The sequence below is a fragment of the Sapajus apella genome, unplaced genomic scaffold, assembly GCF_009761245.1.
Source record: "Sapajus apella isolate SASKATOON/1434 unplaced genomic scaffold, GSC_monkey_1.0 scaffold63, whole genome shotgun sequence".
Taxonomy (NCBI): Eukaryota; Metazoa; Chordata; class Mammalia; order Primates; family Cebidae; genus Sapajus; species Sapajus apella.
The window spans coordinates 2,602,647-2,674,735 of NW_022437003.1; the positions used below are offsets into that span (position 1 = coordinate 2,602,647).

The 72,089-nt window shown below is 38.2% G+C and overlaps 1 protein-coding gene and 1 pseudogene across 2 annotated transcripts; both read left to right on the forward strand.

Moving 5' to 3' along the window:
- The first annotated feature begins 6,357 nt into the window (after window positions 1-6,357).
- On the forward strand, window positions 6,358-7,397 carry LOC116529729 (annotated as a pseudogene). The gene has a single exon (XR_004259634.1). The product of XR_004259634.1 is annotated as a programmed cell death protein 7-like (transcript).
- A 36,240-nt stretch (window positions 7,398-43,637) lies between these two features.
- Window positions 43,638-59,202, forward strand: PRL (prolactin). Its single transcript, XM_032247630.1, has 6 exons — window positions 43,638-43,731; window positions 49,084-49,208; window positions 51,894-52,069; window positions 53,907-54,014; window positions 56,205-56,384; window positions 58,855-59,202. The coding sequence occupies exons 2-6, from the start codon at window positions 49,181-49,183 to the stop codon at window positions 59,044-59,046; spliced, it is 684 nt and encodes a 227-aa protein (XP_032103521.1). The 5' UTR covers window positions 43,638-43,731; window positions 49,084-49,180; the 3' UTR covers window positions 59,047-59,202.
- Window positions 59,203-72,089: the final 12,887 nt, after the last annotated feature.

Below are 72,089 nucleotides of genomic sequence, written 5' to 3' on the forward strand. Positions count from 1 at the left end.
ACCTGAATAAGGTAAAATACATATGCCATGAATTATAAATATGTCAACATAATAAATGAACCCAAACAGCTTTATCTTACATCTTTACTAGAAAATTAACCACATAAAAGCCGCATACTATGTTGCAAGAGACTACAAGACAAAGAAGTAGAAAATGTGTCTGGAGATAACAGCTGTCTTAACTAAAAGATAAAAGAATTTTGCAAAAATAAACTAAAATTGAAGTCTTTCATACTCGCTATAAAAAGGATTTGAATTCTCCCTTTTCCATTTTTATAACCCTTTCGATTATTTTGTCCACCTTCTGTAAAATACTCACACATTTCCAATGGAGTTCTGGGTCCTGTTGCTTCCACTAGCATTTTCTGACTTTAGATTCGTCAGCTCCTGTTTGCTGCTCAACAGATCACCTCAAATGTCGTGGCTTAGAGCAACAATCATGATTCCACGGGGGTACTGCTGGTTCTAGCCACTTTGCTGGATTGCTTGGATGGATGGTCTCAGATGATCTCACGTATTTTGAGGCCTCGGCGGCTTCCTCAAGTCCAGCGCAGGCCCATTCCCTGGGGCGGAATGATTCCCCCAGCTGAAAGAAATGGCATGTGCAATGCACAAGCACTTGTCAAGCCTCTGTTGCACCTCATTTGCTATTATCCCACTGGCCAGAAACAATCATCGGACTAAGCTCAACAGTGGAGGGGGTGCAGGGAAAGACTATTTGAAGGGAATAAAATTAGAGATTGGGAAGTGAAAACCATATGGGGGGAATTATCCTAATGATCTACCTCTGGAAGCTAGTTAATTAACTGAGCACTCAATTTCTTAGTCTCTAAACTGGAAACAATAATTTGTATTGCTAAAAAAAAAATTGTTTGGAGAATTAAATTAGAAAATATAAATGGAAACTTGAAAAATGTAGAGAACTCTAAAATCATACAAAGTTATTATTTGGACAGAAAAATCTAACATTATTCTAGATGGCATTTTTTTTTCTCTAGGAATGGTTTTAAGTTTTTAGGTAATATCTACTAACCAACTGGAAACAAATTAACCTCAATAATTTAACATTTTTTATATCTTTTAAAGGCCAAATCAATACTTTTCTTACCTTAATTTTTAATGTTTCGGCCAGTCATTTGAGTCATATTCATCAACTTGCAGAAAAACCTGATATTGTCTAATTTAACGTTTATAGAACCAAGACTTTATCTCTACAATGTTACAATATCTGGCCAATTTAACAAAACTGTTTTTTCTGAGGCAGCTGGATATTTCATCTAACAGTAAAGATTTTGAGTCTGTACTGGCCAACTGAACGTGTTTTGTTTTATTTTTATGAGATGGTGCAACTGCCTGCCTTTTAATAGCCTTGCTATTTCTAGAATATGCACTGACATTAAGATGTCTTTTGCTGAGAAAAGGGACTCTTTCTTGCCACACCCAATGTATTTCCTCTACATTAAATTTTCTCTAGCAAAGTAAATGAGTTCTACTTACAAGAAACTGAGGAGAATAAAGATTTCAGACAACATTTTGAGTTACAGTTGTCATGGGAACATTTTTTCTTTCTTTCTATTTTAATCTTTGGGGCATGTGAAATGAGAGCTTACTGGTGTAGTGTAGTGGTATCTTATTATCTTAGTTACCTCAGATTCACAAGAGAGGAGCCTGAAAAATCAGTGTTTGATTAGTTGCAACCAGAGTTTAGAACTCACAATCATGTTCATAATTTGGTTCCAAAGTTTAAGGGAGCAATAAAGATTTGGGGTTGGTTTTCATATTTTGGGTTAAAAAACACATTTTTAAAAATTGCACTTAGCAAAATGCAACCAAATTTTAATTTTTTATTATCCACTGTCCTCGGGAAATAGAAGTTTTATAGCAAAATTTGTACCCTGGTCTTTCATATTCTGCATATCTGTAGAAAATACATCTCTGGTGACTATTCATTAAGGGGCAAATAGTCATCACCTTATCACCAAGAATTTATCCAGTGCATGGAACTCATTTATCCCTCAATTTTCTAATACTTCTTACTCTCTTTTCTTCTTTTTCTCCATTTCCTTCTTTACATACTTTTTTTTTTTATCTTTTCTTTCCATTTGATTTCCCAGTTGTAACATTGTGATTTCTTCACAAATTTGGTAGAATTATTGCAAATTTGAATTATGTTCTATAATGAATACTTTCAGATAGAAATTAGAATTACTAGAAGAAACATTGAAAATGGTGAAAAAAAAGAAAAAAATTTTGCATTTATCTTAAAGTAATATAGCTCTTTAATTACAATTTTCTATCTTGGCTGAAAGTTTTAGCTAAGTATTTGCTAGGCCTCACTCATGGATATGAAACTTAATATTTAAGAAATATAAGCACCCTTATGTTAGATATTTATAAAATAACTTTAGCTATATATGAGTTATAATAAAGGGTAATTATAGCACAAGTAGGATTAACATAATCACAATTCTTTCATTTGTGACGTTAACAGCATCTAATAGACTGTGTTTAAATTGTTTGAGCCACTATGAAATTTAAAGTTCTGGCCACAATGAAATTTGAAGGAGAAAAAAAAGATTTACTTAATGTCCCACATAACTTTTGGCTTAAGTATAGTTCTTGGCATTCTAATTCTTTGAAAATAAACAATACTATCACTAATCAATAATCGATTCACAGCTACGTCAATAACTGAGGAGTATAATTTTTCTGGTTTAACTTTTTGATTCCACACAGTAAAATCAGATTATACTGATTATGTAGTCAAAGGCAATGGTCATTATATTTTTAAAAATCTAATCACAGTCTGATCCTAATCCAAATGCTCAGCTCCATCTTCCAAGCCTAACCACTTCTAAGCAACCCATTTATGAGCTGCAATGAACTTGGGCTCCATTCTCAGACCTACCACGGTGCCCCTGCTCTGGGTGTGGCTGTAGAAAGCCCTGCTCTGGCCATCTTCCCTGGGACCAAGGAGGCATTCGCCCACAGAGCCCAGGCCTTCACCCTTCTAGACCCAGAACTCTGAAACTCTGAAGCCCTGGAATTCTCTTCCTCAAGTGTCCTAAGCCCTTTTCAAGGCCAGAGTGAGGCTTATCCCTGGAGCAGATGGACAGTGAGGTGTTCATCCCCAGGCTCCTTGTGTCTACTCTTCTGCCCGAAGGCCAATCAAAGTAGGGACAAAGCTGTAAGGAGAAAGGGGAAGGTGCTGAACACAGCTGGGGCCTCCATGAGTGCTTTTGCTTGGCCTCCGCATAAATCATGGAATGAACCTGTGTGTCATTTTCCCAAACCCACAGTGCTCTTTTGAGTTTAAATGTCTTTATACCTACTTTTCTCCAAGCCTGAAATTGCATTTCCCCTCACTCCTGGTGATGTCCTCCAGATCCAATTCCACTTCCTTTTCAAAAATCTCTGTGACTTCTCTAGACAAATTAGCTGTTCTCTCCTTTGGTTTACTAGCATGTTTTACCACCATTTTCTACAGAACTTAACATACCTGACTATATTTATTTACATATTTGTCTCCTCATGAGAAATTTGAGGACAGCAAGACTTAACTTCAACTAGCCATTAATGTTTAATAAATGTGTGTTGAATGAAACGCACTAAATGCATCATTTATTTATAAATTGGTCACCAAGCTCATCTGTCATTCTAAAATTCTTTAGGCTAGGTCTTAGGATAATATCATGTTTTTATTAATGTAAAGGAACAGAATCGTAAATTCAAAATCAGCTTAAAATATTTCCCAAATGTGACTATTCCAAAATTCCAACTATAAAGACAAATATTTGACATATAATGTAATCCTTGATAAAAACGGATGCTTATATGTGGTGTGGCTTTAAATGGAGAGGGATGTCCACAACGAAAAACATGACCAAGAAAATATGTCATGCTTACACATTAGATGCATCCATTAAATCAGACATTACTAAGTACATAAAGCCACAACTCTAGGCAGTCCTATCCTAGAGTAATTCAAATCAGTGCATTTATTGTAGCTTGCTCCTGTACAATGCAGAGAATTGGAAAGAAAATTAGATGAATTTCATGATCCTTGTTATTTAAAACACTTAAGTATATACCTAAATTATGCAGCATAACAGAAAAAGAAAGTAAAAAAAAGAATGTAATGTAAATATTTTTAAAAGCCTCCCTTCGTTGCTCAAAATTTTAGCAAATACTTAATAGCTTGAATTTTGTCATTTTTAATAGGTACTAAGCACTTTCCAGGCAGTTTACATGTGGTAAATTGTTTAATCCACACAAGAATATTGTAGGTGGAAACTGAGCAGCAGAATACTTAAGAACCTTGACCAAGGTCACGCAGTTAGACTGGGAGCAGAACTATGGCAGTCTGGGAGGTAGAAAAGTTGTAAGCTGAAAGTCACTGAAATGTATATGGTAACAGGGGTCATTAGGGGAAATTATGGGTGGAGAGCACGTGGTCAGTTAGAACGGAAGAGAATGAATCCCAGGGAGACCAGCATTAAAGGGACTGGGCAAACAGAGTTGCCCACGCAGGAAATGGAGCAGGTAACACCAAAAATGTTGAAGAAACTCAAAGAATTGATGTTCCAGAAACCAAAAGAGGGAAGGATTTCATTAGGGGAGCTCAATAATGTCTATCAGACCTTATAAACACACCATCCAAGTTGGCACAGAGAGGTTCCTATTTGTATTTAAAAAGTCTTTGTCAGACAGTTTAGATGCAAATTAAAGCCAGATTTGGCGAGCTGATAAATGAATGGAAGGCGATGATGTAGCAGTCAGAGGAAGGGTGTTGAAAAGAGAGAGAGACACAAGGGTGAAGCTTGAGAGATAGGGAAGGTTACAAAGTTATTCTAACACGTGGATATTTTCCACTTTCTTGAAAAGGGAGAATGGTCACATAAAGAAATTTTAAATAAGGCAGTTTTGTCAAGCCATTGGCTTCCAACATTTTCATAAAGCAGAACATAGGTTGCTGCAGATCCTTTACGCTTAGTGTTTGCTCAGCAGCATCAGCAACTCCTGAGAGCCAGTAAAAAATACAGAAATGCAAACCCCACTCCACCCAGAATCTGTGTTTTAACTTGGTGACTCAAATGCAATTTAAAGTTTAAAAAGCACTGATCTAGATTCCACTGTAGATAACTCAAAGGAAAACGTTATCTACTAAAATGTAGTTTAAAGTTGTTTTAATTTGCTTTGTAGACACACCAAAGACACATCTAGTTTGTTTGTAAATATCAGCATCGTTCTTTTCAAAACCCAGTAATTAACTAGTTTCAAATTATACTTTCTATTTCATGTAATGAGCATCTTACTCTTAAATTAGAGTGCTATCACATCCACAGATTCTATAGCTTCACCTGGGTGTGGCATCCTCTACAGACTGCAGTGTTCTATAGCCTTCTATAATTTAATGTTATATTTAATTTCCAAAAGTGTTTTATGAACTTCACTCAATGCTGGTGTTTACTTTCCTCAAACCTGCCCCTGTATGTGTCATCAACACATTGTGGGAGAGTAAATAAAAGTATTTGGTGGCTTCATTTTATACAGTATGTAGCAGTAGCAATGATAGCAGAGAATGGGAAACAATCTAAGAGCCAGACAAAGATTCCAACAAGAGAAACACACACACACACACACACACACACACACACACATACACACACACACACACACACACACGGAGGCAGTCTTTGTTTGCATGATTCCAATATATACAAATGCACTTACCATGATTTATTTAAAAGTCTGATGCTCTACCGACTGAGCTATCCAGGCTCCCCTACCATGATTTATTTAAACACCACCAGTCTCCAGCAGTATGATTCCAATTTCAATGACCACAATATATTAACTGGAAGTAACACTTGAAGGTCAAACGTCCCAACTAGCTCTTCAGTCAACAAATCACTACCTTAAGAATTCATGGGAATTGTATTCATGTCATTTCTTTCAAAGTCTGTTGGTGATTGGTTGTTGTCCTTATGTTATTCACTGCACATACAGACAGAAAAGCATGTGATTATGTCTCCCCCTTGTCTTCCATTGATAATCCCACATGACATTTTACAAAATAGATAAGCAAAAGAGAGAATTGGCCAACAAAGATGAAATTACAGCAAACAAAGAAAAGTGTTGACACTGGACATGGAATTAGAACGTTTCATCAAAGGCTGACCATGGGAATGTGGATCCTGCCACCATTCCAGAGACGCTAGACATGTATCCATAAACACTTAGTGAAAGAGAACTTACCAACATAAATGAGGAAAGTGATTGTGATGAAAAGAAAGAAAATGTCCCAGAGGAAGAGGTGTCAGAAAAATATTCACATTAAAAAAAATTCTGGCTCCTCTAATTGGGACTCCGAGCCGGGGCTATTTCTGGCTCTGGCGCCGCTCCAAGAAGGCATCCGCATTTGCTACCAGCGGCGGCCGCGGCGGAGCCAGGCCGGTCCTCAGCGCCCAGCACCGCCGCTCCCGGCAACCCGGAGCGCGCACCGCAGGCCGGCGGCCGAGCTCGCGCATCCCAGCCATCACTCTTCCACCTGCTCCTTAGAGAAGGGAAGATGAGTGAATCGAGCTCGAAGTCCAGCCAGCCCTTGGCCTCCAAGCAGGAAAAGGACGGCACTGAGAAGCGGGGCCGGGGCAGGCCACGCAAGCAGCCTCCGGTGAGTCCCGGGACAGCGCTGGTAGGGAGTCAGAAGGAACCCAGCGAAGTGCCAACACCTAAGAGACCTCGGGGCCGACCAAAGGGAAGCAAAAACAAGGGCGCTGCTAAGACCCTGGAGAAGGAGGAAGAGGAGGGCATCTCGCAGGAGTCCTCGGAGGAGGAGCAGTGACCGTGCGTGCCGCCTGCTCCTCACTGGAGGAGCAGCTTCCTTCTGGGACTGGACAGCTTTGCTCCGCTCCCACCGCCCCCGCCCTTTCCCCAGGCCCACCATCACCACCGCCTCCGGCCGCCACCCCCATCTTCCACCTGTGCCCTCACCACCACACTACACAGCACACCAGCCGCTGCAGGGCCCCCATGGGCTGAGTGGGGAGCAGTTTTCCCCTGGCCTCAGTTCCCAGCTCCCCCGCCCACCCGTGCATACACACATGCCCTCATGGACAAGGCTAACATCCCACTTAGCCGCACCCTGCACCTGCTGCTTCCCCACTTCCTTGGTGATGGGGACATTGCTCTCTGGGCTTTTGGTTTGGGGGTGCCCTCTCTGCTCCTCTACTGTTCCCTCGGGCTTCCCATAGTGGGGCCTGGGAGGGTTCCCCTGGCCTTAAAAGGGGCCCAAGCCCCATCTCATCCTGGCACGCCCTACTCCACTGCCCTGGCAGCAGCAGGTGTGGCCAATGGAGGGGGGTGCTGGTCCCCAGAATTTCCCCAGCCAAACTCTGTCACCAGAAGACATACGTGAGGCCAACAAACATATGAAAAAATGCTCATCATCCCTGGTCATCAGAGAAATGCAAATCAAAACTACATTGAGATACCATCTCACGCCGGTTAGAATGGCGATCATTAAAAAATCTGGAGACAACAGATGCTGGAGAGGATGTGGAGAAATAGGAACACTTTTGCACTGTTGGTGGGAGTGTAAATTAGTTCAACCATTGTGGAAGACAGTGTGGCGATTCCTCAAGGACCTAGAAATAGAAATTCCATTTGACCCAGCAATCCCATTACTGGGTATATATCCAAAGGATTACAAATCGTTCTACTATAAGGACACGTGTACACGAATGTTCATTGCAGCACTGTTTACAATAGCAAAGACCTGGAACCAACCCAAATGCCCTTCGACGATAGACTGGATAGGGAAAATGTGGCACATATACACCATGGAATATTATGCAGCCATCAAAAACGATGAGTTTGGGTCCTTTGTAGGGACATGGATGAACCTGGAAACCATCATTCTCAGCAAACTGACAGAAGAGCAGAAGATCAAACACCGCATGTTCTCACTCATAGGCGGGTGTTGAACAATGAGAACACATGGACACAGGGAGGGGAGCACTACACACTGGGGCCAGTTGGGGGGAAATAGGGGAGGGACGGTGGGGGGTGGGAAGCTGGGGAGAGATAGCAAGGGGAGAAATGCCAGAAGTAGGTGATGGGGAGGAAGACAGCAAATCACACTGCCACGTGTGTTCCTATGCAACAATTTTGCATGTTCTTCACATGTACCCCAAAACCTAAAATGCAATAAAATAAATAAATGGGAAAAAAAAAAAAAATCTTGGGGATAATTCGTGACATTGCACACACAAAGGATAAAATGTTGGAAGCTGATCTAAACTTAAAAAGGAATATGGCAATTCACCAAGGCATAGAAAAGATATTAGCTCCCCATCATAAGTTATATAGAAAGAAGGCAAGCTTGGTTCCAACCACCCTTGGTAGGATTTACAAATAAATAAAACACTTTAATTCTCAATATTTCTGTTCTAAGTAATAATATACTAAATAAGTAGTTTTACAGATTTTTAATTTTCCTACACATTTAAGACAAATAATTTTTTTAATGTTTTGACAAAAATTTTACAGGTCATGAAAGAAGACTATTTTTTCCATTGATAATTAACATTGCTTTGTGCAATGTCAGTTTGAAAGGTCGTTTTTACAATCCCACACTTCTGCAAAGCAATGATTGCTGGTAGATAGATACATAGATAATAAATAGGTAGATAGGTAGATTGATAGATGATACATAGATAGATAGATAGATAGATAGAGCATATACCCAAAGAAATATAAATCATTCTATTATAAAGACACGTGTTAATTGCAGCACTATTCACAATAGCAAAGACAAGGAATAAACCTAAATGTCCATCAGCGATAGACTGGATAAAGAAAAGGTGATACATAAATGCCATGGAATACTATGCAGTCATAAAAAAGAACAAGATCATGTCCTTAACAAAAACATTAATGGAGATGGAGCCCACTATCCTTAGCAAACTAACACAGGAACAGAAAACCAAATACCATATGTTATTACTCACAAGTGGAGGCTAAATGATGAGAACACATGGACACGTAGAGAACAACATACAACGGGGCCCATCAGAGGGTTATCAGTGGGAGGAGGGGAAGGATCAGGAAAAATAGCAAATGAATATTAGGCTTAATACCTGAGTGATGAAGTAATCTGTACAACAAACTTTCATGACACAAATTTACCTATTTAACAGACCTGTACATATGCCCCTCAATTTAAAAGTTAAAACTAAAAGATAGGAGAGAGGGATGGAGGAAAGACAATGGTTAAAATTGAATCTAGATACAGTGGTAACTTTGCACCACTGTCTTTTTTTGTATGTGCTCCCAAGTACCAAAGTCAATAAAGGACCTCATAATTCACTGAGGATGTATGTATTTATACTGGATATCCAATTACCATATTTACAATCGTATAACATGCACACTTTGGGTATGGGTCATCTGGAAATCTATCTTTGAGTGCTGATTTACAAGAGACAGTTTTATGAGAGTTCTGCCAACGACTCCATTTATAAAACAGCAGGGGATGCTCCTTTGCAAGTGTACTTTATTCTATATAATACATGAAATCCTAATTTTATATACACTCTATTCTTCTAAATTATACAATATTTAAATGCACAAAGGGAAAATTCCAGAAACAAAGAATATCACTATTGCTTCTATAAAATAAAAAAACCCACATATATACATTTATGTAGGTTTTTATATATAAGATTTTACATATAAATATATATAATCAATTTCATTTAAATTTCCCATGAATCTACAACTTTTTATAAGGATGAGTAAAAATGGCATTGTCTTAATGAGTTGTTCTTAGTTTGTAAAAGAGTTTCCATGACTAAGAGTATGAAAATAATATTAATTGGTTCTTAGAGATTATCAAATTACAGTGTGAAAGCCAATTCATTTAAAAAGGTAGAAAACAGTTATATATATGCTGAAGATGAAAGAATGTCATTAGTTTAACAATTTACAAAACGAACCCTTGACCATTAGTTACTTTTCCACATAAATTTTACGTTTATTTTGCAGGGTTTCGCCACTACTGAGAAACTGTCTTGGTGGTTTCTCAAAGGTTTCTATCATAAGATAGAGTTAGAGTTGCTACTGGAAAGCCTCACATCTAGATTGGCTGTATAACTTGTTCTCACCTATAGATTATGAGGGAATAATTTCATCACTTTCAGGCCAAGATGGTTAAGAAGCCAGTGCCCTCTCTTTCCCCTTCCAGCAGCTGGCAACAGGACTCCAAGGAGTTAGGACATAGCAGAATCACAGGATGGGAGGAGCCTAGACCTTCACCACATAGAGAAAAGCTTCCTGGGAACAGGGAATATCTACATTAGAAGGTTAATGAGTGACCAATATTCACTGGAACTGAAATGTTGGCTTTTGCTGATCACTGTGCCTAGTAGTACCCTACATGAGAATACTGTTTTCTAGACAACATGATCACAGAATTTCTCAACCAATGCTGCCCAATAGAACTTTCTGCAGTGATGGAAATATTTCTGACAATCCAACATGGCAGCCATGAGCCACAGAGAACTATGGAAGGAATTAAATTTTTATTTACTTAATTTTAATTAATTTATACTTAAATTTAAATAACTGCATGTGGCTAGTGACTACCATAATCAGAAGCTCAATTCTCAACTTGGGTAGTATCTTCCCAACTTTCCGTGGTATAGAGAAAATCTAAGACTTTTTTTTAGCATAACTTCCTACTTGCCTACAGCCTGTTGTGCTAAGCCTTAAAAAGTTTGACAGAATTAGGGGTGAATTTTGGTGAACTAAATTTGTTTTTCCAAAATTAAAGAAGATGGCTAACAATGATCTACATCTATTATCTCTAAAACATATATTATGTTTTCTTCAGAAGCATATTTAAAGGTAACTTTTATGGTTGATTACCAGTGGGTATAGGGCAGGGGGTTCATCAGGAAAGTCTGGAGCCGGGTGTCCAATCTTTTGGCTTCCCTGGGCCACTGGAAGAAGAATTGTCTTGGGCCATGCATAAAATGCACTAGCAGTAATGAGAGCTGATGAACTAATAATAATAACAATAATCACAAATCTTATAATATGTTAAGAAAGTTTATGAATTTATGTTGGGCCACATTCAAAGCCATCCTTGGCCACATTGAGCCTGTAGGAAGCAGGTTGAACAAGCTAGGAGACTCTGGAGAACTGTATCTTTTGCTACCCAGGGCCAACTCCTGCCCATTGGGTAAATATTACAATCTATATACTCTCTTCCTCTTCACTCATGTTGTCAGTAAAATTTCTTAAGCCATCAAATTGTCCAGAGCTACATAGGCATAGATTCTTATATAAATAAATATAGGTAGAATATGAATATGAACCACCACAGTGACTCATATGGCCAAAGTCTCTCTGATTGCTATGGTATTTCTATAACCAATACCCTAGGAATACCTATATAATCCTGAAGTATAAACCTGAAGTTCCTTCACAAACTCCTCAGAGTGAACACATTGCAGAAAATTGTGTTGTTCATGAAATTTGCCCTTCATTCTTCCTTACTGTTGGCTTGACCATCATCTTGACTCATTCCCTTCTTGGCCCCAAGGTCCAATGCAATTGAGAGCTTCATTGTATCCTTGCCTGAATGCTAGGACGTGAAACCGTTTCAGTATTCTGGCAAAGCCTAGTACCATAGAGTAAAGCAAATCAAATGTTCTCTAGAGACATGATCACAAAATAGCAGATTTTGAATCAATGGAGTCATGTAATAGGTAAATCCTGTGGATTTCAATGCTTCACATTTCTTACTGTTTTTCTTCTTTGTAGTTTCATTGGATGTGCAAAAACAATTAAGGAAATTAGTATTTATCACTGTTTATAAAAACACAGAACAAACAAATCTAAACTAATACTGTCCAAAAAAGGGACAGATGAGGCCCTTGTCAATTTTTAATTGGCAATGCAAAGAGTGTCACACTAACAAAACTTAATTAAATCATTAAATATTTAAAATGATTTTCTAACTCTAGTTTATTGAATGAATTCCCTTTTATATAATCAAAACTCTATTATGAAGTCTACCCATAAAGCAAAATCAAGTGTTAAACCAAACAATTTGATGTATCCATCTCAATCAAAAATCCCAGTTCATTTGTCCCACAGAAATCTAAATCACCTTGGAACACCATGTCACAAAGTATATTTTCCTCACATCAAAAAACATAAGATATCATTACAAATACATCACCCACAAAGTGATTCTACCTTATAAAATACAACTCATTCATTTTACATGTTTCTTCTCATTTCAGTATTAATGTAAAATAGCATTGCCCAATTTGCAGTGAATGTCAAATTTCTGGTAGAAGGTATAACAGATATTTACTAAGTTCATTTTTTGTATCACTCACAATCAACTATATACAAAAATATATGTTTTCAACCTCCTTCAAACAAACATTTCTTACAGTAAGGAATAGCTATTTTCCCGTAAAGTAGAGGCAGAATTAGACACAGAATTACTTCCTTCAGTAAAAGATAACAATATATCAGCCTGTTGTTATACAGGCTTGAATTTATCTTTTGGATAACACATATTCTCTTAAATAACACTACTTATATTAACCTAATTGTATGGAGCTACCAAAACAAGAGTACCAATAAATAAAGACATACAAAAAAACACAAGTATTCTCCTGGGTTGTTTTGCCCTGTCCAAATCAAAACGGAAGAGTGAGCATTCATTCATCTGTTCGCAGCTATGCTAAAAATCACATTAGGCAGTTTAACAGGAAGCAGGAATCATAGCTCTTGATGAATCTGTAATTTTGACAAGCATGGAGATCTTTCTTAAAAACGCTTCAGACTCTTTAGTCTGGAAACAGACACCCAAGCACTCGCAAGGCACTTTATCTCACCTCTGTCTGACCTGTCTAGTGTTCCTGTCTCACCATATGGTTTGTTGCCCAAATAACAAACTCTACTAATTTTTTTTCTTCCTCTTCCTTACAATCATCCAAATCTGGCAGTTCTACCAAAACATGTTTTGGATCTGTTCACATCATGAGCCACCATGCTTGGACTTCGCAAGAGTCCCCGCCCCACTTCGCCCCACTTCTCCCCCAGCCCGGACTGCCCCATCTTCTCTCCCTTGGTTTGCCTTTCTTCAGGTTACATTACACTTTCAAACTACTTCAGAGCTTGTTTTAACCCTGCCTTTTCCCAATCTTCTCAATACTCAGTACTCTTTTGAGCTCTCATAAAGGAAAAGCCATGAAGATCTCTGAAAGAAGGAAGATTGTCCAAGGGGACAAAATCCCACTTCAGTGAAACACTCTCATAAACATACACTTAAAGCAGCTGCTTCACCTTTAAGATGAATAATTGACATGCAAGAGAAACTATACACAGTTTTCTTCTTTTTTATTTTAGCAGGGGCAATGATACCTAAGGGGTAAGCAGGGGCAATGAACACCTAAGGCATTGATAGCTGAGATGTTCGGTTTTTAACGGAAAACACACATAGTCTGTAACTATGTTAGTCTGTGCTTTTCTAACAGATATACTAGAGGGGAAAAATCTTGCTTTCATATTCCTCCTAGACATTTTCCTCACTTCCAGCCTCCTTCAAAGTTTACCATTCTTTAAGGAAATAATTCAAAGTCATCAACATGTCACATCAGTCCCTTCTCAATCTAACTCTAAATTATTTTATACACTCCAACCACATAACCCAAGCTCCAGGCACAATGGGCTATAAGGAGCGTTCAGCTTTCAGCTGCTCTCTGGACAAAGCTTACACACTATGTCCTCGTGTTTTTGACATGCCTTTCCTCTACTTCCAAAACTGCTCAGTTATGCAGGCATTTCTCGGACTTCGCTTCCAGAAAATAGGGACATATGTTTAAAGCCTTGCAATTATATTTTACAACCAAACAGATCTGCCAAATAAAATAGCATTTTCAGATAGAAAAAGGGCCTAAAAGAGAAGGTCATAAAACAATGAAAAATTCAAGTGCACTATTTCAAAAATGTAAGGGGATTTTTAATCCTCCAGTTTTATAACTGAAAATATTGTACATTATTTTAAATATACATTATTGTCTCTTGCCTTTTAGACAACTACATTGAATTTTAAAAGAAACAGCAGGCCAAGCACAGTGGTTCACATCTGCTTTCCCAGCACTTTGGGAGGCAGAAGTGGGAGGATCACTTGAGGCCAGGAGCTCAAACTCAGCCTGGAAAACATAGTGAGAATGCCATCTCTACAAAAGGAAATTTAAAAATTAGCTGAGTGTCATGGTGCATGTCTCCTCTGTAGTCTTGCTCCTCTGGAGGCTAAGATGGGAGGATCATTTGAGGATCATTTCAGGCCAAGAATTTGAGGTTACAGTGAGCTATGATCACACTACTGCACCCCCACTAGGGCAACAGAGTGAGACACTGTCTCTGAAGAAAACAAACAACATTCGTATCTACTCCAAATAACATCTTAGGTGTTGTTATATACGTGTTTTCTTTTTTGAACTCATTCTTTTTCTGTACCTAGGAAGAAAGCTATACCGCACTAAGGAAAAAAAAGTAGATGATATTCTGTCATCATATAAGTTTATTGTCCGAGAATAACCCCTCAACGAGTAACCATTATAAGTTTATTGTTCAAGAATATTATTTTCATAAAATATATTTTCTAAATACATATGGATAGTAGATTTTTTTAAAAAAATAACTATCTCTGTTCTTTTCTCTGATCTTTTAATCTAGTAAATTGGAACAACCTATTAAAAGACTTTCCAGAAATGTATTTGTCAATAAAAACATATTTTTTTTAATTCTTTTTTTTTTTTTTTTTTAAGACAGTCACACTCCATCACTCAGGCTGGAGTGCAGTGGTGCCATCTCAGCTCACTGCAGCCTCTACCTCCTGGGTTCAATCAATTCTCCTGCCTCAGCCTCCTGAGTAGGATTACAGGTGTGTGTCACCATGCCCAGCTAATTTTTGTATTTTTAGTAGAGACCGGGTTTCACCATGTTGGCCAAGCTGGTTTCAAACACCTGACATCAAGTGATCTGCCTGCCTCAGCCTCCCAAATTGCTGGAATTATAGGCATAAGCCACCATGCCAGGCCAAAATTCCTTGATATTATAACATAGGAAGATGAGGCTTTAGTTGTCCTAGTCATAGGTGGCATTCTGTATATTTTAGTGACGGGCTGGCTATCAATACAGACCATCTTTCCAGGGAAAAAACTTTTATACTAATATTGGGGGTGGGAGGAATGTTTGAACGGCTTATTAGAGAATAATGCTTTAAAAATTAAATACCTAAAATGAAGCATACTAAAAATGGTACACATTATTTCTCACATGCATTAGTCCACATTCCATAAAACAATATTAGGAACCTGAATCAGTGACAAAATTACTTTTATAATTCAATTCTCTTAATACCTAATTTCAGTGAAAACTGTGAAACTTTGCTTTCTGTTTCTCATACTCTATGTGTATAAGTTATATCATTCTGTTTCATGTTGAACTAAAGAGAATATCTGACTAGTTTGTATCAGGCTTCTAGTCCATGCTACCCTGCTCAACTATAACCAAGATATTTAAACCTCTCGGTGTCCCAGTATCTTCAAATATAAAGTTAATATTTTTTAATCTATCTTATCATATTTGTATCTGTCTCAGTATATTACATTTAATTATGCATGTATATTTTTCTCACATTAAATAGTAAACTCATGAGACTTAAGCCTATCTCTGAATTATCTTTGTCTTCCCCATAGGACATAGGATAACTTTTAACACTGCTAATATATCACCAATAGTGGGGAATTGAACATTTTACTTTAGAATTATAATTCCCCAAAATATGACTCAGATCCCAAAAAAATGTGAAACACTACGTTAAATAAACGTAATTGAATTTCTTTACTGCAGAAGTTATCAGAAGCTTAATATGCATATATGCCCTGTGACTAGCTCATAGGAAACCACAGTTGGTGGTAGAATCTCCCTTAACCAAATGAGCAGCACCAGTAGTTTCTTTCTTTATTGAAAAAGTTTATCAAAGGCAATAATCATAACAAATGAATGTCAAAAAAAAAATCTTCACTTTTACTTTCTAGGTGGCCATGTTCTCTACTTTGAGTATGTACTATGAGTGGAGTTTCCAGCACAGCCCTCCCTTTTGTGTGTGTGTGTATAAAAGTCACACTTACTATACATCATCTATGATTTTTAGATTTGGGTTCTTTAAATTAAAATAATATTTAAAACAATGAAAATGAAATCTGAGTACACACTCTTATGATGTGATTTTTTAAATTGTTTATAGTTGGTAGGTCATTCCTAATATGATTGTAATGTTTTTTGACTCAAGGGTCTTGCTAAAGTTCAATTTTAGTTTTTCTTTCTATAGTTCTCTTCCCATATTCATGTCATTGATTTACACAATATTTCATTACAGTATATAATTATAATAACAGGCACCTTGGGCATAATCTATGATGAAGACAAACAAAATTGTCTCCTGAGCATCAGCTCTTCTTAGCTACTCATTCTGTAGCTATGATGGATGAGCTACAGAATGGCCCCCACTGGTGACTACTCAGTGAGCAGTGGGCATCAGTACATACTTGTAGGAGGGAAACAAAGGGCATCTCTACAGCTGGAGAGTTAACTGGGGAATCACTTGCAAGAATGTTCACTGTGTGCTACTGTTCTACAGAATACATTGTGAAGGAGCTTGATCTGAGAGGTCAAAAAGCCTCTTTCAAATCTAAAATCTTCTGTAATCATTAAGAATATCAACTATGAAGGTTTTTCTCATTGTATGTCCTATTTTCCCAAGAGGACTACATAGCCTATTAGGGTGGAAAATATGATTTCTTATTTCTGTCTTATGAGGTAAATACTGTAATGCTGTATGAAGAAGAAGTGTTCACAGTATATATGTTAACATTTAAGTTTGAATAAATGTATTGATACATTACAGTATGGGTGATGCCAAAAGTATCTTCAATGCAAGATAATCCTGGTCATAGCCTGTTATTTTTTCACTGTCTAGTTCAGTCATTCAAAGACTGGCCTCAGTTATCCCAAATTCATGTTGCCTTTTACTAATTAAGATAGTAGTATAGTATGGGAAAGTTCAAGGCACTGTTTAATTGTTTACAAAAGCACTTTGATAGCAATGAATGTTACTGATAAAGCATCCATTTTGGGCTCATAACAAATTTGCAATTCATGAGGCATTTACAGAGCTATGGCAGAAAGTATGCTATCTAACTAGGGCCTAACTAATGATCAAGAATCTAGTGATGACTTTTCTTGCCACTCCAGCCAAGAGTTTTAGATCTTCTGCTTCTAATGGTGATAGTAAGCAATGAGGAGTTGTGCAAGACATAACCGCTTGCAAACCCCTCATTTCTAAATCAACATGAGTATACAGAGATAAGTAGTCTACGGCAGTTACTATAAAAGATAAGAAACAAATTACTTTACTGCTCCAGTGCTCTTCTACCCTGCCAATTCGCACACGCACACACCTTGTTCTTCCGTCTCATGATGGTCAAATTTGGACAAGTAGAAGACCTAGTTCAAAATCAAAGCTGTCTACTTTAGATAGCATTTAGCTGATTATTATTATAAGTAAATTCATTTTTCCACCAAACACATCAAGAATGTCAAGAATCTTCCTACAACAAATACCCAGTTAGAGCTTGTTCCAGACAATTTAGATGCACAACTTAGGACTTTCACTTTGCTTCACACACACAAAAAAAATCTCATATTTTGAGAAATTATTTGTGAAATGAACCAAGGGTCTCTGTGAAGAATAGCACATGAAGCATTTCTCCCTATTTGAAAACAAATAGTAACTCTTCAGTTCTTAGCAAAAACGTCACTTCCAGTGGTTTTTTTTCTCCCTCAAAGAATATTCATTTTAGTTCTAAAATTGCAAAATACATAAATCAGTAAAATAAACAAATGTTTCAAAGATATTTTGCTTTAAAGCACCTCAACATAAAAGTTGGGTATTCTATTGCTAATACTCAAAGCCAAGTTCATTTTTCAGGTGAACTGCAACAGAGAATTTTATTCTCCATTCATGAGTCACTTGAACCATTGTCAGTTTCCCAAATGCCACCTAAGTAATGTTAATCATAGGAGTCCTGGGGAGGCTGAGGAGAGCTCTAAACTCGTGTGTTTATCAACTTAATTCAACCGTAACTGATCAGTTGTATAAGCAAACAAGGGGGAGTGGTGGCATGGTTGAGCTGAACATTCTCAACTCTCAAACAACAAACAAACCTTCAAACATTGTCACTGTTACTATCACACCATAAACACCATAAATGCTACATCACAGCTGCCTAAATTAATTTGGGAACCACAAGAATGTCCATGAAAAGTTACAAATGATATGTAGGCAACAAGATAACTAGAAAAAAAGGTAACTTCCACAAATATTGAAGTTGTGTTGGAAAGAAAACCTCTCCCTAGCTACTTACTTTTTAAACCTTCACCAGTCAGAAAGCCAGGTACACTGCCTTCCAGACTCTTTGTTCCATAAATCCCTGCAATTCAGAGTTGAGCTGGCACCAGCTGGAATCAGGTAACCTCCAGGCAGCTCATGACAAACATCAGTTACTCCTGAGTTCAAAACTAAAACAAACTTAAATACCCACCCTCCTACCATGAGCCAGCCATAGATATCTGTTTCTATGTCTTCAGTTATTCTGATCTCATTAGAAATGCCAGAAAAAGAAATAAGATATGAAAAGAAGAATACGTAAGGGGTGTTTCTACATTGCTCATTATCTTGGGTTTCAGACAACCTGTAATCTTTAGAAATTGCTAAATACTAAAGAGGTACTTACAAATGCCCATCAAAATACTAAAGGAAGCCAGGGCCAAGCTTTGCATTTCAATTACTCACCATAGTTTGGAATAGAATTTAAAAACTTCACAAATTAACTAACTGATAAGAAGCATGAGCCAGATTTATCTTCCACATCCCAAAGATTTGCCAACAAATTCATTCCTCCTCTTTTCTTTATTAATATGCACGAACATCGTTGTACGGCAGCAACTTATCTTTCTCTTCTTGGCAACACATACACAAAAGTACATCGCCAAGAAATAGTGTGATTTAAAAGTAATCTTTCAGGAAAATTTTACTTAAGAAAGATTAGATGATAAAAAAAATTATTTAAAATCAACATAAACTTCCAGATAAAAACTGAAAGTAGGCCAAGCGCAGTGGCTCGTACCTGTAAGCCCAGCACTTTGGGCGGCTGAGGCAGGCAGATCACTTGAGGTTGGGAGTTTGAGATCCGTCTGGCCAACATGGTGAAAACCCGCCTCTACTAAAAACAAAAATTAGCTGGGCATGGTGGTGTGTGCCTGTAATCCCAGCTACTCTGGGGGCTGAGGCAGAAGAGTCACTTGAACCTGGGAAGCAGAGGTTGCAGTGAGCTGAGATCATGCCATTGCACTCCAGCCTGGGTGATAGAGTGAGACCCTGTCTCAAAAAATAATAATAATAAGGATATTAACCCTAACCTATGCTGTTGTGTGAGTAGAAATGTAAATGTGACAATGTGTATTCAATATCTCCTGCAGTAGCAGATAAAAAGGAAAAAAAAAAGAAAACAGCTATTTTTAGTTTGAAACCAAACTTCATACTTCTCACAAGTAATACAAGCTGGATTATTTTTTTTTCTGGGTCATAGTCAATAGCTTTGAAATCATCCATTGTGTTTAAGGAATTTGTGCACAGAGTGCACAAATGCAAATGGCAGTGATGGGAAATGGCCCCAATGCAAATGGGAATAAGTGTGGCCAGTGTTGCATTGTCTGTCACTATGTAGAAATTGCCTAGAGCAAGTCCTCCAGGTTAGTTATTGTTTTCCTTTATATGTTGTAGATATTCCTTGAGCAACTAATAAAAAATTTTATTTGAGAATATACTTCAATTAATTTGGTAAGATTTCTAATTAAGTTTGTGAAGACAATGAAAACCATATGTTTGCATTCTTTTCCAATGAAGTCTATTTTTACTGCAGTAAGCTGAACGCCTTGTGGGGAATGCCTTTGGGAATGAATAAAATTTTGAGATACTGCATACTTTGCAACTCACAGTGGCCAAAACAGAGTCTTAGGGGTCTGCAGAACTGCATTTTGGACCATGCACAAGGTGCATGTACACTGAGTGGGCACTTCTGCCATTGGCCATATGTGGACCTCCCTAGATCAGAGTACAGGAGGAAGGCAGCAAGGCAGGACAGGAGGAGCCTGACCTGCTCATTTTGCTAGAGACAAAGGCTGTCGCTCCCAAGAAGAAGGAGGTGGACTTTCTATGCTACGTGTTAACATGCATGCATTTATACTTCACATTTATAAGGACACAGTTCCGATAAAAGGAATTGAGTGAGCATTTTGTAAATTAATAAGACCTACATATCGTTATGCAAAAGTATTATTTTCTCCCTGAGCATTCTATGTGCCATGCAGTGGAGACACATCCTACTCAACAATTAAGTCAGTGGGGAAAAAACTAGGTAGAGTAAAAGTCACTCTCGAACATTCCTTAAGTTGCCTATGAAGAACAATATCCCTGGTTTTGTACAAACCTCACTGTCTCTAAATAAGCTTCACACAGTCAGCTTTTCTTCCAGCACTGAAACAAATTACTGTTTCTTCAACAGAGAAACCAGATGAAATACCAGGTCTGCATTTAACAGCTATATTGGAAACAAGAAAGGAAAAAAAAAAGTGTCTGTTTTTTGTACTTTTATTAAGCCCATGTAGTTGAGCAATTTAAAGCCATATAACTCCACTGTAGGTGAAATGAAATTAGTTTTTTTTTTCTACTTTTAAAATTGATGCTCAGGTAAAATCCCATTCTAATTATTGAAAGAAACTTTCAAGAACAACTTGAACAATGGTATTATCTAATTTCTCTAGCAAATATGTTCACCCTTTTTGTCCATGTCATTAGAAGTAATAAAATGACATTAATTGAACTTTATGAATTGAAATGTTAAATGTGAAAAAAGAACAACAAAACAAATTCGAATATTTTCCTCCTCTTTTCTCACATATTTACATCGATCCAAGTTAATCTCAAACTCACTGCATTCCACCTCCTTCATTGATTCCTATTTAGTTTTGGAAACAGAAGCCAAGTTCAAGGTTATCTGATATGTCCCTCCAGGTCCACTCTCCCCACTTTTGTTTTGTTGTTGTTGTTGTTGTTTTGTTTTCCTCCACGGGATGTGCTCCATGAACCACATCAACAGGCTGTCTTCCTTCTGCCTTTCTGCTGGGTTTAGCAAGTGGGGAATCCTCACAGGAAGTGGATAGCAGGAAGGAGACAGAAGACAGCAAATTTATTCCCCGGGTTCCTTCCTGTTAAGTTTGTCCAGGACACAGCTCACTATTCCTTCAAGGTGTCGTCCTCTGCGAGACTGTCTGTTCAGGTTCAGATACGTCTCCTCCTCCCATCCCTTTGGAGCTGGAGTGTTAGCAGCTCATCTAATCCTACCCAATTCCCACACCTTTATTAATAAACATTCCTTGCACTATTCTAATTTCAGTGTGCCATATGCTTTCTGTTTGAGATCTAAGTTATACAATTTCATTTTACAGATGGGAAAACAATCTGATAAAATTTAGGTGGCATGCCCAAGGGAACACAGCTACTTAGCCAGTCAATGAACAACAGAGAGGGACTAAAATAGAGCATGCCACTGTCAGTAACAGAAACTTCTCTGGAACTAATTAAACAAAGAGACAAAAAGATGGAGATGTTTATTGGATCACATGGCTGGGAAATTCAAGAGAATTGACTTTGAGCACTGGTAGATGCAGTAGACTCAGGAGCTTGACTTTTGTCAACAGGAAAGTGTCTCCTTTCTTCATCCCTCTCTTCCTCATGTTGGATTCATTTCAGGCAGGCTGCTCCCACACAATCAAAAACATACATACCAGAAACTATAAGGTTACTTCTTTTGGAGGTTCTAGATGATTATCACTGAGCAAGCATCAGTCCTATGCCCATCCATGAACTAATCACAGAGAATTCTAATTGGTCAGGTTAAGATTACTGTCCATCTATGGAGTTGGATAATAGAATGAGCCACACTCGAAAACCACAGACTCAGATGGAGAATCAATGACTCTTGACATATAAACAACAACGTTCCTCAGCAATAGGGATGAAAGGAATGCTGCATAGGCAGAAACAACAGATTTCTCTGGTACTTAGAAACAAGAAAGGAGTCAATTCTTATTCTAAACCCCATTCAATTTGTGTTTCACTAACGACATATAAATAAATACTGACCTAACTTGAACGTTGTTTCATGGAAGCAAAAGAAAATTATCAAACTGTAAATATAACATCTGGATGGAAGTTATAAGCCACAGAGTACTTTAACATACATTATCTCATTTAATTCAGTTTTTCTGAACTAGGGATTCCACATTCCTGGCTTATAGCATTTGTTGAGGTCAGAAAAATGTGTGTGAACTTCAGGAATCTCAAGATTATTTCTAATGCTTCAACTATGTTCGCATATTGTTGAGAAACTACATTATAAACATATGAGAAAAACTCATGCTTGTCAGTTTTATTGTACTATGAATCTCTGTGGAAATTCAGCCAGAAACCCATCAAGACATATTTCTGAGCCAAAGGCCAAAGTTCCTCAACTGGTCATGACTTCTTTTTCTGCAACTGCACTTTACCCAGGACCCAGGGGTCACTGTAATACTAAAAATACAGCTTCCCCACTCCCTTTACAAACAACTTGACTGAGATTTTTACCATAATATTGCAGAAAACCATGGTTATATGTGATTATAAAAATCCCAAACCAATGATCAAGAGGTCAAGGCTAGAAAACTCTTGTTACGGGTTTGAAGCAAACTGTGGTTTGCATTGGTAAAATTTAGTGGTCAAAAAACAAATGAAGAAGACCCAATGATGAAGCATTTAATGAGGCAGGGAATAGTAACAAACCTTGTCCGGCGCTTACAAATGTGAACCCTGAATCAACCAGTCCTTCAAGACAGATCTTGAGCGGCTAACTGGACCTAATTTCAAAACAGTGCCAAACAGCCATTTGCTGACCAGAAGTCACACATGCCCTCTGTGATTCTGGATAACTCCCACACTCACTTAACTTTAGGACTTTTATTGCATTCTATTCCCGTCCATACCATCTGAATCAACCATTAGAGCGCAACCTGCATCACCCAGTCAGAATTCAACAAGTGCCAAGCAATCACCATTAAGGAAGTGGACCAGTGTGGGAATTTGAAGAACTCCCTCTATAAAACACAAACCGTCTTTGTTCTCTTGGAACACATCTTTGTTTTGCACCCAAGCCTACATCTCCCCAGTTTGCAAACCTCACCGGAATGGTGGAAGAAAATTGCTTTCATTTTTCCTTTTTTTTTTTTTTTTTTTTGAGACAGGGTCTCGCTCTGTCACCCAGGCTGGAGTGTAGTGGCATGATCTCAGCTCACTGCAACCTTTGCCTCTCAGGTTAGTGATTCTCCTGCCTCAGCCTCCCAAGTAGCTGGGACTACAAGCGTGTGCCACCACACCTGGATAATTTTTTGTATTTTTATTAGAGATGCAGTTTCACAGTGTTAGCCAGGATGGTCTCCAGCTCCTGAGCTGAAGCTATCTGCCCGCATCAGCCTCCCAAAATGCCTGGATTACAGGCATGAGCCACCACACCCAGCTTTCTTTCTTTTTTTTTTTTTTTAGAAAATTCTTTTCAGTAGATTTGTTGGAACTAATTAGAACTTGATTGATGAATTGTGGAGAAAAGACAAATCTGCTAACTTGAATGACTGGGCAGAATTTTTTTTTTGCTGTTTCTTGATGAAAAATAAAAGTTTTTTAAAAACACCAGTGGCCATACATGATTTTATATATGTGTGTTTGTGTGTGTGTGGAGAGAGAGAGAGAGATCTCAGAGGTGTATGTATCACAATTTCAGAGATAAATCCTTGAGTCAGGATTCTGAGGGCTCATCTAACTCTACATCATGTAATTTTTTTAAACGTGCCTTTCTAAAAAAACTACGGCAAACATTGACCAAATTAATCAGCAGACTGAAGGACAGTAATCCCCAGGGCGGAGTTTACTTGGTCCTACTAGTTAAGAAAACGGAAATTGATGCTACTGTCAAAACTCAAAAATACTGTTATAACACTTGACAGCTAGGATATAGGGATAAGAAAGAGAGGAGCCAGTGAAAAGTGGCTCCATAATCCTGAGCTTCTATCTGTGTATTCATTTAACAATGCTTACCTTTTCTTTCCTGCCAATTCCAACATAGTCCGAAGGACAGCAGTCCAAGTCAGTCTGCCTCTTTACAACCCCAGTTACTGAGCAGCATAAGCAGGAATCATTGCAGGGGATGAAATTTTCTTTTGTAAAGAGTCAAGAGGCACACTTTAGTCTATAAGCTACATCTGGGGGAATTATCTAAAAGTAAACTTAAAGAAAGCTTATCAGAATCCTTGATGCATTTTTGAAGCTTAAGTTGAAACGACAGGCAGTTGTGGTAACCAAAAGTCACTCACAGATGAGCCAGGTCCGGGATCAATTTAGATGAGTATCTGAGTATATCATATCTGGTCAACTTGGAGTCTCCCCATTTTCTAAACAAATGACTGTGCAGTATCATTTAAAACCCACAGTTTAAACAGTTTCATCTCAGTCCATTACATAAACTTTGACATGTTTACACTATGTTGGGAAAAGGTTGCAAGCAAGTAAATGTATTAGATATTGAGAAGCAAAATAAGAGACATTGCCGTGGAAAGAACCATATTGCCCTGCCTGACCTTTGACATGACGTTCAACAGGTAACAGCCAAGTTAAGAAGCAGACTGGATATCAAGACTCAGCCCCTGGGCATCTCCTTTTGAATTTTAAATCCTGAACCTGGATACCACAATGTTACAGTTCACCATCACCATTCCAGGAAAGATGCACAGAGAAAAAAAGAAGAGTAAACCAGTCAATTAATTTTTATACAATCCTTCCAGCAAAATATGGTTAATATTTACTTTGCAGTAAATAAGAGAATATATGCATGCATGATGCAGGTGTCAAGTAAGTATTGATGTTACATACTAAATAAATAAATGCATAAAATTACACATACAATTATGTGTTCGAATATTATTATGAAGCATATTCAATGTGTTGAAAAATTCAATCCTACCCCCAAACATTGTATAATTTACAAATATGATCATACTGTACCTTGGAAAATGACAGACAGCCTTGTAATGGGACCTCAACAAATATTGTTTAACTAACAATGGGGGAAAAAAACAAACTATCAATTCAAAAACAATTTTCTTTTCAATGACAGAATTTGCAAGGTTAATCTATGTTATCTTTGCGTTTCTCATTTTATATTCTCCTCTAAAATGCTACTTTTTCAATAAAATGTAAATAATTTGCATTCCAAAGCATGGAGTAGAAGAAAGTTTGCCACTCTTGTAACTTAAGTGCTCAAGATTATCACAGGTGCAGGCAATTAATAAGCAGATTGCCCTACGCCCAGAGTCCTTAGGGACCCGTCAAAAAGCAGTAAAGAGACATTCGATATCTCAGCTCAGTTACAAATAGAATTAAGCAGAGAAAACTTATGCACCCTGTTCTCATTTTCCCCATTTTCTTTTGAAATTGAGAACACACATAGGATTCACTTTGAAGTTAGGGCTGCCTGAATATGATATTATTGATTTCCATAACATGTTTTTGCTCTGCAATGCGGATGTGCATTTTTCAAACATATTAAGAAAGGCTTTGATCTGATTTGTTCCACCAGAACACTGGAGAGAGGCTGAAACCACTTCTATATAAGGGTTTGCTGTGCTGAGGGGAAGATGGCTCTAGCTTGAGAGAGGTTGGAAATATCCCATCTGAAAGCTCTTTTCAGTCTTCCTCAGCCTAAACATTTTACTCAGAGGGGTCAAAGGTCACCAACTGTCAAAACAAGACCAAAATTACACAGCGCTCCTGCAAGAAAGCTAAGCAGAGAGGAGGCTCGCAGTTCACAAACTGGACTCTAATGCAGCATGTAACAAACAGTAAAACTGCCCTTTCAAAGTCACAGGTATACTCTCCTAAATCCTACTGATTTTTACAAGTTATCCGGTAAGTTTAGAAGACTAGGCTTTTTGGTATCAATATAGAGACTGAATTCTAGAAGAGGGAATGGGGGCCAGTCCAAACTTAGGACTGTCAAAGCCACCAGCCTGCAAACCCCAAAGCACCGGATGGCGTTTTCGGATTTCATAAACCCAAAAATAAATCTTCCTTCAAAGTTTCCAATTTCAAAAAGACATATTTTCTTTGTGGGACAGGGGACTGGGAGAAATTTTTGCCATTGGGTATCTAACAGAAAAACCCTAATAGCGTTTTAGACTTTCTTGTTCCTCAAGCTGGAGACAAGCAGGCAGTCCCCAGCAAGCTCAAAGCACAACCCATCATCTGCCAGTCACCTCACTGTGGAGACAAGACCCGAGCTTCTGTTACGTAACCTGGTCTTATCATGGCGTAACGAGGTTCTCGGGTTTTAAACATTCCAGGACTCGGTTTCTCTGTTCGTTCTTTAGTTCTTTGTAAATAATTCTTATTTCTTAATACAACATAAAACATTCAGCTTTCAAATTATATTCAGCGTTACTCAGAAAAAAATAATGGAGAAATGACTTATCTGAAGTTTACGTAAATGGAGGTGACTTCAACATTTTGTGAACTAACTTTGTCCCAGATATCTTAATATAATGACAAGTCTGAACTCCCCTCTCTCCCTACCCACCTAGTGAAAGAGGGACTGGATAGAAAATGGAAGGGAAACAAATTGGAGGGGAGAATGAAGAGCACCTCGTAGCCACAATGTGGGTAACCAACACATTTCATTTATACAGATCTGTGTGTGCACATGCAACTTGCTGTACCTTTGTGCACCAGCTCGATTACAGTGGAATTTAGTGTCAGCCAACTAGAAGAGTCTGCAAAATGAGGGGCTTTGATTTTGATATGACAATTAGTGGGTGTGAACAGGGGAGCTACCCTAGGCAGATACATCTCTCCTATATTGCCTGGCAAAAGAAATAGCGAATCGTAGCACCATTTCATGCTCTCATATCTATCTCCTCCTCTGTAAGATTCTTCATTTCACATTAGAATAACTTCACCCTCCTTCCAGATTCATTCCTGTCTGGCCTAACCAAATGAATATATCATCTCCCTGTGTATCACAAGGCTCTTGGAAGGACCAAATGAAAGAGAACATGAATAGGAAAGTGCCTTGCAAACGATGAAGCTTTATAATAATTCTGATGACGAATATTAGTTATATACCAAAACAGACACATGTTAGAGTGGAAAATAAGACATACAAAAAATATTGAAATGCTTAAGATCGCTTACCTTAAAAAATTGTTATTAAAAAATTTAATCATAGCAATAACATTTAAAAAACAACCTTTAAGTGTGTAAAAAACTGTTAGAGTAAGTAGGTTCTCAAACTGTGGAAAACAAGGGGAAAAAGATATGAGGTAAGTACAAGCTTTAAGGTATGTATAATAAGAAATTCCGACAGTCTGGTTTGCTGAGCACAGGAGTGGATGAATCATTAAAGGAGACTGTGGTCTGATCTTCCCAGGAATTCTAGAAGGGGCAGAATGGTCGCTGTTTGATGTGGTTCATACTGCGTGACCAAGCAAAAGGAATGAGAGCGATTAGCTCACCCCAATTGTATTTGACAGCTCCAAATGGTCAAAGGGTTATAAAAAAAAAAAAAAAAAAAAAAAACACCTATGTGAAGTCCTTATTACTTTATTAAAATCATTGTAAACACAGACATCAAAAAATAATACAAATTCCTACTACTGGAAAATTATTTTAAAATTCCATCTATTATGCTGACAAACAATGGGATTATTTTAAAAATAAAATATGCACTACACCATAAATAGGAACCTTAACAGCAGCCATTTCAGATGAAACTTCTGTTTATGAGAGTCTCCAAAGGGCTCAAAACTGCATTACAGAGATGAACATAGTAACACGACAGCAAGGTTGTCTGTTGTCATTAGTGGCTCCACAAAGCCTTTAGAACCTGACGTGTCCAGGAAAAAAATAGTTCAGGCAAATCAAAAACTCTTATCCTTTCAGTGACGGGTCATCATAAAAACTGTCACAGTCCTGGAAGACAAAAGTTAAGGGCATCCCTGTTAAGAGATCTCTCGGCTACACTTTACATATATGTGTATGTATGTACATGTGTGTGTTTTTATTTATGTATGTATTTTTTCTGAGAATGAAAGGAAAGTTAAAATTCTCTCCTGATTTTCATGTTTTGTGACGTATTATCTTCATTTCTTCCTTTTCAGGTTTTACTCTGAAAAGAAGAAAATTAGGATGACAACAAAAATTCACAGCAGTGAGTATAAATTTTAGGTCTCTTTGTGGAGTGGACAGTGGGATTTCTCACTTTCAGTCCCAAGCCCATAGTTTTATTATGGGACGTGTGTGTGAGTGTGTAAGTGACACACATCTACATACCTGCAGCCTCCACTGCTCCTCAAACAGCTTCAAAAGTCTCACACACTATCTACCTGGTTCTGACAGGAGGAGGCCCTCAGCTTAGGAAACAAAACTCCTCCCTCAGAACTATCTCCCCAGAAACACAAGTGAAAGAGTGGGTGGTTTTTATTCCATGCAAATTGTTTAAATAATAAAGAACTTTAGCATTTATAGGGAACAACCACCCAGTAATACCAACGACCATTTTTATGAAGACTGGCGTGTTTATTTGCACTGAAAGAGATGGCTTCTATAAAGATATTAAAAAGACCAAAAAATAAATAAATAAAACGGTCCTATGAAAAACAAAGTGAATTGTCAGTCATCTACCAGGAACTACTGAAATAATTAACCCTTTTGCTTAAATCGGTCAATAACTTCCAGATTCTATCTCTCAAGAAGATGCTTCCAGGAAAAAGAGGGGTTTGATTGTTTGTTTGTTTTAGAGACAGGATCGTGCTCTTTCACCCAAGCTGGAGTGTGGTGGTGCAATCATAGCTCATTTCAGCCTCAAACTGACCCCACTTCTGCCTCCAAAGTAGCTGGGACTACAGGCATGGGTAACCATGCCCAGCTTTCATTTATTATTTCTGTAAAGATGCATGTCTCACGATGTTGCAGAGGCTGGACTCAAGATCCTGGCCTCAGGCAATCCTCCTGACTAGGTCTTCCAAGGCACTGGTATGACAGGAGTCAGCCACCATACCTGGCCTTCACAAGTTCTTTTTTTCCTACCTAGACACCAACCCCAGTATAATTACAGTCACAACTTGCGCATAGGAAGAAGAGTGGGAATTTTGATAGGTCTGAAGATTAAACTGCAGATGAGGGACATGATGAGCTCTTCCCTCCCAAGCACCAAAGAATGTTGGTATCTGCCTGGCAGCCCACGGCGTACCTCCTTCACTCAGCAGCAGTCACCCCACAGTGAACCATAACGGGGGCCCCAGGGCATCCCCAAAGTGGGCAATAACCAGTATTCACATAATGATTAATGAGACATATAAAAAGCAAGGTAATTTCAACAGTATAACAATCCACTGTTCTTTAAATACTCTTCCAAACTGAGTCATGTAGTCAGGGATAATAAGCAAGGAACCTCAATAATACAGATGGGTGCACAATCATGAAAAGTGGTGGCAAATGGATGATACCATCCTGGAGGATATGTATTAGGACTGCTATTTTTTATTTATTTTAATTTTCTGCCCCATCAGGTTAATACCAAATACCAAAATAGAGGCACATGGTATTGAAATTATGGTGATAAAGAAAAAGAAAGAACATGAGAGGCAGGAAATAGAATTCCAGAGTCAGCTGTAGGATCAAAATGAGGGATGCCATAGCCTAAAGACAAAGCAAAGTCCTCAAAGTTGCTTGAGCAGCTGAGAACAAGCCAGGAGTGAGAAACAAGCTTGCTGTGTATACCAGAAACTGCCCCAGAAGCAAAACTAAGTCCATAAAAAGTATGATGAAGCTGAAAGTCAGAATTTAGATGAATAACGGAAGCGGAGCAGGGTATAAGTAGATACTGAAATTCAGGAGCAGAGGCACATCTGAGACCAGCTACACTAATGAGTATCAGGAAAACCAAAGTACAAAAGAGCCTGAAAAGTAAACCATCCATAGGCTTATTCATCTCATCAAAAGAACAAGAGGAGACAAAGGGGAAAGCTAAAATACAAAGGCTGCTGCAGAATCAGAGTAGCCGAGCAGTGAAAGTTGGGGACTGGATGGACCAGAAAACAGAAGGGGCTACAGTACCCAGAGCAAAAGCTGAGAAACAGTACTCATGTCTGCACACTTCTGAAATGTACCACAGTTCCAACACTTGGGTACTGTGGCACCTGCAAATGAAAGCAGGCAGGGATTAAATCTCACTGTAACGCGGAATCGAAAAAAGACAATAGAATTTGTCAGTTTATTTTTCTCAATAAACTACAAAAATCACGCATATTTATCCAATGATTATTGAAGTCTTCAGATTACAGTCTGGATGAGCCATTGAGACCGTCTTTGGTGATATATTAGCTACTCCTATACATAATTTGTTCATAAAATAACCTTTTCATCCAGGTGCAGTGGCTCATGCCTGAAATCCCAGCACTTTGGGAGGCCAAGGCAGGTGAATCACTTGAGGAGAGTTCATGACCAGCCTGGCCAAAATGGTGAAACCCCAACTTTACTAAAGATACAAAAATTAGCCAGGCGTGGTGGCGCATGCCTATAATCCCAACAACTGGGGAGGCTGAAGCAGGAGAATTGTTTGAACCCCAGAGGCAGAGGTTGCAGTAAGCTGAAATTGTGCCGCTGACCTCCAGCCTTGGCCACACAGAGATACTCTGTCTCAAAAATAAATAAATAAATAAATAAATAAAAATAACATTTTCATGGGACAAAATTATACATTTGCTCATTTACCAATAAAATGATTGATTACATCAGGACTTAGGATATTCTAATATACTTATGGCCACATACAAAATCTCCTTTAGATAAGACTCAAAGTGTTATGTAAGAATATAATGTGTGTGTGTATGTGTATATATAAATGTATATATATATATACATATATATGTATATATCTATGCCTGGCAAATATATATCTACACAGAAGTACATGGGGACCAACCTTTCTATGCGACATGCACTCTCATGCCTCTTTGCGTGCCACAGTAAGCTCTTAGTATGTCAAGAGCTGTAATCACAGCTCATTCTTTCTTTTGAGGGCCATTAATTTTGTTTTTATCACCTCATTATAAATAACAATGTTGTTCTTAAACACTATGGCCATTCCCAATTGACTAAGAGTAGAGAAACCCTGGTAGGTGCTAATATTTTATCCTTAATTTAATGACTACTCTTCTAATAAATTGGAAGAACAGTCCTGTTCAGATCTCATTAAGGATGATAAAATCTCTTTTATCCATTAATCTTTGCCCAAGCTAAATTCTTGCTCACTTGTCTTAAATTCTGCTTATTTACAAAGATCACTAGCTACATTATTTTTCTACCCTAAAATCAGCTTCATATTACTGTTTTTCTAATTTTAGGGGTAGAACAGGCTACCAAGGTTTATTAAAAGTTGATGGCGTTTGAAAACTAGTGCTGACCTGACAGTCGTAGCCTTGGCAGACATACTTTCAAATTTCTTTCTCCAAGATATTTGCATGAGGCATTAAAAATAAGGATATTTAAAACAAATGAGAATATTAAATACTTTAGATAGAAAAAATGTTTGCTTGTCGTCTGGTATCTTTTCTATAAAAAGGAAAGTGAGTAAATGGTTGTTGATATACTTTGGGTAGGTGCCCCTGCCCAAATCCTGTGTTGAAATGTATCCCCAGTGTTGGAGGCAGGGCCTGGTGGGAGGTGTTTGGGCCATCAGCCCAATCCCTCGTGGCTTGGCGCTACCCTCATGACGGTGAGTTTTTGTGAGATCTGGTTGTTCAAGTGTGTGCCATACACTTGACCAGTCCCCTCACTCTCTCTCGTGGCACACACTTAAACAACCACCACCCCCACTTCCGCTCACTTGCTCCTGCTGCTGCTGTATCAGACACCTGCTCCCTGTTTGCCTCCACCATGACCGGAAGCTTCCTGAGGCTCCCCTAGAAGCAGATGCTGGCACTGTGTTTCCTGGACAGCTTGCAAAACGGTAAGCCAATTAAACCTCCCTTCTTATAAATTGCCCAGTCTCAGGTATTCCTTTATAACAATGCCTAACAGAATGGCCTAACAAAAAATTGGTACTGAGGAGTGGGGCATTGCTATAAAAACAAAACAAAACAAAACCCTGAAAATGTGGGAGAAGCTTTGGTACTGGGTAATGGGTAGAGATTGGAAGAGTGTGGAAGGTTCAGAAAACAGGAACATGAGGGGAGGTAAAGTTCAGAACTTCTTAGAGACTGGTTAAATAGTTGTGACCAGAATGCTGATAGTGATGTGGACAGTGAAGTCCAGACTGAAGAGATCTCAGATAGAAATGAGGAATTTTCTGGAAACTGGAGCAAAGGTCATGCATATTATACCCTAACAAAGAGCACAGCTGCGTCCTGTCTATGCCCTAGGATCTGTGGAAGTTTGAGCTTAAGAGTGATAATTTATGATACTTGGCAGAAGAAACTTATAAGCAGCAAAGCATTCAAGATGTAGCCTGGCTGCTTTTAACAACCTACAGTCAGATGTGGGAGCAAAGAAGTGACTTAAACTTGGAATTTATATTTAAACAGAAAGCAGAGCTTATAAGTTTAAAAATTTTGCAGACTGGCCAAGTGGCAGACAAAGAAAAAGCTTTTTCAGGGGAGAAATTCCAGCAGGCTGTGGAGCAACCACTTGTTAAAGAGAATTGCATAACTGAAAAAGAGCCAGTTACTGATTGCCAAGACAGTGGGAAAAAGGACTCAAAGGCATTTTAGAGACTTTCACAGGAGCCCCTCCCATCACAGGCCCAGAGGCCTAGGAAGGAAGAATGCTTTTGGGGACCAGGCTCAGGACCTCACTACCCTACAGAAACTCAGGACACCGCTCCCCACATCTTGGCCACTCCAGCTCCAGCCATGGCTCAAAGGGGTCCAGGTATAGCTCAGGCTGCCCGTTGGAGGATGCAAGCTATAAGCCCTGGCGGCTGCTCTGTAGTGTTCAGCCTGCAGGCATGTAGAGTATAAGAGAAAAGGAGGCTTGGGGACCTCCACCTAGATTTCAGAGAAAATACGAAGAAGGCTGAGTGTCCAGGCAGAAGCCTGCTGCAGGGAGAGAGCCCTAACAGAGAACCTCTACTAGGGCAGTGCCAGGGGAAATGTGGGGTTGGAGCCCCCACACAAAGTCTCCACTGGGGCACTACCTGGTGGAGCTGTGGAAAGAAGACTACTCTCTTCCAGACCCCAGAATTGTAGATCTACTGTCAGCTTACACCCTGTGCCTGGAAAAGCCACAGGCATTCAACACCAAATTGTGACAGCAGTGAAGTCCGAATTCTATAAAGCCAAAAGGTGGAGCTGCCCAAGGCCTTGGGAGCCTTGTAGCCCTCACACCAGTGTGCCCTGGATATGGGGCAAGGAGTCAAAGGAGAATATTTTGGAGCTTTAAGATTTAATGACTCACCCTGCTTCGTTTCAAACTAGCATGGGGTCTGTAGGCCCTTTTTCTTTTTTTGGCCAATTTCTCCCTTTTGGAACAAGAAGGTTTACTCAGTTCCTGTACCTCCATTGTATCTTGGAAGTAAATAACTTGTTTTTATTTTATAGGCTCATAGGTGTAAGGGATTTGCCTTGTCTCAGATTACATTTTGGAATTTGGACTTTTGGTTAACACTGCAATTAGTTAAGACTTCGAGAGGCTATTGGGAAGGCATGATTGTGTTTTAAAATGTCAGAAGGATGTGAGATTGGGGCGGGGGGGGAGTGGAATGATATAGTCTGGACATTTGTCCCTGCCCAAATCTCATGTTGAAATGCAATTCCCAATGTTGGAGGTGGGTCCTGGTGCAGGTATTTGGGCCATGAGTGTGAATTTCTAATGTCTTGGTGATGTCCTTATGATATTGAGTGAGTTCTTTTGTGATCTGGTTGTTTACATGTGTGGCCACCCCAACTGCTACACCCTTGCTCTCTTGCTCCTGCTCCCTCCATGTGAAATGCCTGTTCCCCTCTCACCTTCCACCATGATCGTAAGCTTCTGAGACTGCCTAGAGGCAGATGCTGGTCCTATGCTCTTGGTACAGCCTGTAGAACTGTGAGCCAATTAAAGCTCCTTTCTTATAAATTACCTAGTCTCAGATATTCTCCTATAGTGATGTAAGAACAGCCTAGAACAGCTTTGAAAATGCTGCTGGAAATTATTTCTTATTCAACTATAACACTATTTTATATAAAATAGATTATGATCATATGGTTTGACTGTGTCCCCACCCAAATCTCATCTTGAATTATAGCTTCCATAACTCCCACATTTTGTGGGAGGGACCCAGTGCAAGATAACTGAATCATGGGGGTGGTTTCCCTTATACTATGCTCATGGTCTTGAATAAGTCTCACAAGATTTGATGGTTTTATAAGGGGTTTCACTTACATGGAGGTTACCCGCCTCCATGTAAGAAGTCCCTTTCCTCTTCCTTCATCTCCTGCCATGATTATGAGGCCTCACCAGTCATATGGAAATGTGAGTCCATTAAACCTTTTTTTTTTTTTTAATAAATTACCCAGTGTTGGGTATGTCTTTATTAGCAGTGTGAAAATGGACTAGTATATGTGGTTTATCTTATAAGTATGAGAACATATCTATTATTCAGGTTAGAATATTAAAAGATTTGTTTTTTGTTGGATGTCAAAGAAGCATGTGTTATCATCCTAAGATTTGCTTTAACTTGAATCTCCTACCATACCCTATCCTTCTGCTGATAACAATGATGAATTCTGGTGAAATAAAAGAAAAGAACAAAACATAGAAGAAAGGGAATGTGAGAAAGAGGGAAGGAAGGAAAAAATAAAAGAAAGAATGAAGGGAGGAAGGAAAGAATGAAGGGAGGGAGAAAGGAAAGGAGGGAGGGAGGAAAGAAGGTAGAAATGTAGGAAGGAAGGAAGGGAAAAAGGAAGGACAAGGAAGGGAAAGGAAGAAGGGAAAGGATGGGAAGAAGGGAAGGGAAGAGAAGGAAAGAAGGGAAGGGAAAGGAAGAACAAAAGGAATAAAAAGGGATGGAGGGAGGAAGGAAGGAAAGGAGGAAGGAAAGAAGAAGGAAGCAAATAAAACAGAAAGGAGAGAAATGAAGGAAGCAAGAAATGAGGGAGAAAAGCACTCAGGAGAGGTGAAAAGGGAGAGGAAAAAGAAGGAAGAAGAAGAATGGAGAGAGGAGAAAGGGAAAAGGAAGAAAAAGAAAAACAAGCAGAAATCTACTTAAATATAGTGGAGAGTGACACACTGACTTAACAAAAGACAGGGACTTTTCTAGAGGAGAGTCTACATTCAGAAAAAAGAATGGCAAGGTTGATTTTCCTATACTGAATGGCTTTTAGCCTGTGAAGAGATTATAATAACAGCATTCACAGTGGCTAAAACTCTGCTAGGAACCCCAGAATTATTCTGGGCATTCGTAGCAGAGATTTCAAGATGGGAAGGAAACAGAAAGGAGGAGTGGCCCCAAATTCTATGTATGAACTCTATGCAAATTTCTGGCTGGAGAGAGAGAGAGAGAGAGAGAGAGAGAGAGAGAGAGAGTGTGTGTGTGTGTGTGTCAGACTTCAAGCAACACAGCTGAACTGAGATTTTGAATTGCCACTCATGAAATGGGGTTTGAAGTTTGAATCTTGTTAAATCAATGGCCTATTAAAACAAGCAAACAACAGTGACGCTCTTCAGGAGACCATAACAAAATCCAAAGACAACCTATGTTTAAAATGACAAGAATGCAATCCAAAATTACTTGACATATGAGGAAATAAGAAGTTGTCACTCATTATCAAAATAAAAGACAACAGAATTCAATCTACAGGTGACTGAGGTGTTAGAACTATGAGAAAAGAATTTTAAAATAATCATCAATTATGCTAAATTACATGAAGACAAAAATGCTCATAATGAATGAAAAGGTGGGAATCTCAGCAGAGAAATGGAATGGAAAAGAACCTAATGAAAATTTCAGAAAAGTTTAGTACCTATATTTTTTAAAAAAAATCATAGAAAGGGCTTAGCAGGAAAATGGGGTGACAAAGTGAACAGTAAACTTGAAGATCAGGTCATGGAAATTATCTAATCTGAAGAAAAAAGAAAAAAAATCAAGAATGACCACAACCTTAAGGACTGTGGGACAAAAACAAGTCCAATTTACTGAAGAAGCAGAGAAAATGAGGCAAAAATATTCAAATAAATAATAAATGAAAAGTTATCAAATTGGTGAAAACAGATGTACAGATATGACAATCTCAGTGAAACTCAAGCAGTATAAATTCAAAGACAACCATGTCTAAGGACACAATAGTCATACTATCTGAAACCCAAAAAGAGAAGATATATCTGAGAGTAGCAAGAAGAAAACAATACATTACACATAAGAGACCATGGTTAGGTTACAAACGACTTCTCATTCTAAATTATGGATGCCAGAGACATTGGCATAACATACTCAAAGTGCTTGAAGAGAAAAAAAATGAACTAAGAATTTTTATCTGGCAAAGCTATCTCTTAACAACAAAGACAAATCACTTTTTTCATTTTTAAAAAATGAGAGCATTTGTCATAAGTACACTTGTAATGTAACAAATGCTAATGGATGTTTTTGGCCTAGGGAAAATAATGACATAAGTAAATTTGGACCTCTAGGAAGGAATGGAGAACACCAGAAATGGTAAACATATAAAACTATTTTCCCAGTCTGTGAAGCAAAACTGTGGTTTTTATGAATTGCACAACAAAGAGTTATATATATATATACATATGTAATCCATATGACAACTACATTAAAAAGGATGAGGAGTGGGAAATAGACCTATATGATTGAAGAGTTTCTACATTTTATGTGGCATGGAACATTATTAATGTTAACTAGCCTGAGAAAAGCTATGGGTATATATTGTAATCTCTAGAGCAACTACTAAAATATTGACAAGAACTCAAATGTCTTAATATTCATTTTAAAAACAATGACTGTTACCTCAATCAAATCTAAACAAGTGAATCCATTTAGTTCCAATCAAATAATCATTGAATTGCACTCTTGATGAAATCCTTTTGCATTCTTTTCAGTGTATTGTGTGTGTGTATCAGTGAATCGTATGACAGAAATTGTAATAGTCCAAGAGGATCTGTAAAGCACTTAGTCACAATTGTCACTAGATCTCCAATTTCACTTTCTTTGAGAATGTTGTATCACTCTTTCACATAAAAGCACATACAGAAATGTGTATCACAGTATCGTGTAGAGTAGGACAGGCAATAGATGCAGTCTGGAAGACTGGATAGGTAAAATATGGATGCAGTCACTGAAGTATGATAAAGGAAGTAGAAATGATAAATTAGAAGTAATACAACAGCAGGAACACATCATCAATATATCACTGAGTGAAGGAAAACCAAGACAAAGATCAGAGGTCTCTAAGACAATACTTAAATAAATTAAAAATATATGCACACTCAACAAAAATACACATCTTGCAGCAACACATACAAGCATTCATTCAAACATATTTGAATGGTGTTGATGGGAAAGAGAAGGGAGTGCAGAATGAGGTAACGGCTGATAGATGATGATAGATAGAAACAAAAAATGGTAGTAGCCATGCCTAGAAGAATAATGACAATGAAATACAACACATGAATACCCTGCCTCTCTTCTTCACGACGGTCCATCCAAAAGAGAAAAGAAATGGAATTTTTAAAATATTTTTTACCTTGTTCTGTGTATCTAGAGATTTGCTTTCACACTAGTTTTATAACTTAAACTGATTAGTAGATTTTGTGACAAGTCTATCAAATTATGCTGCAGATTTTTTGCAATTAAAACTGAAAACTTTAAGCAGAATATTTGCAATGCCCAGTATAGGTGTAGAGTCAGATTTTTTCAACATTTACACACATTCATAAAACCAAATGAAAAGTCATTCATGGACTTTACAAATTTTGATTTGCACCGCTGCCTAACATTCCTGGCCAGAGGCTGACATACTGTAGCTTACCAGCCAAAGGCAGCCCACCAGGTGTTTGAATTCTTAGCTCATGCACAGTTCATTACGTTTTTTCATGGTTACATTTTAAATACTTATATCAGTACTTTCTTGGCCAGCAAAGCCTAAAATATTTACTATCTATTTTTTAAGTAAAAGTTTGCTAATGCCAAATATAGATTCTGGAAACAAAATAATTACTTGTGTTCCAGGTTAGAAGAAAAGGTTTTGGAAAGTAATTTCAGCCAAAGGAGGAATCTGCCATTGTCTGGCAACCCTGAAGTAGAATATGAGGAAATGTGCTGCTGCTTGAGTAAAAAATATTAATTAGGTAGTAGACATCAAAGTCACTGAAGAATAATTGAAGGAGTAGGTAATAAGATTAGCCCTGGAGTACAATGATTATCACAGATTATGTTCTTCAAGATGGATACGACAAAATCTGCCATTCCACACAATTGTCTTACAATGTGACATTGACACCTCTCCCAATGAGAGTTTGGGTCTATTTTGTCCCTTGAATCCAGGCTTGCCAGGACCATGAAGGACATAATGCTATGCAACTTCCAAGGCTGTTGATAAAAGAAAGAGTTTCTGACTAGTCTTTTTGGGTGAGTTGCTCTAGAGATCCTCCACCATGTTGTGAGGAAGCCCCTAACATATGGAGAGGCCTTGAGTGGGAGTTCTACTGAACAATCCCAGCTGACACTCAGTATCAACTAACAAACATGTGAGTGGAGAAGGCTTCAAGGTATGTTTAGCCCTAGCCACCATTTGGCTGCAATCCACGTGAAAGATCCCAGGCAAGAGCCAGGAGAGATAATAACAAATTGAGTGTTGTTGTTTAGGTCACAAAATTTGAAGGTAGTATTTTGTTGTTGTTGTTTGTTTTGTTTTGTTTTTTGTTTTTGCAGTCATAGATAATCAAAACAACTATTTATAGTCTCTCTTACTGAGGATATTCTAAACATTATTCAAAGTATCACCAAATCAGCCCTATACAGAGAGGCCACTGTTACAAATGAGTACTTGCCTGTCTGATTTCATAATCCTTGGCAGGATCAGGTATCACTGGAAGTTGCTAACTTTAGCTAGTTTATGAAGCTTCATGAGCAGAAGGAAATGGAAGCATCAGGAATTTTCACAAAGCATGACAAATCATATCTATCAAATTGGTAATAAACTATTTAGTCATGTAGGTACTGCTAGAGTAAGAATTGGAGCAAATAATATAATTCAAGACTTCTTTCCCCTATGTAATAATGTATACATAAGTCTATATAACTCCTTAACAAACAATAATATAGAATTTGTTCTGAAAAATAGGCATATTGCTTCATTTAAAATATTGAAGTTTGCTTTCATACAACCCTTTCTACAAAGATAAGGCTTAAGATATAGATCTGTAATTTGGGGGTATAATGAAAGTAAAACAGTTGTAATGTCATCTTTATTGAACTTTCCTGAAATGTGTCTGCCCAAAGGCAGAAAATACATAATAAAATCTTTTCTAACAGTATAAAACAATATTTTTGATTTCATGTCTGGGATGATAGTTTCTTATGCTTGAAATGACATTGAAGTAAACTGCCAGAAAAGACTTCAGAATTTTTTTTTTGACAAGGACAAACCCATGACATTTTTACAAAGTCTTTGGTCTTAACCTTGGAAATCTGACTGCTTAGGATAAAAGCAGAGAAAATGAGCAAGAAAGCTCTAAAGGTAAGATGCTATTATTAAATGCAAATATATTCATTAAGGAATTGGCCAAACAGGAAGGAATATTCCACTTTTAATGAATTCTTTAAACACACAAATATTCTGCAGGCGTTCATTTTAATTTAATCTTTGAAGCAGCAGTTATCAGTGGAAATGGACCTGGGTGATAAGCTGCTATCTAGAACTTATTATTTTACCCTTGATTTTATATACATGTTATATGAAATTTTGTAGTCCATTAAAACCTGCCTTATTTCCACTTTCATATTCTAGACCTTCCTACAGAGTTACTAACAGCTCCAACGGAATCATTTTTATGGGATTTGAAATTTTGAGTTCTATTGCTAGAAATATTTCATATAATGAAAATATTATATGTAATTTTTAAAAATATATCTTCCAAAATTTTTTTTGAGACGGAGTTTCACTCATGTTCCCCAGGCTGGAGTGCAATGGCGCGATCTCGGCTCACCGCAACCTCCGCCTCCTGGGTTCTGGCAATTCTCCTGCCTCAGCCTCCTGAGTAGCTGGGATTACAGGCACGCGCCACCATGCCCAGCTAACTTTTTGTATTTTAGTAGAGACGGGGTTTCACCATGTTGACCAGGATGGTCTCGATCTCTTGACCTCGTGATCCACCTGCCTTGGCCTCCCAAAGTGCTGGGATTACAGGCTTGAGCCACCGCGCCCAGCCCCCAAAAATTTTAAAACACTGATGAGGAATTAACATATATTTTTCATGTAGTAAAGTTTTGTGATACACAGTGAGATTAGGGCAATTATCTGAGTACTTCAGAACAAATACACATAACATGTCTAGTGGCTGCCAACACATACACAGTGAGTAAAATTTGTACAAGTATTAAACTACTCAAGTAACCATGATAAAATTTACACAATGGCATGTTGTAAGATTTTGATCAGAGCACTAAATAAAGGGATTTCATTATTTTTATCATTGCTTGTGTCATCAAGGAGTTTGAAAGGTAAAAATCATTCATAATTTCACCAACAATTGCTTAGGGCCTACAAAACCTGCAATTTGATTGACTGTTTTTAACCATCTAATTTGCCAACCCATAAACAAAAATTTAAAAGGTTTTGAACAAAAATAAGATACAGACCTACACAACCAAATGCAATAAATACTTTTTGAAATTACTTGGAAATGGGAAAAAATAACTTTTGACATTTGGTATTAAAGTTCCCCTGAGATTAAAGTGTATGAATAATTACATCACTGTTAACTTCATTCATGTAGATAAGAGTTTGGAAGACAGTTATTTCACATAGTCATCTTCAAAAAATATTCTTAAAATATGTACTCCTATATAATTGACTTAACCTCAATGAGAAAGCTTTTATCAAACATAAAAACATTCTCATAATTTCATAGCTGTTTCCTACATATGTACCTATGATTTCCACTTATTCCAATGGACACTTTCTCTGTTTTCACGTGTAGCTGACATTAAAGACTGTTTGTTATTCTGCAGTTATTAATAGAAACTTTTATATTCATTCTCTTTGTTTCTTTATGAAATCAGTGCTTCCTTCTGGATGAAACATACTATTTCGCTTCTATTAAGTTAATTTTATAAGATATCAGTACAAAATGGACTGTAGAAAAGAGAACATTCAAATGCCACATCACCTCTAATGGTAACAACAGCAGAGCTTCTCTCAAGTGGTCGACAGATAACCTTTTATCTCTTTTTTTAATTTACAAGAATTCTTTGACTTTCATTCCACTAATGATGTAGAAGTGACAAGTGAAAAAGTTAAATGAAAATTTTATGACACATGCAAGACTCATACTAGTAAAAGAATTCTTAGAGACCAAAATGGCAGATAAATCAAAGACCAATTTGAAGACAAAAAAAAATTAATAGCTTCTCATCCCTTATCTGCATAACTCATTAAGAAATAGTCTAACAAACGTATTGTTTTTATAACATGATTTAGAATCACTCTCAAATTCTCTTTGACAGTGACCATGTTTTCTTAAAGACTCTGAATTCTTCAGAACATTCCATTTATCTCTCCTCTCTCTTTGGAAACCCAATTACCTTGGCATTTTTCCTTGAAGTAATAACGTGTTTCACAATGTGTCTTCAAAGTCACATCTTTATCTCCTAATCAAGACGTATCATCAGCTGCATAAGAAGCTCAGTGAGCGCATAAGAATGCACATAGACGTGGGCAGACAGAAGGCAAGAAGAAATATTACCAGTATGGCAGGTGAAAGATTTGGAGTTTCAGTGCCAGTTCTTTCAGTAAATATGTTTACCCCACCTTTCTTCATTTCTGTAATGTGATATTTGGTTAGAATTACCCCATGACCCTCTACCTCTAAAATACTATGATTTAGACAAATTAGAGATTGTCCACAGGTTGAGCCTCTGTTCAATGGATGAACAGATTGAAGCTGAGTTGAACATAGGCAGGAGAAAATGTAAGAAAAGCTGTTATACATATGCAGGTCAAGATAACCTGGATCGAGGAAGAAAGATAATTTTATGGAGTTAGAGGGACAGAATAATTGCAGCATGCCAACTGGCTGAGTGTGATGCGAGAGAAACAAAAAAAAGGAAATAAATATCACTCTGAGATGTTAAGTGTCGATGTCTGAGAAGCTATTTGAGAGAAATGATGAATCATTAAGGATTTTCTTTAATAATTCAGCATATCTTACTTGTAGACATATAGATTGAAATGTCTAGCATGTAATTAGTAGCTCAGAAGAGAACTTAGGGAAAGATAAACAGAGCTGGGATCATCTTCATGGGTGTGACAAGTAAAGTCATGACATTGAATAAGACAGCCAAAGGGGACAGTATAAGGTTGAATGCCAGAAAAAAATTGACATAGATAAGAACTCAAGGAATTATTTAGATTCAGCCACTGAACAATCATGGTAACCACTGCAAGAAAACAAAACAAACTAAATTCTTTATATATTATTTTTGCCATGTGTTCTATTTTAGATGTTCTAGGTGCTTGAAATACAAACACCCATATCCTACTCTGTGTCTTGGTTAATTTCCCCTCACATTTACTTAATACATGCTTTATGTTTTTGATCCTATTATTGAATATGAGAAGATTACAGACAGCCTCATATCAATACAATAGCACAAAGTACTGCACTTTGCTTTAACATTTTTGCCTAGTAATAATTTATACTCCAGCAAGTTAATTTGCTTGGTGTGATTTTTTTTGTACTAGCTTTTTTAGACACTCCATTTTAGATCTGGGCTTTTCGACAGCAGCACTACTAACATTTGGATGGCATAATATTTTGTTCTGAGGGCTGCTCTGTGTGTTGTATGATGTTTAGCCACTTACCTGGTCTCTGCTCACCAGATGCCAGCAGCACCCCCACTTCCAGTTATGACAATCATAAACATGTTCACACAGTGGCAAATGTCTCCTGGGAGGCAAAATCACCTCCTAACTGCTTGCCCTTTGAAAACCACTCCTTTAGATTGATGGGGTTCAGAACACACTACCCCAAAATATGGCATCTTGGCATTTCAGGAAACAGCAGAACCAAGAAGTCCACTCTGTGAGCTTCTCCCATCCTTCTCCCCCGAAGCAGGCCATAAAAGAATCCTCTGCCCTTTCTATAAAGTAGGTCATAAGAACCTTCATTCCAGAAGTAGCCTCAAAGACAGAGACAGCAATAAGAAATAGAACACACAAGCTTTGGTAAGTTCCCTATAGTTGGTTGTTTTAGATCATACTTCTTTTTGTACAATTGTATTTCTACATGACTGTCTTCTTTTCATCAACCTTAAGCATAAAAATACACATTTCTCCATTTCTTTGATTCTTCATTTTTGAAGGCTCTTTTCATGTAAATTTATATTGAATAAATCTATGTGTTTTTCTTTTGTTATTCTGTCTTTTGTTATAGGACTGTCAAGCATAAACCTATCTATGGGCAAGAAAAGGAATCTCTTCTCCCCTATGAGATATGTCACTTGTATATAAGCATTTAATTGGAATTTGCCATTTTTAGAAACTGAGTCATTTTTTTTTCTTTCAATAAGTAGACTTATCTCAACATACTTCATTTTATTCTGGCCCCTAATTACATTTTTTTTTGCCTATATATCTTTTTTTTCGTATTTTCTGTTAAATGGAATGTCTTGTGTTAACTGGACTCTGTGTGTGTGTGTGTGTGTGTGTGTGTGTGTGTGTGTGTGTGTATTTTCTTTTTCTGACAAGTTAGTAGATTTTCAACATGTTTTTCATTTTTCTAAGGGTTATAATCAGAACTTTGTATCATCTGTTGAAATTTTCACAGATAAAATATCAGCTTGACTATATCTATTGATTCTCAGATACAAACCATTTTTTAAAATGAACATGTTCATACTTCCTTCCACTTTTGATAACAAATGTATTTTTTAGTTTCTTTTAAATCTTATTTTCCATTCATTTTTTTAGAATTAGTGAGAGCTATGATTCTGTGATCTGCCTTTTCCGGAAGACTTCTTCATCACCTTGAACTTTTATATTCACATACAGCATTTAAAAGCCTAGTACTATACATATTTTAATTACTGTTGGACGATAGATCATTGCATCAAATAATTAATTCTTATTTATATGTCCTTTCTTCTAGGCCAACCCCAATGATAAAGAGCTTTCCTAAAGAGTTGTCACTTTGTTTATGCTGGTAAGACATGACTGCATAAATAAGAAAAAAACTAAGCAGATAGTTCACAGCTAAGATACTTTAAAGAAATTCTAACAGCAAAATGTATTGAAGGATAAAGGGCATGTAGGCTGAGTTTGAAAAATGGTATTTTCTCTGAAGCGCCTGCTCTACTTTTCAATCTGGATCTTTTCAATATATGCAGAAAAAATTGGTAGTGGAGGAAGGTAGGGTGATAGTGTGTTAGCACATGTATGGCCCTAGAGTTGTTACAGTATCAAAATACTGCTCAGTACAGACTTTCAACCCTGACTTCCTAAGTGCCCTGATTCCTTCAGACTTCCCCAGCCCCTCACATAGGTCAACCCCTACAGTCTCACCACTATGAAACAATGAAAAAAATTAATGCCTATGAGTTCAGGGGGCCTCAGGCACCCTGACCTATTACTATAGCTTTCTATTGTATTTGATGGTGCCTGTGCTAATTAGAATTTTAAATTATAAAATTGAAAATTATCCCTGGAACTGAGCATGGCTGAGAGTCTTGTTTCCTATTAGATAATAATAATAATAGATGATTAATAGATAGGTGATAGATAGATAGATAGACCAACTGATCTTTGGCTAGAAGTAAGCATGCTTCAACTATACTTTCCATCAGATAAAGAATGTGTGTGCCTGTGCACATACACGTCATATTGAAGTGTGAGGAACCTTTCACAGGGAAAGTTATCATCTACCTTACTTCCAGCCAGCATACAGTTAAATATTTAATTCTTTTGCCTAAAAACACGTAACTCTCAAAGAGTGGGATTTACATTTGTGAAGTCTCTGGACACATCATCCTTACAACTGGCATTGTTATATATCAGGCATTAAAATTGGTCCAAAGCAAACATGATTCAGAACAATCATGTGACATATAATTGATAGAGACCTCAAAGAACTAGAGAAAACATGAATCGTATGGCAGTAATTAAAAGAAAAAAATAAGAATTACAGGGAAAATTTCCCAATGCTTTCACTATGGTTTTCTTATTTAAGGAGCAAATGCCCTCAAGGCACTGACAACAGATTAAGAACTTACATTCTGGGGTCACTAAGAAAAACTGATGATCTCCAAGCCCTAGCAAAAACAAGCACTGAACACGAACACTTCCAAAAAAACCAAAAGCATGTCTTATCATTGTTAAAGAAAAAACTTTAGATAAATTAATTTTAGCAGAGTTTAAACAAGCAAAGAGACAATTCATGAATCAGGCGGCACCCTAAACCAGTAATGGTTTGGAGAGCTCCACCCAGCAAAATGGGCAGGCAATATTTACAGACAGAAATAATGATAAACAAAAATAGTGTCATTGGTTACAGCCCGTCCTTTGCCTTATTTGGACATGTCTGAGGAGTTGGTAGCCTGTCATCAGCTGAAAGCCCAGCTGCTAAGATTGGCCAAGACTCAGCTACTTGTTAAAAGAATATACTCTTAATTTACATTGCAGTTTGTTTACATACTAAGTTAGATTGCAGTTTACTGAAAATCGGGCAGCATTAGGTCAAATTCCATTAGTATGAATTTAATCTAAATAGTAGGGTGTAATTAAGTCATTGCATTTAGTTTATTCTAAAAATAGCACCATTCAAAAAAAAACATTATTGACCCTTTCTCCAATGTGTCCTTTCCATTTTCTAATATTTTATATAGAAAACAACATACATTCTATTTCATTTTTAGTCCAAGTATTAGAAGATGACTATTGAGAATTTTTCAGTTCACAGATAATATACGTTTAATCATTTCATATTTCACTTTAAGATGATTCACTACTAATATACATTGAAATATCTTTGTAATACATTTATTCTGAGGATTTCATTAACTCATTATTTCTTTCACTCTTTAAAATCCCGTAGCATATCTTGCAGTAAACACCTCTTAAGTTATGTGAAGGATTTTACATATACTTTGCTTCATACGTAACAGAAGAAAAAACAAAATTATTCCAAACTTAAAAACAGATAAACAAAAGAAAATACAAACTTTCTTCCAAACTGAGAATAAAAACCAACCTGATATTACTTAATGTTAAAAATTAGAGTTCTTTAGAAAAGATGACAAACTTTTTTATTCATTTCAGGTACTAGACATAGCTTGAGAACTTTAGTATAATTTAAGCTTTTTAATCAGCTACTTGACTGAAATCAATCATCACACCTCAGTTTAATCACAAGCCCTCAGACCAAAAATGGCAAACAAATGAAGTTTTGTAAATAGCTTTAAAACATACGACCCTACATTTACTGAACTTCTTTATTGTTCTAAATTAAGAGCACAGTTTGATAAAGAGAAAGGCTGGCAAAAAAAGCACACACAAAAATTAAGGTTAAAGGGGGTAACATGCATAGCAGCTAGAAGAATCAGACAACTCTGATTTTTGCATAAAATATGTCTTTTGCATTATTTGGATACTACGATATTCCATTCACAGGAAATGTGGTGCTGTGGAGCAGCAAGGAAGCACACAATAAATTTTACAGCTGTACATGTACCTCTTTGCATTCAAATAAATCGACTGGCCACCACTGAATAAACACAGCTTAGGTTTTGCTCTTATCCTGGCTATCTGCAAATATTACACAACACCTTTAAATTTTAAGATTAAGTTGTCATTGTCAGTTCTTATAACAGATTTTCTTACTCTTAAGGTTCTGGGAGCGGAAGAGAACATAGGATAATGTTAATTTCTCTGCCACACAGCTCTGCTTTCTCAATAATTCAGACTTTCACCATACAGGGAAAAAATGAATACCTAATGTAAGTGTATGGAATCCTGACTTAGCTTACAGATTGATAGAGTCTATGAATCATCACATTTGATGTTTATGATTCAAAATGTAGGACTGCCTTAAACTAAGGCAATTAGGAAGATAGTTTTTCAGTGATGTTCGTCTTTGTTAAGATATCTAGGTCCCCATAAGAGCACTTAGTCAGATAATTGCTAAAGCACATACGTGGCTCTAGGAACTATGGAAAAAGTAAATGCCATAGGAAGATTATTTTTTTAATTACCTCATTCATCAGTCTACTGTAAGGGACAGCAAATTTGAAACTAAAGGTCACAGGCTGTTTTAGATGCATGGACTTAAAAATTAGAGAAAGTCGTCAATAAAACTTAGTTCTTATTCATTATAATCATTTCATTTATGAAATTTCTAAAAGGTGAATGGAATTTTTAATCCCATGAAAGATGAAGTTTTGTCACCTAGGATTCATTTCCTAGCCTTCCTCACATGACTCCTGATTTCCCATGAAGTAATAACTGTTCCTTCATCTAACTCAACTGTAGAGTTATTAGGTTGGTGCAAAAGTCATTGCGGTTTTTGCCACTTAAAAATATGCTCAAAACCACAATTACTTTTGCACTGATCTACTTCTTTCATATTCCTTACCTTTAGTCTCTCCAAGCTTCTGTTTCTTTATCTGTAAATTGGAGAGAATAATACCACTTAACACATATGTTAAAATCAAAAGAAATAAACAGATAAAGATGTACATTCCAAAACAAAGTACCATATAAATTTTTTTTTTTTTTTTTTTTTTTGAGATGGAGTCTTGCACTGTAACCCGGGCTGGAGTGCAATGGCATGATCTCAGCTCACTGCAACCTCCGCCTCCTGGATTCAATTGATTCTCCTGGATTCAGTCTCCCAAGTAGCTAGGATTACAGGCACCAGCCACCATGACTGGCTACGTTTTGTATTTTTAGTAGAGACAGGGTTTCACTATGTTCCCCAGGCTGGTCCTGAACTCATGATCCGCCTGCCTCGGCCTCCCAAAGTGCTGGGATTACAGGTGTGAGCCATCGTGCCCTGCCCAGATATGCTATTTTTAAAAAGACAAAACAGAATGTGTAAAAGCAGGAAATAAAATGAGGGGAATATAATGACCGTGTAACAAGGAACCAAGAAATCCTGATTTCTCAATCCTTATTCTATATCTCTTGGTATTTAGAGTGAAAATATTAAAATTTCTACCTAGCAATCTTGAGAAAGAAAATTGATAACTGATAATACATGAGACTGTTACCTAAGTGAAATATAATCCTATATGTTCAAGAAACTATAGAGAAATAAAATAAATTTTAAAGTAAATGACTTCTGTAATTTCATAGATCCTTCAAGCCAAACTCGTCTCAGATCTCACCTACGTCATTTCTCTCATTTCCTTTTGGCCTAATTAATCAAAATCCTTCCTAGAATGTTCATTTCTGGCCAATATGTCTTCCTGAATATGAATCAGAAATAAAATAACATTTGATGTTTGAAATTATGGGTTAATGTCAATGACGGAAATAGATGAGCAGGAAAAGGGAGCGAATGCCTGATTCATTATATTCATGAAGATGTCAAAGGTTTATATAGCCATTATCTGGGAAAGAGAAAACCATAAGACTTCCAGATCTTCTCCGGTGAAGTGTGATTCTCCCAAGGATCACCAACATGAACATCAAAAGATCTCCATGGAAAGGTATGTGTGACAACTCACTGGGTTGTTGGTTTTATCAACACTCCCGTGGGGGGATTAATGTGAAATTTTAACTAATAACAAGAGGTTGCAGGTTTACAAGGTTTAGGAACACAATCTAACGAATGGTCTAGGAAGCAATCACCATAGAATGGAACAATGGTTCTCAAACAGGGGAATCTTCTCTTCTCCCCGAGGCATTTGGCAATGTCAGGAGATGTTTTGGGTTGTCTTCATTGAGGTGGGGAAGTAAGAGAAAAGTCCTATTGGTATCTAATGGATAGAGGTCAGGGATGCTACTAAGCATCCTTCAAGGCATAGGACAGTCCCCAGAACCAGGATTTATTCAACTCAAAATGCCAATAATATCAGGATTGAGAAACTCTGAACTAGAATAAGACTCAAAGAGTCAACAGATCCAATTTGTCACAACTCTCAAAGGCAGAAAGTAACTTTTTCTGGTTAACAGGCCTCTTATGTGGATTAGCCAACTCGAATCAACCTGATGAGACTTTAAATTGTGAAGCCATAAAATAGACAATAATAACACGATTTTCTATTCTTTGTCAATTTGGTTCAAGCCAAATGACATTTCAAAAGGAAAAACAGGCTGCCTAGTAATAGCTAATCACCTTTACTTTCTTAGTTGATATTTGCAAGGAAAATAAATTAGTAACAGCCATAAAATTTGTTTCTAATGAAACAAGGAACAAAAACATTTGTCTATTTTATCTCTTCTTGGGCTTTAAAAATCCCTTCCATGCTAAATGTGCACATAAATGTACTCAGAGTTACAGAACATCTATTCAGTTGTGAATTTCTTAGAGATACTGTTCCTATTTCTCTATCTACAAAGCACATTTTATTCGCACATGTAGATAAAATATACATTTGGTTTCATCATATGATTATAGCATGCATAAAATAAACTTTTTGGAAGTATTATGTTTTTGAAAAATTAAGTCTATAATAGGAATAATCTCAAACAAAACTTTTATTTTACAATTAAAAGGTTTAGTCACTTCCTATACTAAACAATTTTTTTAGGTATTTTTAAGTGTTTAGGTTTAGGTACTTTTTCACAAACTAATCTTTAGCATTCACCTAGTTTTATCTTGGACATTTCCAATTGCATTTATTAAAGGTTTTGAGGAAGTTAAGTTTTGTGATAAACACAGTTTTATATTGGGTATTCTTTTGGGGTAGTGCCACTGAAGTTAACAAGTGATTTTAATTTGGTAGCTGTATATTGTTTCTTTCCTTTTGAAGGTATAAATTATTGATGGCCAGGCTCAGTGGCTCATGCCTGTAATCTTAGCACTTTGAGGGGCCAAGGTGGGTGGATCATGAGGTCAGGAGTTCGAGACCAGCCTGACTAACATGGTGAAACCCTGTCCCTACTAAAAATGTTAAAAAAATTAGCCGGGTGTGGTGGCATGCACCTGTAATCCCAGCTACTCACGAGGCTGAGGCAGGAAAATCTCTTGAATCTGGGAGGTGGAGATTGCAGTGAGCCGAGATTGCACCACTGCACGCCACCTGGGTAACAGGGCAAAACTCCGTCTAAAAAAAAAAAGGTATAAATTGTTGATATGTTACAGGGCTGTAACTGTCTATTTGCTGAGATAGCAAATTGATGACAAAGCCATCTCTGATCATTGTCAAAGCTTTGAAAACCTTCAGCAGTGGTCAGAGTGTTTTGTAATTAGGGTAGGAAAAGTGGATAAAATCAAGTTTTCTGGTGCCTCGGTTGTGATGCAGTCAATCCAAGGCAAAGAACTTGTTCTTTGTAAGTGATGGCAACAACCTATGCAAACACTGAGCCGTCACGGCTACTGGTGTGGTGCCCATTACACAGATGCAGACTGAGAGTCCACAGGCATGTGCGATGTGACAAGAGGACCTGCACAGACCACAGTATGGCATCTTGCCTCTCTCACTCACTCACAACAGGACTTGAGGAAAATCACTTAACCTCCTTTAGCTGTCTGTTTCATCAATAGAATTTGATGATAATTACAATGGTCAGTGTATCTCACAAGGTTATTATGAAGCACAAATACACAAAAAAAATTTAATGCTTTTGGCAGAGTGTCAAACAAATGTATGGGATTATGATGGTGGGTTAGCAGATCTAAACTACAGCATTATTTTTATGTTAGAATTGTCTTCATACCCGGTATTAGCCATCAAACAATCGTGTTTATTCTTATCAGGCAGGAAGATAAATCAAAGTGATCCACTGAGCTATTTTTGTTATATCAGTGTCTAAAATGTTAATATCAGACACACCTAGTTAAAAAAAAATACAAAGCCTTGGACAGCCTGACTGCTGAAAATCTGCAGAAACTCCCAAGACATTAAACTATCTTAAGACAATGATCCAAACACCCTAGCTCAGAATTAATTCATGCTCCTAATGTTTGCAAAGTGCAAAAGCACTTCTAGAATACATACAAAAGTGCAGGAAGTCACCCACTTCTCAAACTATATATTTGTACAAACATCATTACATATCTATATTTACACAGTGGAAGACGTTGATTCTTCCCCCATCCCAGCAATTGCAATACCAAATCAGGCAGCTGAGGACAGTGGGGAGCGATAAGCCTGCCCCCAGCAGGATTCCTGTTGAAAACCTCCATGGAATAGATCATCTCAGAGTGGCTCTTGCTCTAATGTAAACAGGGTCCCTCCTGCTGCTGCTGGTATCAAACCTGCTTCTGTGCCAGAGCGTGACCCCCTTGCCCATCTGTCCTGGTGGGGCTGTCAGATGCCAGGTGACCCTTCGAGACCTCTTTGACCGTGCCGTCGTCCTGTCCCACTACATCCATAACCTTTCCTCAGAAATGTTCAGCGAATTCGTAAGTACCATGCTTCGGGCTTCCTCCCTGAAGAAGCCTTTAAGTGAACCACGGGACTATCCTACACTTTCGCCTAGAAAACCTCCTGAGCCCAGTTTCAAAGGATACACTTTAACTTGTGAAAGAAGACATCAGCTCCTAACATGTGGAAAAAGAGGAAAGGCACAGTGCCACAAAACCTCCAAGATTCTCAAAGAATATAATGATTTTTAAATTTTTTCTTTAACTCGCTTTATTTTTTAAAACTAAAACAAAAACTAAACACCTGACCTAAAGCATGCTCAGGTGGGGCTGAGGAGAAGGAAGAGTGTTGATTTCTTGTTATTTGAATGTGGGGGTCAGACTTCGCAGGCATTCCTCACCGAGCAAGGAATACATATCCCGTAATGAGGAACTGTGCTGCAGCGAACTGGGTGGATTGAATAGAATTAAACTGAGCCGAATCCGTATTTGGGAAAATAAACAAATAATAACTTTTCAAAAACCCCAAAATGCTAGAAATCATTTGTCTGAGATTTTCAGTATATGGGTTTGTAATTACAATAAAGGGCTAATTTAAAATTGGAAACCAGGACTTTTTTCTTTCCTTCCCTCCCTTCCTTTTCTTCCTTCCTTCCTCCCTCACTCCCTTCCTTCCTACCTTTGCTCCTTCCTTCCTTCCCTACTTACCTTCCCTCCCTCCCTCTCTTCCTTCCTTCCTTTCCTTCTTCCTTCCTACCTTCCTTTCTTCCCTCCCTCCTTTCCTTCCTTTCTTCCTTCATTTCTTCCTTCTCTCCCTTCCCTCCCTCCCTTCTTCCTTCCTTCCTTTCCTCCCTCCGTCCCTCCTTCCTTCACTTCTTCCTTCCCTCTTTCCTTCCTTTCTTCCTCTCCTCCCTCCCTCCTTCCTTCCCTCCTTCCTTCCTTCCTTCCTTCCTTCCTTCCTTCCTTCCTCTTTTCTTTTTCAGTAATATGTACTCTATTTCCAATTAACCTGTTTTGGAAATCACAGGTTAACTCTTCTAGGTCAATCAAGAAGCAAACAATCAATTGGTGCTTTAATAAATCAAGGGTCTCCATAGAGACTAAATTTGCATTCATTTTTTCCCTCTGATTTCTCTTTCATCCTCCATTTTTGACTGGCCATCTTTTGTCTTCCAAACCTTCCCAGTAACTCTTTTACACTTTTATAAGTTTTACTAAGGACTGCTCTTTCCTGTCAATGTGTTAGCTCCTTTTTTATCCTGTTCTTATCCTCAGTCCATTGTTTATAGTTCCTAAAATTGTGTGCCCTGTGTTTCTGACTTATTTTGTCATGATCAAAAAAAAAGTTGTATTCCATGTCTTGGATGAACTTGGTAAGGTACAGGTGTGTGGGCTCAGAAACTTTTTAGAGAACAGTTAGATTTTCTAATGCCTATTAACAGAAGTCTATCAGTTTGGACCTACAGTAAATAAGAGATTAAATGAATAAAGGTAAATATATTTGTACTGTGGCATTTGGCTCAAACACTGAAGAAAGATGATTCTCAATACAACATTTAATGTTTCATATTTTTGCTATTTTTAGCATCTGCTTTCCAAACAGTGACTTGTGTGACTGTGTGAATGGTGAAAATAAACAAGGGAATTGCGAAGAAGGGAAGAGATTGAGATTTAGAAAAATTAGATGAAAAAATTATAGAGATAATGGGTGGGAAGTAGACAAAAGGGTTACTTTCTTAACTCTTTAGTTTTCATTTTTATGTAGTTCTAATTTTTAAAAATTACACACCTGTCAAATATATTAGTATTCTGGTAGTAGATTCATTTATTCAATGCCCAAACAACCCCAACTAATTGAATGTTTCACTATTTCTAGGATAAACGGTACACCCAAGGCCGGGGGTTCATTAGCAAGGCCATCAACAGCTGTCACACTTCTTCCCTCGCTACCCCCGAAGACAAGGAGCAAGCCCAGCAGATCAGTGTGAGTCCTGCATCCAGGTTTTGCATCAAAACAACCAAGGCAGTGCACGTGCATTATCTCGGTGATAGGTTACTAAAGGTGCCGTAATAGCTAGTGGTAATCGTACATGCAGGGAAAATATAGGAAGAATAAGCAATCAAAAAATTCTATGATTGATGGAATATGAGTCAAATCAAATGCTAAGTAAAGATAGTAGCAGCAACCTAAATAGTAGATCCATAAATTGTCCTTGCAGATAACATCATTTTAACCAATGCCTCATTGCTAAGATTGTATATATTCTATATGAAAGTTTGAACTGAATTGGACTTCTATGGACAAATACACATTTATGCATATGTAAGAAAAACAAATGCACTTTATTTATTACATGTTGCTAGTGACTCCTGCATCAACAGCATGTTACATTACCAACCCTGCACTATCTGAACCATCTCTTCTGGACTTTCAAGACTCTACTCTGGTTCTATTTCTGCTTCTCTGACGCCTACTTTGTTCTTCACTGACTCTCGGCCCTCTCTTACTTCTTAGTTAAAAGTCACCACTCCCCTCACAATAAACAGATACTGTAAAACATTACACTTTGCTTTTCACAGCTACAACAATCGCCCCTGTTCTGATGACTATGAAGTCTGCGTATCAAGCCCCAATCATGTATCTCAGCTTCAATCCTCTATTGTTCTAATCTCTCCCTTTTGGTTGTCCACCATAATCAGTCTCAACATGATTTAAAACAAGCATCTTTATATACATGCCCCCTGCAAATACAATGTGTTCTCCATTTACAATTTTAGGAATGACACCAACATTTCTGTGTGCTCTGTTCACTAATAATAATTACAATAATAACAGAAGGAGGAGAAAGAGAAAGGGGAGAAGGAGGAGGAAGAGGAAATGTTTACTGAGATCCACAGGTTGAGTTATCACTAATCTGAAATCCCAAATACTCCAGAATCCTAAGTTTTCTGAGCACCTACATGATGCTAAAAAAAAAAAAAAATACTCACTGGAGTATTTCAGATTTCAGATTTTTAATTAGGAATGTTCAACTTGTGCTACATTGCCAGACACTTCACGTGCATTACTATATTTAATCCTCATAAAAATCCTCTAACACAAGGTATTGTTATTACGCTCACTGAGATAAGGAATTTGAGGCTCAGAGAGGTTGTGGAATTTGTACCAGTCACATGGTAAGTAAGTGGCGAGCCTGGGCTTCCTTCAGTTCAAAGCCCTTACGCTTAATCATTGTGTTGCAATGCTCCCAGAAGAACTACACTGACACTCACTTTATGGCCTATACCTCTTTATGGCTCCTTTCTTTCATATCCTAGTACATCTTTCCATTGCAATGTCCACTGATTTCTTCTTTAGTCTTCATTTTGTTGCCACTAGACTAGTTCAGAGACATCTACAAAGCAAGCATTTTTATCAGAGTTGATCAGCTACTTGGAGTCTCCTACAGGATCCTGGTAGTAACAAAAAAAACTAGGCAGCCAGAACTCCATTGTGAATTCCATGGTTATTCAAGATAGCTTTGGTTCCATTTTATTCACCTGTGTAAGCCAAGAGAACAGACTGCTCTGCTAGCAGCATGGGGCAAGGGGTTGTGTAGATCGAGGAAACCATGTTAATGAATTCCATGTCATCTACAATGTCTCTTTTTTCTAGGATCCCAAAATAAAACTACAAATCAAACATGAATAGTTCAAGGAACAGTTTGAATCATTAGTATGAATGAATGCTTGTATGTGAATGATTTGGGCCCCTTGACGTGGACCCAGTGGAATCTGTTTCTCATGAGTTAGATACTCTGGGCACTTACAGAGTTCCAGCAAAATTTTAGTTTCTCCCCAGGGACAAGCAAATCAAACAACTACAAAAGATCTTACTAAGTGGACAGATGGTACAATTTCAGAGGAAAAACAAAATTCTTAATTCTTATCAATTAGAACTCTCATCAGAAAAAGTAGTCACTGAAATAAGCCAGATTCTTTTTTATTTTAGCAAAGTGTAGTCCAATCGTTTAAATTTTACATTTCTATAACTTCTGTCACCTAAAGAAAAATATAACTACACATAGAAATAAAAAGAGATATTTTAGTCCAGCCTCTCTAAGCAAAAATCACATGTAACTAACCCCATTGTATTTTACCTACTTTAATGCAATTGTTCTATACGGTTTTGTAGCAAAAAGACTTTGTGAGCCTGATCGTCAGCATACTGCGATCCTGGAATGAGCCTCTGTATCATCTAGTCACGGAAGTACGCAGTATGCAAGAAGCCCCGGAGGCCATCCTATCCAAAGCCATAGAGATTGAGGAGCAAACCAAACGGCTTCTAGAAGGCATGGAGCTGATACTCAGCCAGGTCAGCAGCCTCTTGGTGCCTCTTTGTTTTTCTCATTAATATAAGCAGTGACCTCTGTGATGACAAATATTTCCCTTTGAAAGAAGGAAATTTAGGCATTCCGTATTTTAGACCACTGTTAAATAAAGCAAGAGCCTAGTCATTCTTAGTCACAGATTCTAATGTAAATGAATCTTAGAGTGCTATGTGACAGGTGCCATTTTCCCTACACTATATGCAGAACTTCCAAAGACTTGCACCTTCCTGAGGACAGGAAGTTAAGTGTTTTCAAGGGAGAGAAAACTAGAGAATAGTATCTGCAAGATACATGTTTTTCTGCAGAGTACCCCAGGACACCCACTATTGAAAATTTCCCCTCACCAGAGGATGAGAGTGGAAGGGGAGAAAGAAGAAAACCAAAATCAGATTGGTTGAGCCCTCAACCACTCACCTGTGATCTGCTGCACAGACTTGTCAGGGAGGAGCAGATGTCAACATGATGAGACCATGACATCAATGCACACACATTGCATTGATTTTAGGGGGTCCCACAAGCACTAGATTTCAGGGAGTCACAAAAGAAAGGTGTATATCTTTTCTGGAATATCTTTATTTTGTAATGTGTAGAAAGTTGGCTCATTCTAAATTTTGTTTTTCTTGGAACTCTAAAATCAAAACTCATGTCATTGCATTTAATCTCCCCCAAAAATTTGTTATATTTAGATTCTGTTAGTATTTGCAATAGATATCTCTATTCAGATGGAATGATTTCAACATTAGTGAGATAATACTTAAACAGCTTTTGAGGTTTTCAGGGATAATGAACCATCTAAAGAAAAATATATGATTATAGGAATAATAACAGGAATAATTTTGTATTTCTCTTTTTGCGTATTAAGTACAAGTTATCATGTATCATTTTTGTCATTTTCTTGGGAGAAAAATATGTCCAACACAAAGATAAAGCACATTTTAACCTTGGGACGTATGAAATAAATACCTCGATTTTTCAGTTATTTTCTTCATTACTGTAAACCTAATTTCTGAGGTTACTAATTTGTTCTATAGTACTTCATTTTCTGTTCCCTTTTCTTTCCACAGATTTATTCTTGTTTATATCATTATCCCTTACACAGTAAGTTTTGTCTTAGAACTCAAGCACCAAAAATAAAAACATAAAGCAAGTCAATAAATACACACACACACACACACACACACACACTTTAAATTCCCATAGGGAATCCCAGATTTAAAAAATATTCTCACTCTGTAGGAAAAGGTTTAGAAGATCGGTGTCTACATTTGTCCCAGGTTTATATGCCTAAGAGTTCTCCAAACTAGCTGACATCCCTAAAGTTGCTAAATGGTCACTTGGTCTCTAAGATCTCTGGGCATTCCTGGTTTGCAAAGGCTGACAGAGCGTGAAGAAACAGAACACGCTCTCTGTTTTGCTGTTCAGCCTCCTTTTATCACAGCCATGCCCCCAACCCTACCTCGCCACCGAAGGGCTACGGCAAGCAGCCTCCCAACGTTTTTGTTTTTGTTTTTGTTTTTTTTTAAGACAAGTTCTCACTCTGTCACCCATGCTGGAGTGCAGTGGCATGATCTTGGCTCACTACAACCTCTGCCTCTCAGGTTCAAGAGATCCTTGTGCCTCAGCCTCCCAAGTAACTGGAACTACAGGCATGCACCAACAGACCCGGCTAATTTTTGTATTTTCAGTAGAGATGGGGTTTCACCATGTTGGTCAGGCTGGTCTCAAACTCCTGACCTCAAGTGATCCACCTGCCTTAGCTTCCCAAAGTGCATGAGCCAGTGTCAGCCACCGTACCCGGCCTGTACCCCTTTCTTGTAGGTGCTTTTCCCAGCACCTCCCAGCCCAGGGACCTCAAAAGAAAGCAATTGTTTCTCCTAGAAATTTGAGGAAATGAAAATCTCCTGACTGTATAAGCAGGTATTCTTAGTCATGGTCATCACTAGATTATCTGTACCCCCAAAGCATCAAGTACAAGTACAATCTTCATCATTTTTAAAGTTTTTTGAACATACACTATTCAGGGACTAGATTGAGTTCAAAGCGGGAGGAAAATAAATGATGTCAGGAAAAATAAAGCACAAAGGACACATCAGGGACAAGACTCAGGAAATGAAATAGTTCCTCAGGTAAGAGAACCAAAGCTAGCTACTCCATTGCCTCTTGGTCAAATCCGTGTTGATATTTACGTAGCAACTTTCTATTCTTCATCTGTCTACTTTTGTAGAAACATAGTTTCTGTAATCATGTTGATGTCAGAAAACCTAAACATGTATTCTTCTAGTTTTCATATGAATAGGTTTCTGATACACTGGCCCAGATAAACAAAAATCATTGCCTTTGGCTAAAACTGTACATTCCTATCTCACTCTCAAATCTTAATTCAACAGTTAGAAAGAACGAGGACATACAAATACTAATAATATGAAGAATAAGTCACTGTTTTTTTGTGGTTAGGTTCATCCTGAAACCAAAGAAAATGAGATCTACTCTGTTTGGTCGGGACTTCCATCCCTGCAGATGGCTGATGAAGAGTCTCGCCTTTTTGCTTATTATAACCTGCTCCACTGCCTACGCAGGGATTCACATAAGATCGACAATTATCTCAAGCTCCTGAAGTGCCGAATCATCCACGACAACAACTGCTGAGCCTATATCCATTTCATCTATTTCTGAGAAGGTCCTTAATGATCCATCCCATTGCGAGCTTCTTTTAGTTTAATCTCTTTTGAACGCATGCTTCGATGTAACAGCTCTCCTCTTAAAAAATAAAAACTGACTCCTGAGAGACATCAGCATCTAAAATGCCAATTTGTCAAAGTTTCTTCACTTCATGTAATAGAAAATCAAAAGAAAATCTATCATTCCCATTGAGAAGTTCTCATCAGAATATGTAACAAACAACAGAAGCTAGCCTTGCACGTAAAACAATTAACAGCTTACTTTAAAAAATCACAGTAGATTATTGTGGGTCGAGTTATTAGAATCAAAGAGTTACATGATGAATCATGCTAGTCACTCTATGAAGATTACTGAATTCTCAGGATTCTTGATGAAAACCAGGCACGCTGTCAGTTAACTTTCAGTGTTATGACAGACAATATAAGTACTGTGCAATTGCAATGCCTCCAAATAGCATGAAGTTTACTGAGCAGTGTAAAAATTGTTGGGATATAAACATGATATGGCTTTCTCTTTTTCTAATAGTGGCGTTCAATCATGCTCTCCTGAATTCCCATCTCTTTTGCATCATCTTACACACATTTCATGTTCTAGTAATTCTGGGTCTAACAAGTCCAAGTCAGACAGGTTTCAACTCCATATTTAAATTATTTAATGCTTTACTCCCTCCCTGTGTTGCCTCAAGGGACCCAACAGAGAAAGAAGATGTGGTCAGTTCCTACAACTTTTCCTCCCCCTCCCCCTTCTGGATCTCCATTCCTCAGGCTGTGTGGGAACAGGATAGAGGATTAGGAGAAATGACCAAGTTCAAATACCACTGACTTAGTACTATCATAGCCTTCCCCTTGTTGACAGGGACCGACCTTGGATTTTCTCTGAGTGATGGGTGTCTTTCTAGTGGAGCCGATTTGTAATTTCCTGGATACCAGCCAGTGGGGATACAACACAGTATAGTTTCTTTCCGGGGAAACGCTCTGGCTTGACTCTCCTATTCACCCCAGAGCTCTTTCATCTGTAGCACTCTCCACAGCCTCTGCTTTTGTTCCCCTCACCCTGCAGGAACTCTGTGGAAGAAAACTGGCAGGAGGTCAGCTATGTCAGCTGCCCCACAGGAAACTCATGCATCATAACCTCTCCAGGCAATGGAGTAGCAATAGTACCAAGTCATGGCTGACCCCTTCCCGGGGTCTCTACTGATTCTCTTCTCCCATTGACGTACACACAGAGTAGATCAGAGGTTGGATTCATTAGCAGACATTCACCACAGGAATGAAACACTAGTCTTTCCTTCTTGTAAACCTAGTGAGTAATTATCTCTATCAGCAATTATCTTGGAGAGTCGAGCTCACAAACATTCTCTACTAGGTCACTGAGTTATAACACCCTCTTCAAATACCTAATCTATTTATTGAGTATGGAGAGAGGTGACTGGATGAGGCTCCCTAAGCTTGTTCAGTGGTCTCTAAAGAACCTGATGTGAAGACTTGTTTGGAAATGCAGTGAGCACTCACCCTCTGCGCTGTTCTCGCTGGGAACTGCACTCCAGAGCTGTTCCTATTTGGCCATCTCGGATCCTCCGCCATCTCTTTCTTTTTTAAGCTATCAAAATAATGGAGGACATATAATAGGATTTGGGTATAAATTAGCATCAGTCACATTCACAACTATTTGCTGTCATTCCTGTCCATTTCATAACTTCTCCTCCTTTTCATGATGGTCCTCGGCTCCTGGCCACAGGAGTGAGGGCTTAGACCAGGATGTTCTTATCATGTTCTTCCTGACTCTGGATATAGTGAGTGATTCTCCGAAGGTTTGTGAGCACATAACCCAAGCCAGAGTGTTAGCGGTGGGAGAGATCTGAGTTACTGGCGGAGTATCCCTATGGGGCTGTAGCAACTTCAGTTCTTGCTGCCTTAGAAGAATTCTACTGAAGAGTATAAAGCAGAAAAAGGGACCAAGGCAAGTTCCAGAACAGGGATGGAAGTTTATTTAAAAGGCTTTAGAGTGGCCGGGTGCAATGGCTCACGCCTGTAATCCTACTACTTTGGGAAGTTGAGGTGGGCAGATCACCTGAGGTCAGGACTTCAAGACCAGCCTGGACAAAATGGTGAAACCCCATCTGTACTAAAAATAAAAAAATTAGCTGGACGTGGTGGTTCATGCCTGTAATCCCAGCTACTTAGGACGCTGTGGCAGAATTGCTTGCATCTGGGAGGTGGAGGTTGAAGACAGCCAAGAACCTGCCACTGCACTCCAGCCTGGGCATCAGACCAAGACTGCGTCTCAAAAAAAAAAAAAAAAAAAAGGATTTAGAACAGAAAAGAACCCTTGGATGAGATCCAAGTGGGTGCCTGAAGGTCAAAAGGAGAAAAGAGAAGACAGCCAAAAAAGAAAAAAAAGGCCTGGCCGGGCGTGGTGACTCACACCTGTAATCCCAGCATTTTGGGAGGCTGGGGCAGGCAGATCATGAGATCAAAAGATCAAGATCATCCTGGCCAATATGGAGAAACCTTGTCTCTAGTAAAAATACATAAATTAGCTGGATGTGGTAGCACATGCCTGTAGTCTCAGCTACTTGGGAGGCTGAGGCAGGAGAATTGCTTAAACTTGGGAGGTGGAGGTTACAGTGAGCCAAGATCGTGCCACTGTGCTCCAGCCTGAGTGACACAGTGAGACTCTGTCTCAAAAAAAAAAAAAAAAAAAAAAAAAAACAAAAAAAAACCTTTAGCCTCGATTCTAGGAGTTTAAAGGCTCACCTCTTTCCCATGACTGTTCCCTTAGAGTGGGCTTCCTGCATGCACAGTGCTTTCTTTATCCCTTGGAACTGAGCAGGTGCAGTGTGTATACAGTTATACACATGCGCGTCTGAGGCTTTTTTCCTTTTTCGGGTGATGTGTGTCCCCCCAAACATCATACTTTGCCATTTTGTATTTTAACACGCATGCCCAAGAAGCTGCTTCTCTCTGGGGCCTGCGTTCAATTAACACTCTCAGTGTTAACAGGTGTGGATCATAAGGAGACTCTCCCTGGCTGCCGAATTACCATTGTTAGAGAAGCAATGCAATAATTCATGAACCATCGCTGAAAATTTACAGCGAGTGCTGTGGAAGAGCCCTCTCCTGCCCTGCTCATGGCTTACTACCTATAACAAGACCAGTAAGGGCTTTTCCCTGGATTTTTTCAAACTGGATTAGAAGAGATGCCTCTTAGACTCTCGTGCCACAGAATTGCTGTTGTAAGGTAAGTCTCACACATCCAGGCTGTGCTGTCCACGCACAGGGTTAAGAAAGAGCATCATCAATGGGAGAAAATTAAGCTGAAAAGCAAAAGGGCAAAAATTTTGAAAGCAAGGGTTCTAAAGCTGTGGAGTTTGTGAGTCCAGTCATCACCAGCTAGAGGCTGCTGTCATGGGTTGTGTTCTTCAGACACTGAGATAAATTCGGGCATATTGGGTATTTTTAGGGATCAATGCCCATGAATCCTACGTTGGGGTTGAGACCCGGGGAAACTGGCCGGAGAGAAGCCTCTCCTTTATTTTCAACCAAGGGAGGAATTCCAGCTCTTAATAGACATGTATGGGCTACTACTGCAGGCTCCAAAGTTGCAGAACACCCTGGTTTCAAAATTTTGAGGTGCCTTTGTCCAGGTTCTATATTTTCAAATAGAAGAATCTCATTTTTCCCAACCAGATGCTAACAGCCTGCGTTCGTTTGAGTGTTTTACCTTATCAGGAGTTTGGCCACTCTTAAACCAGGTCCTGGTCCAGCTTTTTCTTCCCTCCTATTGTAGAAAGTGGATTCCCTGTGAGAGACCACAGAAGTCCTCTGGCTTTCATACCTGGTTTCCATTGGCTGTCAATCACCTGCACCTTTTCATTAATTTTTTTCTGGAAGAGTGGTTTTCAAAAGAGGGTCCCAGAGCCAGCAGCACCAGTATCGCATTGAAGTTGTTAACAACGCAAATTCTTTGGCTCTACCTCAGACCTTCTTGATTAGAAACATTACACTGGAGCCCAGAAATCTGCGTGTTTTGCCAGAGTCCAGGTGATTTTGATGCATGCCAGAGTTTGAGAATCACAGATTTAGAATATCAGTATCACTTAGCAATAATCATTGGATATCATTGTCCTAGTTTCGAAGTCCTATTACCTCTCAAATGCCTGGCAGATCATGCCAGCTGGTGCCTTCCCTTCTACTGAAATGCTGTCCCCCATCAGCTCTGCGGTGAATTTTAACAATTAGAACTCTGACTTGTGCTACATGTTGTCAGAACTCCCTGTGCCCAGAGATTGAGCACTTTTAAAGCTAGAACTAGTATAAGTTAGGATTCTACCACTGGCCACTAAACAAATTCTTATTAATGTATATTAAACACCTTATGTACACCTGTGGGAATGTATTTTTTAAACAATGTTGATAATGATTTAGTACCACATAATTACATAGTGCATTTCTATTTAAAAAGCTCTTTCCTATGTTACTTTATGTGATTTTAATGAGAAAGCCATGAGAGGAAGGGCAAGGCTGATTCAACTGTAGATGCCTCTGACTTTCTATATCTTTGAATAATATTTTATTTTTCTTTTATGTCAATGGGAAATATGATAAGGTTAAATAAGGTAGAAACTTCTGGTTGTTCATAGCAGCGTAAGATGCTCTCATTCTTTCATTGCCTTTAATTGAAACTTGCTCCTGTAATCTCAGGAGAACTGAAGAGATAAAGACCTGTCCCCTGACTTCCTCAGAGACACTTTCTGCAGCATGTGCTGTCACTAAGATGACACAATCCATCCACAAAGCATATGACAGTGTTCAATGACAGTGTTCTCCACATTTACTCTGGGTGTATATGCAGTTTCCAAATGACACACTTGATCCTATCATTTTGGCAGTACTCACATTTAATACCAATCACTGCTCTCAACTAACTGTGATTTACATCAGCTGTTAAGGTAGGCAAATACATTTTTTCATCGCACCGTTTCTGTATTTTGCAGCTACATTCTTGGTCTCTAGGTCGTTGAAACTGAAATTACCAGTGTTTATTCCTGGAGATATTTTGAAGCTATTCCAACTGATTAACCAGAAAACATTTGTTTACATGCCTAATGAAAGACTGGTATTAAATTAGATATCATGGTAGAGACAAGAAAACACATAAAACATTGTCTGACTCTAAGGTGAGTTTTTCAGGTTGGGTTCCCTAGATTCTGAGCCTGACATGCAAATTCTTGTGCAAGTGATTCACTGGGGGAATGTTTTCAGGGGAATCCTGCAAAGGGTAAGGGAAACAAGGTGGGGCAGGGAAAGAAGCTGGGAAAATATAAGGTTTCAGAAAACATCTAGCCTCAGATTTTTCCCATGGCAGAATCCTAGAGAGTGAATCTCACAGCGGAGTTTGTCCTACACAGAGGGGACTCCATGAGTCAGTCATTGGCTGTGGATTGCTTCCAGGGTTTGAGGCACAGCAACCCCGGATATCTTAGGGGAGTCGATCCCCATCAACCAAGGGCAATCTTCTAGAAAAGGTTGCAGGTCTGAACATGTGCCAGCCCACACCTGCAGCAGCTGGGCAGTGGGTGCATGAGCCTGGTAAAGGGAAATCGAATAGGACAACACCACCATCACTTAGGTAAGAAAATTTTCTGCAATTCTAGCAATAATCATGGTGATGTTAATAGCCAGCTATTATACAGTGCCTAAGTTAACACTGCTTTAAGTGTTTCACAGCTATTGAATCATTTAATCCTCAAAACACCTATAAAACAGGCAATATTATTATCCCATTTATAGGTGACAAAATTGTAAATAGTCATCATCTTGGAAATGATGTAGGACACAAGGTCTAGCCACACCCAGGCCCAGTGGAAAATATAACCTAGACAATGTGTCAGTGGGGGAAAGAATAGGCTGGACCTGGCGATTATTTGGAGGATGACCTTCCAGATAGAAGTAAACATTAAGACTTATACTGATACTCAAAAGGATATCAATGATGAAATTTTATCACTCATAGTGCACAAAATACTCTCATCAAAAGTCTAACTTCAACAAAGACCTTGTGAGATAAGGGTTTGGATTCCCGTTTTAGAGAACTAAAGATTAATTATCAGATTTGTGATCAACTTGATGACACTCAGAAGGAGTGTCCTAGATGGGTCTCCAGACCAGATCTTTGCTGCCCAGATGGGAACACTTTGAATAGCTACAACTACAAGTAGAAAAGATTAAACGTTTGAAGACTGTTATGGATTGAATCATATTCCCTCAAAATTCGTGTGTTGAAGTCCTAACCCAAAATGTGACTGTATTTAGAGATAGGGCCTTTACAAAGATAATTAAGGTAGATGACATCAGATGAGTGAGCCCTAATCCAATATGAATGGTTTTCTTATAAAAAGAGGAAGCGACAATTAGGGATGCGCTTGCCCAGAGAAAGGACTACGTGAAAACACAGTAGAAGGCAGTCATCTGCAAACAGAGAGATGTCAGGAGAAACTGAACTGACAACTCAATCTGGACTTCCAGTCTCCAGGACTGTGAAGAAATAAACTTCTGTTAAGTCAGTTGGTCTGTGCTATTTTGTTATGGCAGCCCTTGCTGACCAGCACAGAGACCAATGTTAAAAAGACCTGGTGAAGTACTTATCACTAAATATATTGTACACACCATTGATCTTCAAAAGACAGCTGATCTATACACACAGTTCAGCCTCATATTACCAACTATATTAGGTTACTAGGGCTGCCATAACAAAGTACCACAAACTGAGTTGCTCAAACAATAAAAATTAATTGTCTTACAATTTTGGAATATAGGAATCCCAGATAAAGGTGACAGTGGGGTAGGTTTCTCCTGAGGCCTCTCTCCTTGGCTTGCATATGGCCGTCTTCTTCCTCTGTCTTCACACAGGCTTCCTTCTGTGTCTGTGTCCTAGTCTCCTTCTTACACACTGGTCACATGGGATTAAGTCCTACCAAGATGACCTCGTGTTAACTTAATGACCTTCTTAAAGACCCTATCTCAAAATACAGCTACATTCTAAGCACCTGGGGGGTAGGGCTTCAACATATGAATTTGGGAGAAAGGCACAAATTCAGCTCATAACACTGATCATTTCTTAGAAAAACTCCAAGTACTTTCTAGATGTAACATGTCCCTTTCCTGAAAACATGAACTGCAGATGTTTCCTTTGTGTAGTTAACTTGCTTTATACCAAATGACTTGCCAAGAAATCTATAGCTGATTGGGTAAGCAGCTCAATCACAGGGAGTTTTATAGAAATAGTATTGCTACAGAACTCTACCTAATAGCATTGCTTTAAATCGAGCAGGGCTAATAAACCCAAACATACCCTTTCTTTTTGTGAGTTTGAATTCATAACATACAAAGAGATAGAAGTAAGCGATCCAAGGCAAAGCAGAAACCGAGATACTGGATCATCAGGATGGTGAAGTGGTAGAGCTGCGAGCCACGGATGCCATCTGTGCTGAAATTTGCCTCTTTGGCCTCAGATCCATTCTCTACATTTCTCCAGCACTGATGTCTATCACTAACTCCTGGTTATGTTAAGCTGATGAAAGGCACTGGTAGGAGATGTGGCTGCAGGAAGAAGGGAAAAGCCAGCATATGTTTCCTTCTCTTCCTGTCTCCGTTGGTGTCTCTGACAGACGCTGTATAACCTTAGGATTCCAGCTTACATCTGAAAGCACCTCATTTGATAGCACAGCCTCCCACCAGGCAGGCCCACAGTGGTTCAGTTTTCCTGCAGGTGGAAACTGTTTCATCCAGTTTTCCACCATGCTTTGTGGTTTCTTGTAACACTATCTTTTCTCTTCATCTTTCCAGTTCTTGGGGTGACAGCAGAGTATTGTTTTTAATGGGACCCACCATTGCCTGCTGATCTTCTTGCCTTTCATGACTTGTGAAATCAATTCCTATATTAAATTCCTTCTATTTGAAGCATCTAGAGATTTCCTGTGTAGACTACAATGCCATACTTTGCTAAGGAGATAAATTCTAGAGTTGCTCTCTAGGAACCATCTATTCTACCCTAAAAAATGATAAAGAACACTCTGCTTTCAATCTTTTGCTATGCATGGCAGTGTTAGTTTTTAGAGTTTCTTTCCTTTCCTATAGGCCTTACAATATTTATTTAACATTTGACATAGCCTGAATGTATCTATTCTTGCAACCTGAGCATCCAGGATAACTCAGGCAATGACTTGTAAGGGAACAACAGTCTTGTTTTTTTTTAAAGGTGAATGGTTTATTCAGACTATCACAGAAGGGTTTAAATTAAAAGTAGATCCTCATTGCAGTCTCCTTATTATTTACATGGATGTTTATTCCATTTATCCATTTACTAGCTGGACTTCTTACACTCAGCCTCAGTGGGAAGGGCAAACTCTGGTTGGAATATAAACACATTTCATGGCTACAGTAATATTTCTTACTGTACAATAGAGATGCTCAAGGTATTCATTAGTTAGCCACATATCTTTAAGAACCTCAGAATTAAATTCAAGATATTGCTATGTCAGAACCATGGAAAAAGCTAGAATAGCAGCTTGATCTTTTGGGAGGAAACATGAGCAATCTGGAGTTAAGGCATTTATAATTCTTTTAAGTCCCATGGGAGATTCTATTATACTCCCAGTGGTGGGAAACACTAGTCTATATTAACAGAACAAAATAATGTCTTTTGATATTTTTTCCTGATAATTATCCTAGCTGTATGGTGGGTTTTCTTGCTCTGAGTTGATGTGTGATATTAAAAGAATATTTGAAAGAATAAATGATTTTGCATTGTAATATGGTTTGGCTCTGTGTCCCCACCCAAATCTCATCCTGAACTGTATTCCCATAATTCCCATGTGTTATGAGAGGAACCTAGTGGGAGATAATTGAATTGGGGGGCATTTCCCCCATACTGTTCTCCTGGTAGTGAATAAATCTCACAAGACCTGATGCTTTGATATGGGGAAACACATTTCACTTGGCTCTCATTCTCTTCTCTTGTCTGCCACCATGTGAGATGTGCCTTTCACCTTCTACCATGATTGTAAGGTCTCCCCAGCCACATGAAACTGTAAGTACAGTAAACCTGTTTCTTTTGTAAATTGTTCATTCTCAGGTATGTCTATCAACAGCATGAAACTGACTAATACACATTGTTTTAAATTAAATTCATATGAATAACATGTCCTCGGGTTGGCATAGAGTAGAAAACCACATAAAAGAATGTAGCATGTTTCATGGGATATCAGCATATGGGGCATGCCAAGTTGAATCCCAGACCAAAGTTAAGTCAAGAGGAAGATAGCAGTATAACTGTCTCAGACTGTTATATGCCAGAAACTGTGCTCCTGGGTTTTACAATCAGTTGTTGCAGCACAACTGCTATGGTTTAAATGTTCCCTCCAAAACTCATGCTGAAATTCAATCCGCAATATGGCAGTACTGAGAAGTGAAAGTCCTTAAGAGCTGATTAGGTCATGAGGGTAAGATTAATCCATTCATGGATTAATGAGCTAATGGATTAATGAGTTATCGTGGGAACGGGACCAGTGGCTTTGTAAGAGACGAAGAGAAATCTGAGCTAGCACAGTCAGCCCCCTCACTACGCGATGCCCTGAATTACCTTGGGAATGTGCAGAGTCCCCACCAGCAAGAAGGCCCTCATCAAATGTAGCCCTTTAACCTTGGAGTTCTCAGCCTCCATAATTTAAGAAACAAATTCCTTTTCTTTATATATTACCTAGTTTCAAGTATTCTGTTATAAGCAACAGAAAATGGACTGAGATAACCACTTAAGAAACATCCTCATTAAATTTCATGAAGGGAGTTTGTAAGTGGTGGCTTACAGCACTGTTAGCTGACAGGCACTGAAGTCATGCTTATTGTAACACAACTCTGCTGGGCAGGAAGGAGGACAACCCAAGCCATCTGCTGCACATCATGATGAGGGGGGTGACCAGACACTAGTTGAACAGATGACATAACTGAGAGGCAGCCAAGCTGTCTGGTGGTACAAGACTGGTGAGTAAGAAGAGCAAACAAATCTTCCTAGGCATGGAATAGACAAGAAGAGGCGTGATGACTCACTCAAAGAGCCTGTGATTAGATTCTCCATACTGGGGAAAGATCAGGCTGTGCTAACCTGCTTTCAGATTCAGAGAGGTGCAGCAAACCTGCATGGAGTGTGGCTGAGAGTCCTGGCGAGGAGCTTACTCACATAAGGGACCTGAATACTTCCTGAAAAGCAGCACATTCTAAGGGAATGAGAGAATCCAGGATTGGGAAGTGCAGGGTTTTCTCTGCATTTGCCATTACTGTACCTGGTGATAATGACCCAAGGGTGGGTTTTCACATCAAGTTAGATGAGTGGTATCTTTTGGAAAAAGGAACAGCCAGGAGGCACAAGGGGAAATGGTGCCAAGAGTGTGAGCCTGAGATTTCTCACACAGGTTCTGGGGCCACCTATTTTCTTAATGTGGTCTGATTTGTTTATGTTCCTCTATTGCTTTCCATTGATGCTTCTTTCTTCCAGAGGAAAAATGCAAAATCCTGGGTCAGTGTATTTTACTTAAATGATAACTGATTCAGATAAGCTGTGTGATGTTACTCATTTCAGTATTAATGGCATCAGCGTGATTCAACAGGTAATGTTTTACTAACTTATTTGAAATAATTATTTAGAATTGTTTGCACAGTAATTTTATCAACACTTTCTATTTATGGCATAAAACATAAGGCAAGTAAGATAAATTGTTTCGTGTTGATGAGGAAAATAAGAAAAAGACTCTGTAGTTTTTTTTTTCTTTTCTTGGACTTTAATGCTTTAAATGAAAAGACCTCAAGGCATATGCTTCTTTGAGATAAAATACATTTTATATCACTGTCTTTCCTCTCACATCATGGGCCTCCGCCTTCACCCCCTCAGATGGTGGCTCAGAGACAAGCCTTATCTCTTCCTAACATGCATCATGTCATATTTCTTAAATGAATGAAAACCTTGTTTAAACAGGGGAGCAATATAGTGATATCCTCACCTGTTTAAATGACTATGAGTATGCTTTGGTCATCATCATTAAAAATATGTTTACTTGGCAAGTTCTACCGCTATATGAATTACCCTTCAAGAATTCTGCCAGAATGGTTATTAGGCAATGTAAATGTAGTTTAGTGACTGTTTCATGTATTTTAAAATTCAAGGCAACAGTTTAATAAAATGAAGAAGAAATGGGTTTTGGAGATACAGCTTAGTTCTGATTCTAGGTTTTCTATTTACTTCCTGTGTGACCTTGGGCAAGATGTATGACCTCAGATATGAAGACCTCAGATGCCTCATTTATGAAATGAGAATAAAGCCTACTTTCTTGGGTCATGGTGAGAAAGAGGTACTAGGTTAAAATACCTGGCAGGGTTCTGGCACAGAGTGGGTGCGTAAAAATTATTGATGCTTCTTTTAGACTTTTCATTTTCCTATTTTTAATTCTTCTACGTGAGAATTGGCTGGAGATTTTTCATTTTATTAGATTTAAAGTTGACTTTGTTAGCATCTTGCAAGAGTAAGTCAAATTTGCATTTTCTTAAGATAAAAGATAGCAGAAACTTCAGTGAAAATGCAGCCATGGAGCTGGTGAGTCAGGGCAAGTAATCTTGGCTCTGGTGATTTTTCTCTTGCCTTTTTGATCATTTCACATCTTTCCATTTTAATTTCAAATTTTCCAAATGTTAGCAAAACTAACACTTTCCAGTTCTATACAAAACCATTTAGAATTTATATTCTAGAGAGGTCTAAATGGGTGGCAACATTTTGAATACTTGCAGAAACAGTTTGACAAGTTCAGTTTAAAGAAAAGGGACACAAGTAATGGGCACAAAAACAAACTTGTGGGTACAACTTCAAGCTGCCTGCCTTTTTTTCCAGAATGACTAGTTTGCAGTTTTAAAAGACCCACACAAAGAGCCCTTTCTCTAGAGGATAATAACATTTCAATGTCACTGTGGCTGGCAGGTCAGCTGGGAAAGGGGCTAGGTAACAGAGAACATGGTTCTGGGCTTCATTTTCTTCTAAACAAGGGAATAGCCCATATTTCAAGAGAATACCTATCATTTTCTAATCTAAAAAGAAAGCAGCTTTAGAAACAGTGTGATGTAGTAAAAGGATTCGAGCTTAGGAGACAGATAGACTTTAGTTCAGCACTCAGCAGAGGCCATAAGCCAGCTGGACACATCTGAGGTGCTGTTATCCATCTGTGCCTTTGTATCTGAAAAAGGAGATGCTTCCATCCAATCTGCTGGCCGGTTGTGAGAATTCAGTAAGACAACGCATGAAAAAGTGCCTTGCATATACTAGATTCTCAATAAGAGATACTGATTTTAACTAAAGATATTTTTATTTATAATTTTAAAGTTAAATCAATTTTAAGAGGCCAAGAAGGTTTGGAAACCTCACAGAATTCTCATGAAGAAATCTTCTAAGGGTTTCTGTGAAATAATATCATGAACATATGGAGTAGATTTCCAACTTGAACACACTGCGGCCTCAGGATTAAGATGAAAATTATTGACTTTAACCCACCCTGGAAAGTTTGACAGGGGTTCAACACATTTGACCCTTTACAGACCTGAATTTGCCAATACCGAGGAGCTAGGGAGTGTTGAACGAAGAAATATATCTGCGTCCAAGCCTTCAGAATCCATGTGATTTAAAGTTCAGGGATGCACATGCAACTGACCTGTTGTGGGACTCACCATGGATGCTTCTTAATACCGTGACCACTTTTCCTGTCTCCTGCCCCATTTATATTTCTGGTGGCACTCCTTAGAGTGGAAACATTAACATTGTATCACTACCATGTGTCTTCAGAACTCTTTTCATCTTGTAACTGAATCTCGGTACTGATTTAAAATACCTCTCAATGCCCTTCTTCCACAGCCCCTGGAAACCATGATTCCATTTTCTGTCTCTGAATTTGATGGCTCTAGCTGCCTTGTATCAGT

Excerpts from the sequence above, each read along its gene's own strand:
- PRL (XM_032247630.1), top strand. The coding sequence starts at position 49,181 with ATGAACATCAAAAGATCTCCATGGAAAG. Across the intron at positions 52,070-53,906 it reads CAGAAATGTTCAGCGAATTC|GATAAACGGTACACCCAAGG; the intron begins GTAAGTACCATG and ends CACTATTTCTAG. Across the intron at positions 54,015-56,204 it reads AGCAAGCCCAGCAGATCAGT|CAAAAAGACTTTGTGAGCCT; the intron begins GTGAGTCCTGCA and ends ACGGTTTTGTAG.